This window comes from Mus musculus, chromosome 12, assembly GCF_000001635.26.
Source record: "Mus musculus strain C57BL/6J chromosome 12, GRCm38.p6 C57BL/6J".
Taxonomy (NCBI): domain Eukaryota; kingdom Metazoa; phylum Chordata; class Mammalia; order Rodentia; family Muridae; genus Mus; species Mus musculus.
In genome coordinates this window covers 32171342-32243430 of record NC_000078.6, presented here as the reverse complement: position 1 = coordinate 32243430, position 72089 = coordinate 32171342, and the positions used below count along the sequence as shown (strand labels likewise).

General features: G+C 43.2%; 1 protein-coding gene across 6 annotated transcripts; it reads left to right on the top strand.

Annotated features, from left to right (window-relative positions):
• Positions 1-34753: 34753 nt before the first annotated feature.
• Pik3cg (phosphatidylinositol-4,5-bisphosphate 3-kinase catalytic subunit gamma) lies at positions 34754-70034 on the top strand. 6 transcript variants are annotated; one of them, NR_157094.1, is made up of 12 exons: positions 34772-34913; positions 37433-39439; positions 42531-42596; positions 42706-42931; positions 44240-44343; positions 46100-46246; positions 47722-47812; positions 48607-48737; positions 49721-49832; positions 51194-51351; positions 66575-67746; positions 69462-70034. NR_157094.1 is itself a non-coding variant. In XM_006515112.3 (11 exons), exons 2-11 carry the CDS (start codon positions 37445-37447, stop codon positions 66851-66853), a joined length of 3309 nt encoding a protein of 1102 aa, XP_006515175.1. In that variant the 5' UTR covers positions 34754-34831; positions 37433-37444; the 3' UTR covers positions 66854-69279. The 6 variants fall into 6 exon arrangements, 5 of the variants coding, with proteins under 5 accessions (XP_006515175.1, NP_001139672.1, XP_030102618.1 ...); XM_006515112.3 differs by lacking the exon at positions 69462-70034 and having other exon boundaries at positions 34754-34831; positions 66575-69279; NM_001146200.2 differs by having other exon boundaries at positions 66575-70034.
• Positions 70035-72089: the final 2055 nt, after the last annotated feature.

Here is a 72089-nt window from a genome sequence, read left to right as displayed (position 1 = left end):
AAGTGTGTAGGCATGTCTGTTCAGTGTGTGACATATGTAAGGGTGGGCCCATGTCTGTTCAATGTGTGACAAATGTAAGGGTGTGGGCGTGTCTGTTCAGTGTGTGACATATGCAAGGGTGAGGTCATCCATGTTCAGAGTATGACATATGCAGGGTGTGAGCATGTCTTTTCAGTGTGTCACAAATGTAAGGTTGGGGCCATGTCTGTTCATTGTGTCACATATGTAAGGGTAGGGGCATGTCTGTTCAGTGTGTCACAAATGGTGAAGTGTGGGCATATCTATTCAGTGTGTCACAAATGTTAGGGTGTGGGCATGTCTGTTCAGTGTGTGACATATGCAAGGGTGGGGTCATGTCTACTCAGTGTGTCACATATGCAGGGTATGGGCATGTCTATTCAGTGTGTCACAAATGTAAGGGTGGGACCATGTAGATCAGTGTGAGACATATGTAAGGGTGTGGCCATGTCTGCTCAGTGTATCACATATGCATGGTGGGGACATATCTATTCAGTGTGTGACATATGTAAGGGTGGAGCCATGTCTATTCAGTGTGTCACAAAAGTTAGGGTGTGGAAAGGCCTGTTCAGTGTGTCACATATGTAAAAGTGGGGCCATGTCTGTTCAGTGTGTGGCATATGCAAGGGTGGGGTCATGCATGTTCAGAGTATGACATATGCAGGGTGTGGGCATGTCTTTTCAGTGTGTCACAAATATAAGGGTGGGGCCATGTCTGTTCATTGTGTGACCTATGTAAAGGTGTGAGCATGTCTGTTCAATGTATCACATATGCAGGGTGGGGCCATGTCTGCTCTGTGTGTGACATATGCAAGGGTGGAGGGCATGTCTGTTCAGTGTATCACATATGTAAGGGTGGGGCCATGTCTTTTCAGTATGTCACATATGCAGGGTGTGGGACATGTCTGTTCAGTGTGACACATATGTAAGGGTGGGGCCATGTCTATTCGTTGTGTCACAAATATTAGAGCGTGGGCATATCTATTCAGTGTTTCACAAATGTTAGGGCGGGACGTGTCTGTTCAGTATGTGACCTATGCAAGGGTGGGGTCATGTCTATTCAGTGTGTCACAATTGTAAGGGTGGGGCCATGTCGATCAGTGTGTGACATATGTAAGGGTTGAGCCATGTCTGTTCAGCGTATGACCTATGTAAAGGTGTGGCCATGTCTGCTCAGTGTATTACATATGCAGGGTGGGGACATGTCTATTCATTGTGTGACATATGTAATGATGGAGCCATGTCTATTCAGTGTGTCACAAATGTTAGGGTGTGGGCATATCTGTTCAGTGTGTCACATATGTAAAAGTGGGGCCATGTCTGTTCAGTCTGTCACATATGTAAGGGTTTAAGCATGTTTGCTCAGTGTGTGACAAATGTAAGGGTGTGGGCGTGTCTTTTCAGTGTGTGACATGAAAGGGTGGGTCATGTCTGTTCAGAGTATGACATATGCAGGTTGTGATCATGTCCTTTCAGTGTGTCACAGATGTAAGGGTGGGGCCATGTCTGTTCAGTTTGTGACATGTGTAAGGGTGGGGCCATGTCTATTCAGTGTGTCACAAATGTTAGGGTGTGGGCATGTCTGTTCAGTGTGTGACATATGTAAGTGTAGGGCCATGTCTGCTCAGTGTGTGACAAATGTAAGTGTATGGGTGTGTCTGTTCAGTGTGTGACATATGCAAGGGTGGGGTCATGTCTGTTCAGAGTATGACATATGCAGGTTGTGATCATGTCCTTTCAGTGTGTCACAGATGTAAGGGTGGGGCCATGTCTGTTCAGTTTGTGACATGTGTAAGGGTGGGGCCATGTCTATTTAGTGTGTCACAAATGTTAGGGTGTGGGCATGTCTGTTCAGTGTGTGACATATGTAAGTGTAGGGCCATGTCTGCTCAGTGTGTGACAAATGTAAGTGTATGGGTGTGTCTGTTCAGTGTGTGACATATGCAAGGGTGGGGTCATGTCTGTTCAGAGTATGACATATGCAGAGTGTGATCATGTCTTTTCAGTGTGTCACAAATGTAAGGGTGGGACCATGTCTGTTCAGTGTGTGACATTTGGAAGGGTGTGGCCATGTCTTTTCAGGGTGTGACCTATGTAAGGGTAAGAGCATGTCTGTTCAGTGTGTGACCTATGCAAGGGTGTGGGCATGTCTATTCAGTGTGTGACATATGTAAGGGTGGGGCCATGTCTGTTCAGTGTATCACATATGTAAGGGTGGAGCCATGTCTATTCAGTGTGTCACAAATGTTAGGGTGTGGGCATTTCTGTTCAGGTGTCACATATGTAATGGTGGGGCCATGTCTGTTCAGTGTATCACATATGCAGGATGGGGACATGTCTACTCAGTGTGTCACATATGTAAGGGTGGAGCCATGTCTATTCAGTGTGTCACAAATGTTAGGGTGTGGGAATGTCTTTTCAGTTGGTCACATTTGTAAGGGTGGGGGCGTGTCTGTTCAGTGTGTCACATATGTATGTGTGGGGCCATGTCTGTTCAGTGTGTCACATATATAACTGTGTGGGCATGTCTGTTCAGTGTGTGACATATGCAATGGTGGGGATATGTCTGTTCAATGTGTCACATATGTAAGGGTGGTCCATGTCTGTTCAGTGTGTCACATATGTAAGTGTGGGGCCATGTCTGTTCAGTGTGTGACATATGCAAGTGTGGGGGGCATGTCTGTTCAGTGTGTCACAAATAAAGTCGTGAGCATCTCTGTTCCGATTGTGATATATGCAGGTTGTGGGCATGTCTGTTCAGTGTATCACATATACAGGGTGGGGACATGTCTGTTCAGTGTGTGACATATGTAAGGGTGGGGCCTTATCTATTCAGTGTGTCACAATTGTTAGGGTGTGGGCATGTCTTTTCAGTGTGTCACATATGTAAGGGTAGGGCCAGTCTATTCAGTGTATCACTTATGTAAGGTTGGGGCCATGTCTGTTCAGTGTGTCACATATGCAGGGTGGGGCCATGTCTGTTCAGTGTGTGACCTATGTAAAGGTGTGAGCATGTCTGTTCAGTGTGTCACATATGTAAGAGTGGAGTCATGTCTGTTCAGTGTATCACATATGTAAGGGTGTGGGCGTATCTTTTCAGAGTGTGGCATTTGTAAGGGTGGGGTGTGTCTGTTTAGAGTGTCACATATATAAGGAGGGTATCTGTTCAGAATGTCACACATGTAAGTGTATGGGCGTGTCTGTTCAGTGTGTGACATATTCATGCTTTATGCCATTTAATCCTTACAAAAACTCTCAGTTTCAAGTGGCACTGTTTGCAGACTTGAGTTTTATTTTTGATGCAGGAATTGACTCATGCGTACTAGGTACATGTTCTACCACTGAGCTACCAGCATATTTGCAAGTTTGGGTTGATAAAGACCCTCAAACAAGTTGAGGAACTTGACCAAGAACTATGGTATCTAAAAATCATGAAGGATTATTCTGCACCATATATAAAGTCATGCATGTTCACAACAAGCCAGTCTAGAAATTAGTAATGCCAATTTGAAAATGAGGGAGTTAAGTACTGCTTTTTGGGTCATGGGGCTTAGGAGCCTGCCAGCCTCAGTGTAAACCACTGTGTGTCAGGAGTTGGGCTCTCTGCAAGCTAAGGCTATGAAGGCAATACGTGAATTCTCTTGGATAGCACCAGAGAAGCAGGGGTGGGAAGCAGGGCCAGAGGCTCACCAGTATTGATTACTGGCTATGGACCACAAAGCATGCACGGGGCTAGGGCTGGAGCTGGGGGGCATGGAACTACAGCAGTTCTTGCAGAGCTGGCAGCTGATAACTGGCTGCACTCCTGGAATCAGGATAAATTCTTCCTGGGAGAACATGCAACAGTGCACCACAGTGTCCATCACACCAGGGCCTACATCTTGGTCCAGGCAGACTCACCGTGGTCTTTCTGCTGCAACCTTCTATGTGTGGAGGGAGGGCTATCAGGGAAGCAGCAGTGTTTGGTGGAATTATAGAGAAGGGTAGGGCTGGTCTGATGAATGGTGAGTGTGATAGTTTGTATATGCTTGGCCCAGGGAGTGGCACTATTAGAAGGTATGGCCCTGTTAGAGTAGGTGTGGCCCTTTTTGGAGTAGACGTGTCACTGTGGGCGTGGCCTTTAAGACTCTCATCCTAGCTGCCTGAAAGTCAGTATTCTGCTAGCAGCCTTCAGATGAAGATATAGAACTCTCAGCTCCCCATGCACCATGTCTGCCTTGATGCTGCCATGTTCCTGCCTTAATAATAATGGACTGAACCTCTGAACCTGTAAGCCAGCCCCATTAAATGTTATCATTTGTAAGACTTACCTTGGTCATGGTGTCTGTTCATAGCAATAAACCCCTAACTAAGACAGTGAGACCAGTCCCTAGACTCCACAGGGACATGAATGCCTCTGCCTCCTTCAGTGTCTCACATAACATTAGCTGAAAACTAGTGAGAAGCTGCCAAGCCAATCATTAAAGACTTGCATTTATTTTAATGGCAGTCTCCGTGTAGCCTAGAAAGGGCAGTATGAACCCATCCCGGGTGCAACTATTGGTTCAGGCGTTTGAGTTCTTTGTGACAACTTAACTACTACATGTCACATGCTCACCCCAAAGGCTGCAGAGCTACAAAATGTGCTGTTTAGGCCATATGCTGGCCTCCTGGATACACTGCAGGGGTACTGTGGAGAGCGCTGCTTTTCGTTTGGAAATTGAGTCTGCTAGCTTGTGGCTTTCTCAAAGTGGTGAGAACAGCAGAATTCCAGCCAGAGTGGAAAAAAAAATTCTCATACTTCTGCTTGGATTCAGAGAACAGCCGACTTGACAGAAGGCAAAAAGCCAGCGAGTTTAGCTAACTCTCTGACAAGGGAGCAGAAAGAAAAATCAGCTTTGCATACCTCAGTCCCTCTCCAATATCACGTGAGAGGGTAGCCTGGAGGACTGCAGAATAGACCATGCAGGAAGGAGGACTGGGCCCTGGCAGTTCTTGAAGTAGGTGACTTGCTGATTGCAACCCAGAACAGAGCTTCCTCTGTGGGACAACGACTGGCCCTCTGTGCTTCTTCACCTGGCCAGCCACTCCTCCATCCTGGAACACTTCCTGGTGGATGTCCTACTTAAGACAACCTGGCTACAGCCTCAGTTCAAATTATCCCCCCATGAAACTATCTGTCTCCATTACCACTTGGACCAAAAGTAATTCCGATCTTAATTCACATTGCACTCACATAGCAGGGATTCTAGTGGTGTGAGCTGTGCATTAGAATTACTTGGTGTGCTTGGCTAGAAGACGAGTGCCTTGGTTTCAGACTGTAGCCATTCTGGACGGCAGACATAGACCAGCCTGCAGTCTGCATTCTCATGTTTCTGTTGGCTAATCATAGTTGGCAACTTGACACACCTGGGAAGACAAAGTCTTAATTGAGTAACTGTCTCCATCTGATTAGCCTATGGCTGTGCTTTTGACGCAGCTTCTTAATTGTTGATTGATGTAGGAAGGTGCAGCCCACTGTGGATGCTGCCTCCTCCCCCATCCCCCGAGGCAGATGGGCCTGGGCTGAATTTAAAAAGATAGCTGAGCAAGCCAGGAGAAGCAAGGCAGTAAGTAATTTCTTCTACAGCGGTCTCACTTCAGTTCTCTCCCCATCTTTGTTTTGTCTTCCTTGATGATTGCCTGTAACCTATAAGAGAAATAAGCCCTTTCCTCCAGAGGTTGCTTCTGGTCAGAGTTCTAGCTCAGCAACAGAAAGCAAACTAGAACAGTAGTCAACAGAATGTCCCCAATGTGCTTGGCCCGTAACAGGGGTCCTCGAGAAGAACACACCTTTCTGAGTAGGGTAAGATGAAATCTCAAAGTGGTCTTGATTCACATTTTTCTAATTTCTAGTGATGGTGAGCATTTATGGAGATCTTTCTTAGCTTTGGGACAGTGGGACCCTTGCACACATCCCAACTGTTCACTGATGATAGAGATTTTGGGGTAGGCCAGTTCAGAGTGCTGGATCTGCACCTGGGTGTTGTCTCTGCTGCTCAACATGTGTGTTCTTCCTTATCCCTCCAGGGCAAGCACTCCAGCACTGCTCTGGCTAGCTTGCCAAATGGCTCAATCAGGCAGGAGGCAGGGTCGGCTCTCCCAACTGCCTCAGATGTCAAGGGGCAAGGGAGCAGAGGGCATACCTCTTCCCCCTACCAACCTCATGGCAGAGGAGTGTCAGAGACAGCTCTCCCTCCCTCCCACCCTCACTCCTCAGGGTCAGTTTACACACACACACACACACACACACACTACACACACTACCAAGGCCAGCTCTACTCTGCTGCTCAAGTGAGTTGTAGAGCCCATTCTCCCAAGTGCTATGGTGGGTGAAGGGCAGGGATGAAGAAAATGGTGTAATTATGTTATAATCTTAAAATATACAAGCCTATTTTAATAAATAATGCACTGCTGGTTATTGGTGGAACATGCCTTTAATCCCACCACTTGGCAGGCAGAAGCAAATAGATTACTGTGAATTCAAGGCCAGCCTGGTCTACAGAGCCAGGTCGAGGACAGCCAGTGCTATAAAGAGAAACCCTGCCTCAGAAAAAAAAAAAAGAAAGAAAGAAAGAAAGAAAGAAAGAAAGAAAGAAAGAAAAGAAGGAAGGAAGAAAGGAAAAAAGCCACTTACTGTAAGGGCTAGTTTCCCTGAACCTTGCATGTGACAGGGGGACATACATAATCTGAGTCAGAGCTAATTTCCAGTATGCATGCTATTTATGCATACTGTCATTTACATATCACAGGTGCTCAGATATCTGCTGGTCAACCGATACTCTTGTTGGTGTCCTGGTTTTGTTTTTACTCTTTCAGATGACCAGAGGCTCTCAGAACATTGTGTCTCTCCCTCCTGTTTCTTAATCATCCTCCCCGCATAAGTCCCAAGGTCGAGAGGAGTCATTAATCCTTCCTCAACCCATTCTATCTAATCCCTGGGACCCTTGCTGGACTGCTGCTAAACTAGAAAGTTCAACATGATCTTTTATATTATGCTTTTTTAAGATGTATGTCCATGGAAAGTTAATATAACAAAGAGACATATGTTTAAGGATCTGAGTCTGAGCAGTCTCACGAGTGACAGAAGTTACAGTGGATGACCAGGAGTTTGTTCGGGACATATCCTGACCAAGCTGTTCACAACGATTCAATTAAGATGTCTTATGGGAAGGAATTGAATAATACCTTGTGGATTTGGTGTCATATAGAGGCAGGCTTGTGTACTTTCTATTCCTCAGATGAAACAATGTTTCAAAGCTGATAATACCACACCCAAAGGCAAGATGGGTTTATTTGACATACATTTACAAATTACAGTAACAACCAGGGTAGGAGCCTAAGCAGGAACCTAAACAGAGACGATAGAGGGATGCTGTTTACTGGCTTGTTCTTCAGGGCTCACTTAGCTTGCTTTTTATACAGCTGAGGACCACCTGTACAGTGATGTCACTACCCCTAGTGGTAACTTTGTGTCATCTTTGAATTATTCCTTCGATACAGACAAGAACCTGGAAACACTGGATAAATAGAGGTCTCATTCTATCTGTCTCTGAGATTCCACAGCTTTCACCTAATGATAACACAGTAACTGGAGTAGAGATAGATGTTTGCAGAACATTGTCCACCAGTGATGGATGTGATCCTTAAGAATGGATAAAGCTAGCAGAGAAATGGCTGGGCCTGAAGCAACAACAGGAAGAATAGAGAAAGCTGTGGAACTCACAGGAGGAAATAATACTGAAGACAGAGCAGTGAATTAACCCAGGGCATTATGAAGGCCCAGTGATAACATTTTATAGAAGGATAGGAACATCAATTGCCTCATCTCCTACTGAAGACCAATGATTTTGCCATTGATTTAGCATCCTGGAGGTCACTGGGTGGCCTTGAGATGAGAGGTCTATATGGAGTACCGAGAAAGCCCACATTAGATGGACTTAAGAGCAAATAGGTAAGATTAAAGCCTGAGGGAGCAAGCACTTTGTGAAAGTTTGTGAAAAAGAAGGGACAGAGACATGATACTAGTACAAAAAGTGGAGCTAGGGGACATTGATTTATTTTTGATTTAAGATGGGATCCAGGTAGGGGTGGCTGTGCATGCCTTTAATCCCAGCATTGGAGGCAGAGGCAGGAGGATCTGTGAGCTCAAGGCTAGTCTGGTGTACCGAGTGAGTTCCAGAACAGCCAGTGCTACACAGAGAAACCCTGTCTCAATCAATCAATCAATCAATCAATCAGGCTGATGGGAGTGGATATAACCATCTATTAAAACTGTATAAAAGAGAGGAAAAAGTTGCTAGTGTATAACTTTTGACTACACAGAGTTGGATGGAAGGGTCCTGCTTAGTTAAGACATAGACAAATGCCTACTTGCAGGCAGGAAGTATATGCACGCAAATGCTGGTACGTGGAGCCAGGCAGTGTGGCACACACCTTTGGTCCCAGAACTTAGGAGGCAGAGGCAAGGGGATCTGTGAGTTCAAGGCCAGTGTGGTCTATAGAGCTATTTCCAGGAAAGCCAGGGTTACACAGAGAAACCCTCTCTTAAAAAGCTACATACCCAACAAAGCTGGTGCATGCATAGGAGTGGGCAGGGAATGGTGTGGGACCACTGAAATGAAATTGCCAGCAGAGAATGAGGCTTGGCGGGACTGAGTGTCTACAGTGGAGCAAGACTGAGTGGAAAGGGAGCTCAGAGAACTCTCCAGTGTGATGGTGGTGTTCTCTCTTTTGACTCAAGATGTGGGCTCCATGTCTTTCAAATTTGTCAAACTACATACTTTATCCTCTGTGCAAGTCATTGAGTGTCAAGCACATCTCCGTTCCAAAGAAATGAGATGCACCATGAGATGGAGGGGGAGGAAAACTCACCCAGGGAAAGGATGGAGAAGTGTGCTCCGACGGACTGCCTTCAGTTGTGTTCGTCCATCCCACGAGCATTGCTGTGGAGCATGACATTCCCCCACCACAGTCAGCTGAGCATGCGTGGGGCATGGTTGCCGCCATCCAGGGCTGTGGTTTTGCTGGGCAGGGAGTGTGAGTCAAGAGAGATGGAAGCGGGTATGATGACTGATGATAGAGACTGCAGTTCTCAAAACAGGGCTTTATGTGGGTGTTATGTCAAGCCACTGAACAGAAATGGGCTGTGGCTATAAAGGTAAACACTTGCTCCGGGCTCTGCCTTGCAATCAGCATCCCCTAAGCTAGAACTCGTCTCTGATTGCCTCTCACCCTGTTAAATGAATTCATTGCTCCTTGGAGTTAGCTTGTGCCAAGGACAAGGCTTTCTTGGGAGGACAGTTAAAGTGCAGGCATGTTTTCTGGATGTCTGCCAAGGAGGCGAATAACCCACTCTGCCTTCTTGGCTTTATGTAGCAAGTTATCCTGTATCACTTGCCAGGGCTGCCTCACCAAGGATGAAATCAGAGCTTGAACATCCAATTCCAGCAATGAATCCCTGAGTACGGATACTCCTGCCTGATGGCTTCAATCATGTCCAAATGTCACTAACATGACAATCTCCTAGCATAAAGCTTGAATCATAAATTGAAATTTAAGTGGCTTATCAATCAAGTGTACTTTACATTTGAACTTATCATACACTAGCATGCTCTCTCTCTCAGGTGTGCAGAGGATGGCAACTTTAAGATCTGTATGTATTCCTGCTTCAGGAGTCAGATAATTTCAACATTCAGGTAAAATTCTGAGGGGTGGTGTGTGTGTGTGTGTGTGTGTGTGTGTGCTCATATGTGTTCAGGTATCATATGTGCATATGTATGCAAAGGCCAGAGGTCAAACCTCAAGTGTTAGGTGCTAATCCACTTTACTGTCTGAGACATGGTCTTTCTCTGACCTGGAACTTGCTGGCTGAGTTAGGCTGCTTGGCTGGGAAGCCCTGGGATAGGTCTACATTTTCGTCCCCAGGGCTAGGATTACCAGCATGCAAGCAAGCACTACCACATCTTCTTGTTTGTTTTTAATTTTGGAGATCAAACGCAGGTTCTCACACTTATAGAATGATTGCTTAAGCTCAGACTAAGCATAGATATAGATATATTGATATAATAGTAATATGAGGATTATTGGAACGCTGCCTGGAGCATCTCATACATTGTCCATAGTGATGTTTTTGCCTCGGTTGCTGAGTAGTTGAAACAAAAGTATAGGACCAGAAGCCCTGGTGTTTACTGCCTGGCCCTTAATAGAAAATGTTTGTCAAGCCTTACCCTAGTGCTCCGCTTGTTTTATCACACTTGCCAAAATGTTCACGAGTGTCTATATTCTAACTCTGCAATGTAAGCTCCATGAGGGCAGAACTTTGACAATTCAAAGAAAAAACTGTCTGAGCGAGAACATCCAAATGGTGGTACCTGGGCATAGCGGCACAGCAGGGCCAGAATGCATTGCATTGAGAAGACGTGTCTGGGAAACTGGGTCTATCCAAGAGGTTGAGGCAAAGGGACTTTTCAGAACAGGAGGGAGCCTGCATCAGATGATTTGAGATAATAATCCTTAGGCATGGTAACTAGTAGCAACCGCAGTGTCAGCCCTAGATTAAACAAACAGTTCTCAAACAGTAAGGATGCATGGTACTTTTGTGTACGGTTGTGGCGGCCTCTGTACAGGCTGTAGCTGTAGCAGTCTCTTCTGAGGGTCATGTCTGGTCATTTCCTTTATGGGTGCTGTGTTGGGGTTGACACGGAGGCTCCCTTTGGATTCTGACATTCACAATTATTTAGCAGTCTTACCAGCTGCTGTCTTCACCGCTGTATGCACAGCACCTTGATCAATAATAGGTCAATGATAAACATTTGTTGAGGGATAACTGAATTAATCTACTCTGGCTTCACAAACCTCTAGCAATTTTCTGTTTTCAAAAAGTCAGATAGACCAAAGCAGGCAGATAGCTGACCCCTTTACAGTTAGGATATGAATGTGGGCAGTCCAGATCCAGAAGTTACTAATTTACAAGAAAGATGAGTCCTTTGAGCAGTGGTTAGATCATGAGGTTCCTCTCAAGGAGGCAATTCAGAGCCCTATACAGAGATTCACTCAGCATTTGGCTAGCGTACCCTCTGCTTTCCATGAAAGCAGGAAGCACACCAGACTACCCAACCTGTCAGTGCCTTCTTCCTGGCTGCTCGGGCTCCTAAACTGTGAGAAAGTAAGTTTGAGTTTTGGCTTTTCACTAACGACTCGGTTTGAAGTATTCTGTCACAGCAGCGCTAAGCAGAGCTGGGTACCGTTGTGCATGTTAGCCTCCTAACATGGTTATTAACAGGTTAGGATGGTATGCATTGCCCGACAATTCCTCTTCATCAGAGGCTTGATTATCTCAATTGATTGGATGCTATTTAATTTTAGAATTATGAATTATTAATATGTTGATAGCGGTGGTGAATTTCCATTGATGAGGTTTAAAAATCACTTAACCTATTGCACTCTCTTCCCAGGCTAAGATTTTATTTTTTTATTATAAATAAAATATTAACGGAACACAGTCATGCACATTCATTCACATATTCATTATCCCTGGCTATTTTCCTGCCTCAATTGCAGAGCAGTTGAAACAGTAGTGTTCTATAACATAAAATGTATGTTTGAAAAAACAAAACAAAACAAAGCTGGAACAAGTTTCCTATGAAAACTGACACCATGAGACAATTTTTGCCTGTGTTCCATCTCCCCCCCTTCTCTACTAGAAGGATTCTGAAATGTTCAGTATGAAGCAGAAGGATAAGGGGAGCCAGCATCAGTCCCTGCTAACTGCTTGGGTCTATCAGCTGCTGCACCTTGCTTATCTCCCTGACCCAAAAGCCAGAGAGAAATTAAGGAGTGATAGGGGATGCAATGTCTGAAGTTACTGGAATGACTTCTGGCAAAATAATTTGAAGGGGAAAAGAAATGTAAAATGTCACTTTTCAGTAAAATGTCCCACAAATATAAGTCTAGACGCTAACAGACTGCTTGTCATTTATAAGTCCTAGTGAATCCAGTCACCTCTGAAAGAAGTTCCAGGATTGGTCTTGGCGATCACTTCTGCAACAGCATACTTTTCTTACGGTTGGGTCTGTCACTTAGACGCTTGGATTTTTTAATTGAAATACATGAAAGATGGGGCTAGGGATATAGTTCGGTGCTTGCCTATTATGCGCAGTGCTCTGGGTCCGATCCCCACTATGGCCATCCTCCCTCTCCCCAAAGAAAATCCAAAGATATTTTCATGCCCCAAGTCAGGTCAGTACAGTGCCTCCCTCTTTGCTATCTGTTCTTATTCCCTACACACAACAGTCCTTTGTGTGTTCTTAAACACGGCCGTGGTGACTACTAGTGGACACATTCCGAATGTTTAACATAGAAAACCTGTAACCTTTTCCATTACTGCCCCAAATATCGAAACATTTAGAAGCAAACCTGTGTGGAGGTGAGTGCTGTGCATCTCGTGTTTATTGTTCTATGTCAAGAATACCTATTGTGAAGGCTTTATTCAGTGGACGGTTCACTTCCCTTCCACCAGCTCGAGTGAGAGAAGTTCCCAGGGCTCAGAAGGAACAATACACAATGCCCGTACTTCCCCATGGAAGAGTCCCATGAAAGCCTGAAGCACTTTTTATAGAATTTGTTTGTTTGACCTTCCCTAATTACTCTGTGACATAGAACGTCTAATTGCTCTTTCTTCCCTCCCCTGGTTGCTATTCGGTTGCCATGGCACAGATCACAGCACAGGAGGTGCTCAACACAATCATGCCTTAGTTCCCTTGGTGGATTAGTTCCATGACCTCAGACAGATCTCAAAATTCCAGGATGCTCAGGTGCCTATATAACATGGTATGGCATTTGCATCTAACCTACGTACATCCTCCTGTGTGCAGACATCTTCTCTGCTTTATTTATTGTATTTAGTACAATGTATAGAGCTCTGTGCTTTGGGGTATAATGACAAGAAAGGAGTCAGCCCATGTCCAGAGCTACTGACACTTTGCATAGGTTTCTTTGGGGTAGGCTGGTTAAATACAAGGGTGAAGAACACACAGAGACTGAGAACTGTGTGGTTACTGAGTCCAGCAAATGCCCTCAGTCCTCTTTCCTGATTGGACTGTGTCTTGTTCTCCTTGCAATGTCTCTCTGTCCCTTTTTTTCACTATTTGGTTGCAAAACCTCTGTCTTAGTCAGGGTTTCTATTCCTGGACAAAACATCATGACCAAGAAGCAAGTTGGGGAGGAAAGGGTTTATTCGGCTTACACTTCCATACTGCTGTTCATCACCAAGGAAGTCAGGACTGGAACTCAAGCAGGTCAGAAAGCAGGAGCCGATGCAGAGGCCATGGAGGGATGTTCTTCACTGGCTTGCTTCCCCTGGCTTGCTCAGCCTGCTCTCTTATAGAACCAAGACTACCAGCCCAGAGATGGTCCCACCCACAAGCAGCCTTTCCCCCTTGATCACTACTTGAGAAAATGCCTTACAGTTGGATCTCATGGAGGCATTTCCTCAACTGAAGCTCCTTTCTCTGTAATAACTCCAGCTGTGTCAAGTTGACACAAAACTAGCCAGTACAACCTCCCTCCATCCAATCTGTCTTAGTAACGGAGCACTGGGGCTTCTGGAACTTCATGCCACCTCTCTCAGAGTGCCAGGACACTTACAACTCCCCTGGGCTACCTGCAGCCAGTGTCTGATTTAGGAATTTAAGAATTCTACACTCTTACCCATAGGTTCTCTCTGCTCCTGGGGCACCTGGTCTGAGACACTGAGTGACTGGGTGCATGCACTGTAAGATTTCACACAAACTCAAATTATCCCTTGAAATTGTCTCAATGATAACAAATTCTTCCATCCCCTTTCTCTCCATTCTGTTCAAAGCACTAAAGGATTGAGACTTACCACTGGATCTGTGCTACCAAGAGAACATTTTTTTGGGAAGGGATCAGTTTCATACGTAATTTCAAAAACAGTAATTATAAACCAGTTGGGGGAAGTTAGGTTCCTTTGGATTAAGCTTATGATTTGAAAACCCTTGCTCTTTTACCAGTAGAAATATAACCTGGGACGTTTTCAACACATTGGCTTTGAATCTGTCTGCTGCTCACGGCTTCCTGCTGACACCTTCATTTCTTAGTCAAAACGTAGGTAAAATAAGTTTACTTTGTGGCCTCCAGAGCGTTGTTAGCAAAGCTGCACACACATTTGCATGGCTAATTTTGATTAATTCACACTCTCTGAATACCACATTTGCTCTGTAAATGCCACCTCTAGGTTTGAGTTGTCTCCAGCAGTCCACAGTGACTTGCTTTTTATTCAAGATGTCTCCAGACATTTAATATAGCTCCAAGCTTCTCCAGGTAATTCAAACTGTTTAAAATATCCTTCCTTTTTTTTCAATTTAATTTTTAAGTTAAATTGCACTTCTTATGAAAGGAATTATTCCTACTATTGGTCCCTGAAGACACTAGATGACATGATTCAGTCATTCAGGCTCAAGGGCTTCCCTGTCACCAGGTGGGACACCCTGCCACTCCCTGTGATTCAGAGCTAGGAACTCACTGAAACTGAGAACTGACGTGAGCCAGCTTAGTAATTTCAAAGTGTTTGGGATCCAGGACTAAAGGAAGTTGTTTGGAAGGAAATGTTTATAATAGTATATACATATTTTGTTTCTTTTTTTTTACATCATTTTTCTCATTAATGCAAAGTTATAAGCAGGTCAGCCAGCTAGCTCAATGAGTAAAGGCTTAAGCCTGGCCACTTGAATTTGATGCTTTGATCTCCGAAACACATGAAAGGTAAAAGGAGAGAACCAATTCCACAAAGTTTTCCTTTGATATTTACATATACTCCATGGCAGGAACATATGCATGTACACACACATATACACAACACAAACACACATACAATACATACATACACATACAAACCACACACCACATACACAAACACTATATACACACACACATACACTCACACACACACATACACTCACACATACTCATACACACACACTCACATACTTACACATATACATACTCACATACATGCTCACACATACTCTCTCTCACACACATACACATATGCACACTCACATACACTCTCTCTTACACCCACACTCACAAATAACAAACTAAAAATGAAAATATAGGTATATCTAGAAATTATTGCTATATGTCACATATATTTGCCTACCTTTACACATATGCATACTGTATACAAACAGCCATTAGTAAGGCAAGCTGTAGGTAGTACCTGTTTCACACAAGCAATCTTACCTTTACCCTTAAGATTCTCATCTTTTCGTGAGCCTATAACCAAGATTTATAGATTTAAGACTTATTGGAGGCATTTTCAGGAAACTAGGTCACAAGGTACAAAATTACACCAAGATTTATTTTCATTTACTCTTCTTGTAATTTGACAAACACTGGCTAAAAATATCCAGGCCTCTCACAACCGAGAACACCATGGCTCTTAAAGCTCCAGAAGAACATATTGACTCAGAAATGCCATATAAGTGTTTTTAATTGGATTAGTCTTTTGTTTTAACTAATATAACTTACTTCTTTAATTTTCTGGCACACATCTTGTCACCAACCACAGTGACTCATGTCAAAAGTGATTTGTTCACGGAGCAACCCCATCTCCCTGGGAGTTGCACATCAGAGGAGAAAGTGTTAGAGTGACTGATGCTGGAGGAAAAAGGAACCTTAGTTGGCTGATCTCCACAAAGGTGAGGTGTGGGGGGCTCTGGAGAGCCAGGAAAGCCACTCTTTCTCTCACTTCCCATCCAAGCCCAAGGCTGCAAATCAAAGAGGAAAATCCATGGTGTTGTGCCCTGTCATATTATCATTTTGCCATAACCTGACGACCATGAACTTCAGGTCTTCTACTAGTCTTCCCAAACTACGGTAGATTGCTCATAGCAACTTCCTACGGTGATGGATAGAGAACACCACAGAAGGAAGAGCAAACTGATGGGTGGAGTACGTCACCCTAAAGCAGAGGACAGAGGGAAACATGATAGAGTTCTTCCAACACACCTGAAAAGTTCCACAGTCACGACTTTTGTTTTGGAGATAGGATCAGATACACCAGGTTGACTTTGAATTTCTGATTGTCCTGTTTCCCAGTGCGACTCACAGGCATAAACTACCAAGCCCAGCTTCACGTGGGGCTGGAGGTTGAACCCAGGACTTTCTGCATGACAAGTGAGTGCTCTACCAACCATGCTGTATCACCAGGCCCCAGCTGCACTGTTGTAGACCTGGACGTTTTGGTCAGGTTTAGGACACAAATGGTCCCACTGTACTGAGTTATAATAAACAACCACCACCACCAGGTCCATCAGTTAGAACCAGGGGATTGCTCACCAGCTGGGGTACGCACTCTAGACATTTCATGGGCCAGCAGGAAACTCAACAGCTTACATTTTAAGTTTTCAGACATTGCTTTTCCCATTCTTTAAGGTAGATATTGCCATTAATATTGTCATGCATGATTAAATGGGGAGGGAGAAAGAGGACAATAGAGGAATAAAAGATGCAAGGCGATCAAGTTGTCACTGTTCAACAAATCTATCAGTCTGAACTGGAGTTTTTGCTGTGGGACACAATGAAATGGACATGGTTCAAGAATTATTTTAGAGTTAGAATCAACTAAACCTGGGGTCAGTTTGGTGTGGATCTTGGGGAACAGGATTTGGAGACCCTCTAGGTTCTGCCATGTCCATCTGGACTGAGGTTGGTACAATAGACTACACGGGAAACACAGGAGGAGGAGAGGGTCTGAGAGTGGGGCGTGGTGCATTCAGCTTTGGAGCATTGATTTTGAGAGGCCTGTGCTACACCCCAGCAAATCTCCAGGACACTGCTGTGAATCCTGAAGGGGCAGATAGCTATGTGAGAACAGATGCACTACATTCTCCCCTGTTCTCAGCAGCCACAGAAGCCTCTGAAGGATGGCTGGCTGATTGTGGATTAAGTGCATGAGAGCAGAGGTATACATCTTCCATGGAGCACAAATCCAAGAAAAGATGAGGCTCAATGTTGATTAATAAATAGTGTACATTATGTTGTCTGTGACATCCTCAACGGCAATGGTCCCTGTGTGGACAATTATCCTGACACTAGGAACCACTATTTTGCTGAAATTGAAACTTCACAAACCCTGAAAACCATTCTGATGGTATTTGGTAGGGAAAGGATAGCAATATTTTGGTGTTAAATCATGAATAGAACAATTTGATCAATCAATAACCTTCGGATTAGAAGCAACAATGTGTCCTCTACAAACTCACTTCAAAGTGGATGTGTTGTCAGATCCATTTATTCTCCCTGTGTATAAACATGGTTTATGTTCTAAGGCAGAAAAGGAGTGAGAGGTCAATAGATACCAAGAAAAATGGAGTTTGACGCACAGATCCTGAAAACTACTTAGCAGCACAGGTATGACTAAACCCAGGCAGGGGCAACACAGATGCAGGAGCCTCCCCTCACTCACTATAGACATCTTCATTTATTACCTCATCAGAGCAGTCCTTTCCAATCGATTCACCTGATTAGAAGTGGCAACCCCTTCTATCATTCTCTTTGTACCCTCTTACTGTTTCATTTTTCTTCCAAGGACTTCCTTCATTTTACATATACATACATATATGTGTGTGTATATATATATATATATATATATATATATATATATATATATATATATATGTATGTATGTATGTATGTATACATATATGTGTATGTATATACAATTATAAAACATATTAAATATATAATATAAATTATAATTCTTACATATAAATAATATAATAAAGCATATATATGGCTTTAATCTTTTTCTACAGCCATCTCTCTGTATCTCTATTATTTATGAGGTACGAGATCAATGAGATAACAGATGTGGAGGCAACTGTAGAAAAATATTAAGGCCAATTAGGAAGAACTTGGAGACAAACGTGGGTGGTGGGAAGGAGAACACCTAAAAGATCATGCCAGCTTCTAGCTCAGTTGTTTAAGTTGATGTTGAATGTCATCAACCAAGAGAAGTAGAACAGGTTTGAGAGGAAATGAGGCATCAAGCAAGTAGAGACTGTGTTCAGTTTTGGTCTTAATCATATTCAGGTTGCTTTAAGGGGAGTAGTTCAATGTGCAGCCAGAAATGTGGATAGATTATGGGTTCTTGCTATTGTTGGCTTAGGTTTTTTGGTTTTTGTTGTTTTGTTTTGTTTTGTTTTGTTTTGTTTTGTTTTTGCAATGGGGTGGGGGTCTCACATAGCCCACACTGGCCTTGAAATCACTATGTAGCAGAAATGAGCTTGAATTTTTAATTCTCTGGTTTCCATTGCTCTAGAGGTGAGTTTACACATGCCCAGAGCCAGGCTTGGTTGGGACTCTACAACTTGCCATATAGAGATCACCTGATTTCAAATCTCAGGCAAAACTATGTGATGTTCTGGAAAAATGCTTGAAAGGAGAAGAAAGCGGAGACTCTGCCATCAGGAAGCAAGTTTTCTCTGAGGAGTGGGCAGTGAAAAGAGCCACAGGACTTCATGGAGGCCTCAGAACAGAAGGAAACCAGAGAGGGCTGGCACATGTGGCTCCAGACAGTGTCCTTGCTTTCTTTTTTGTTTGTTGTTTTGTTTTTTCAAGACAGAGTTTCTTTGTGTATCCCTGGAACTATCTCTGCAGACCAGGCTGACCTTGAACTTGCAGAGATGTGCCTGCCTCTGCCTCCTAAGTAAAGGATTAAACACATGCCCAGATGTGTTTTAATTGAGAACATGGCCAATGATTCAGGTGCAGTAGAAGAATGTCATAGAAGGGCTGGTGAGGGAATCCAAAGATAATTTCTACAATACCCCAATGGAACTCTTATTTAGCATTGCATACAATTTACAGAATTGCTGCAATCTCTGTATCTTGTTTCCATTTAAATGTCTCCTTCTGAACTTAGATCTAGAGGGAAGAAATCTATTTTGGAAGTTGGAAAGCTCTGCTATCTCCATGAACAGACATGTTCAAATCAAAGTGTAGTACCCAAGTTGTTTTAATAACACCACTCCGGCAATTCCATGTGCAGATCACTAGTGTGTAGTCTCTACCCAATAAGCTGCTATCTTCAATAACTAATGGGAATAATATGTGGAGTCATTGTTTTGAGTATGATTTACAGATAGGGCTAGTCTGATTGTCATTGATTGAAGTAAATGGAGCATTTCCAGGTTGTTTACCCAGTGATTCCCTTGAATCTGGGCTAAAGGTGGTAAGATGGTTTCAGAGTTGCAGCCATCTTTCTTTTTTCCTCTGCTCTCTCATAGCCACTCACCTATGTCCACTCTTGCCTCACAGGGATGTCCTGTCTCGCTGCTGAAACTGCTGTATCCACATAAGAATGAAATACTTCCTCACTAAGGTCAATAAACTCTGGATTCTGCTTTCCCCTCCACCACCCCCCCCCATCAGCAATCATCTCTACTTTCTCTAAGACAACTTATCTTCTTGCCCCAATAACATGGTGAATGTTGTGTCCTCAGACCCAGCCTCTTCTGGTGAATTCTAACCACAATAGTGTTAGGAGATAGTAAGTCCTTTAGGAGGCCGCTAGGATATAAGTGAGGGTAAAGTTGTGGTTGACCATGGATAGCTAAAAAAAACAAAACACAAAACCACAGATAAGGGGGGGGGGGTGTACATAAGCAGACACATGCATACACAAAGAGACATACACACACACACACACACACACACACACACAGAGAGAGAGAGAGAGAGAGAGAGAGAGAGAGAGAGAGAGAGAGAGAGAATTTTCAAAATATATTCTGGGAAACAGTCATTCCCACATAATTTTAACCACTTTTATTAAGGTATCATCTTAATACCAAAAAAAGGGTGGAAAAGCAAGATGGCTTGGAGAGTGAGAGAGTACCCTGACTCCCATGATCCTTCTGTTGGGAGAATAAATGGTGTCCATCACCAGCCATATCTCGCTCTTGAGTCTACTGACAGGGAAGTATTACATTCACTAAAGAACCTCAGTTGTAGGAACTTTGAAAGAGTCTCTTTTGGAAAAATATTTCACTAACTCAACATTCAAATGGCCACCAAAGTTGTTTCTTTGCTCCCACGGGCTCCCACCGCTCGGCTCCCAGGTGGCTCTGGATGGAGGTTAATGTCTGAATTCTCAGGGACAAAGAGCTGGACAGTTATGTGTTCTGACTCCTGCAGGGCCTTCCTCAGCTGATTGGCTCTGAGGGGTTCTACAGCCCTGCAGCTCATGTGGAAGGAACCTCAGAGGAAGGAACAAGTTAGGGTCCTTGGGTCACTAAGGACACTGACTGCCCCAGAATCCATTGGAGTCCTCATAGGACCTGGACTTCACTTTCATGAAAGTGGTGGTTCTAAAGCCTCAAGTCCCCATTCTGGATCATTCTCTGGCCTCGTGCCACGTCTTACTCTCACACTCATCATCCATGGCTTTGGTCCAACTGAAGACAACAACCACGTCCCCGGACCTTCTGAAACTTTAGATAAATAAGCCTCTTTGTGAAGTGATATAGCCTCAAATATTTTATCCTAACAATGAAAAACAGATAGAATGACCTTAGCTGAGAAAGACCCAGTATCCAGCAGAGATGTCTAGATGGAGCAGATTCCTATATACTTCCTTAGGTGTTTTGGTTCAGGAAGGTTGAGATGACACCTGAGACCAAGAGAATTCTGCCATAACATGAACAAAGATAGATAGTTGGAAGCCCCTAGCAGATCCCATTCTGTCTCCAACTGAGCCCGGAACGTCAAGCTTTTCCATTAACACAGGAGAACCTTGGGATTGCTGTCAGGTATATTGACTAAGGCTTCCTGGAGTCCAGGATGTAAGGCAGCCACCCTTGACAAACCTTTGCACAACTGACAAATATAATACTGCAACTGATTTTTCCCTTGGATTTTTAACTTAACACATACAATTCTAATGGAGCAGTATATATTATCACTACACATACATATGTTAAATCAGGTTACACATATTCAATTCCTCAAATATTTATCATCTTTTATGCTGAAAACATTCAAAATGCTGCCTCTCTCTTTTTGAAATTCTTTTAATCTATAGGCAACTGCCTTTGCTATGTTCCCTATTCTGTATGACTGTGATGTAGTAACCATTGGTAAATCTACTCCTTGGCCCTGCAGTCTTCCCAGTCTCTGGTGTATCACCATCCTCATCTACACTCCTGTGAGATCAATGTGTTGAGAGCCCACGTGTGAGATGCTGCAGTATGTGTCTTTTGTGTCTGGCATATTTCACTCAACATAATGATTTCTACTTCTATATATGGTGTTGCATGGATTTTTCCTTGTTTTCATTTTAGGGCATTTATGTGTTTGTGTGTGTGTGTGTGTGAGAGAGAGAGAGAGAGAGAGAGAGAGAGAGAGAGAGAGAGAGAGAGAGAGTGTGTGTATGTGTGTGTGTGTGTGTGTGTGTGTGTGTGTGTGTGCACGCGTGCATGCCATATATGTAAACCAGAGGTCAACCTCAGGTGCCAGTCCTTAGGAGCCTTCCACCTTTTTTTAAAGACAGAATCTGTCAGTAGGACTAACCAATTAGACTAGGCAGGCTGGCCAGTAAGCCCCAGCGTTTTACATTGGCTCTGGGGATCAAACTCATGACCTAATACTTGGGTGGCAAGCACTTTACCAACAAAGCTATCTCCCCAGCGTGGGATCTCATCCTTACGGATGAATAGTATTCCATTATATTCATTTACTACATTTCCTTTGTTACACATTGATAAACTGCTAGGTTAATGCTGGAAATTGGCTATTAGGAATGGTGCCACATTGACCATGTGCATGCAGATTTCTCTTTGACATACAGTTTCATTTACTCTAGATATACGTAGTAGCATTTCTCCATCATGAGACAGTTACATTTTTGATCTTTGTGGAGCTTCCATACTGTTTTCCATAGCAGCTGTACTAATTTGCCTTCCCACCAATGGGAATGAATGCCCTTTGTTCCTTGTCTTTCACCCTTTCCTGGGTGAGATGATGTTTTCATTGTGCCTGTTATTTGCATTTTTCATATCTCTATTGGCTACTTGTACATCTGCTTAGACCTATGCCCCTTTAAAATCAGGTTTTATTAACTTTCTGTTGAAGCTTTTAAAATTCTTTATATAGTCCGGATACCAAACTTTTCTCAAAACTTTACAAATACTTTTTACCCATTTTACAGGTCACTCTTTCTGATGTCCTTTACCGAGAGGAAGCATCTTGGTTTGCAGTGTTAGTTGTATCATTATTTTGACCAGATACCTAACACAAACAACTTGAAAGAATGTTTACCAGTGCACAGTTTCAAACGTCTCAGGCTGCACTTGGTGTCTCCACCACAGAAGCAGAAACGTGTGGCTGTGAAAGGCTTCTTCTCATGCCTCAGAGTGGACAGGAAGCAGAGACACATAGAGAGGAGACTGCTCTACTCCCCAGTTACTTACATCCTGAGGCATGTCCCACATCTTAAAGTACTGAAAACTTTCCAAACAGCGCCCCATCTACAGGCCAAGGATTCAGGGCATCACCTTACAGGGATAATTGCACTAAAACAGTAGCCCTTGTAAGAAGCTATTCCGGCTGTGGGAGCTGCTATGAAGAGTATTTTGAAGGTCAGGATCTGAAGGAAACTCCTGGTAGCAACTTTGAATATTTTTCTGCATTAAGAAATATCAGAAGAGGAGATGCACCATCTAAATACAGCACTCTGCAGCTGCTGGAAGGGGTCCAGGTGTGGCTTGGCCCCACTCCTGGCCACATGCCTAAGGCTGGCAGCTGCTTGGGTGCTAGAAGCACACTCTGGGGCTGCCCATTCATGTAAAGCATGTAGACATTGAGCAGAACCTGAGGATGTGCCTATGGCAACTGTGTAAATACCTGTCCTACCCAGCCAAGTCTCACAGACACAGAATAACCTGGGTGTCTTGTGGTCTTAAGGAGAAGACATTGAAACTGCACAGGTTTTCTAGCACCATCAGGAGCACTGTATAGTCAGCATAGGAAGAATACTGGGTGTCCTCTTCTTGCCCCTGCTGAGCATTTTCTTCTTGAAGAATAAAAAGTTACAAAGGAAGAAAAGGGGAAAGGATGTAGGAAGGCTTACACTCATAACCTCTATTACCTGGACCGGGTCTATCAGACATGGCAATGTTTGAGAAGGCTGCTCACTACTGCCTTGTATGCTAAAATATCAGTGTGAGCACAGTGCCTACCATCCTGAGAGTAGGCTATTAGTGATACTGCATTTTTACAATCTGACACCAATACACTATGCTTCATGAAAGCCATACACTTATTTTTTTGGTCATGTTATTTTTGGTCAAACTAGAAAAATCCCAGCCATAGATGATACTCCTGAAGCTGTAAGACACGTGCCAGAGCCTTATCAAGTGACAGGGACAAACATCTTCACCCCCAGTTCACCTATAACAGAAGAACGTTAGGGCTGTCCCCTATGGATGGCCTGCAAGCTTGCCAGAGCACTGGCCAGGTTCCCATCTGATCGCTATAGGAGCTGGAGCTTGACCTCCTGACCCAGCTCAGGAGAGCTCAGTCTTGCAGTCGTCTCTGCATAAAAAGAGAAAGCCACATAGAAGAATGAAATTATCATCAAGCCAAGTGAGTACAAAAAGATGATATGGTGCCAACCTCAGGACACATAAGGTTTAAAATGTCTGCTGGGCTTCTACACGAAGGTGCCCAGATTTGTGGGCCTTGTGTTGTGTGAAGAGATTCATGCTGGATATGGAATTATGGTATCACCAGCGCTCAGATTGTACCTGTCTTAGTCAGGGTTTCTATTCCTGCACAAACATCATGACCAAGAAACAAGTTGGGGAGGAAAGGGTTTATTCGGCTTACACTTCCATACTGCTGTTCATCACCAAGGAAGCCAGGACTGGAACTCAAGCGGGTCAGGAAGCAGGAGCTGATGCAGAGGCCATGGAGGGATGTTCTTTACTGGCTTGCCTCACCTGGCTTGCTCAGCCTGTTTTCTTATAGAACCAAGACTACCAGCCCTGAGATGGTCCCACCCACAAGGGGCCTTTCCCCCTTGATCACTAATTGAGAAAATGCCTTACAATTGCATCTCATGGAGGCATTTCCTCAACTGAAGCTCCTTTCTCTGTGATAACTCCAGCTGTGTCAAGTTGACACAAAACTAGCCAGTACAATTGACCCCTTGTCAACTTGACACACAAAAACATCACTAGTAAGCCTCAACCCTTACAATCTTATTCCTCCCCATTCTAAATAACTTTAAAAGTCTTTATATATTCTTAAATTTTCAATCTCTTTAAAATATCCATCTCTTTTAAAATTCAAAGTCTTTTTACAATTAAAAGTCTCTTAACTGTGGGCTCCACTAAAACAGTTTCTTCCTTCAAGAGGGAAAATATCAGGGCACAGTCACAATCAAAAGCAAAAGTCAATCTCCAACTGTCCAATGTCTGGGATACAACTCACGATCTTCTGGGCTCCTCCAAGGGCTTGGGTCACTTCTCCAGCCAGGCCCTTTGTAGCACACACATCATCCTCTAGGCTCCAGATGCCTGTACTCCACTGCTGCTGCTGCTCTTGGTGGTCATCTCATGGTACTGGCATCTCCAAAACACTGCATGACCCCTTCAGTCCTGGGCCTTCATTTGCAACTGAGGCTGCACCCTCACCAATGGCCTTCCATGGCCTCTCACAGTGCCAAGCCTCAGCTGCTTTGCGTGACCCCTTCATGCCTTCAAAACCAGTACCACCTGGGTGACCCTTACATATTACCAAGTCCTGCTGCAGCAGGAGTACAACCTTGGCCATCTCTGGAACACAGCCTCTTTGTGCTTTCAGAAAACACTTCCCAGAAGTTGTCACCTCAATGATGCTGGTCTCTTCTTAATCACCGCTAATTTCTTAGCTCCAGCTAACCAGCATCAATAGTCCCAGTAATGCAAAGGTTTTGCTTTAGTAGTTCTGGTATCTTGTTAATCACAACTGATTCTTCAGTCCCAGCTAACCAGAACCACAGAATAATCAAACTCCAAAATAGCAATATCCCTGAAAAGAGTCTTTAATTTTCCCTCTGAAACTTCACAAGCCAGGCCTCCATCTTCTGCACTGTTCTCAACATTATCTTCTAAGCTCCTACACAACATCCGACAGAGCTCTTAACAACGGATGGATCTTCAAGCCCAAAGTTCCAAAGTCCTTCCACAGTCCTCCCCAAAACATGGTCAGGTTGTCACAGGAATACCCCACTCTGCTGGTACCAATTTGTCTTAGTCAGGGTTTCTATTCCTGCACAAACATCATGACCAAGAAACAAGTTGGGGAGGAAAGGGTTTATTCGGCTTACACTTCCATACTGCTGTTCATCACCAAGGAAGTCAGGACTGGAACTCAAGCGGGTCAGGAAGCAGGAGCTGATGCAGAGGCCATGGAGGGATGTTCTTTACTGGCTTGCCTCACCTGGCTTGCTCAGCCTGCTTTCTTATAGAACCAAGACTACCAGCCCTGAGATGGTCCCACCCACAAGGGGCCTTTCCCCCTTGATCACTAATTGAGAAAATGCCTTACAATTGCATCTCATGGAGGCATTTCCTCAACTGAAGCTCCTTTCTCTGTGATAACTCCAGCTGTGTCAAGTTGACACAAAACTAGCCAGTACAGTACCTAAAAGACAGATTAAATAGCATGAAAATAAGAAGAAAGCCAAAGACGGAGGTATGAGACACCCCAATATTTGGAAGCCAAGAAGAAAAGAAAATACACAAAAAGAGAAACGTAGGAGATAAACTAGTTGTGCATAGTGTTCTGGAAGCCAAGAGAAAGAGAAGAAAATGGTTCACAGACCGGCTGTATTGTAACTCAATGCTGCAGAGACCAACCATCCCTGTTTCATCTCTGGTGATCTTATAAAACAACTTAAGATTGGTTCACAAAGGTATCTAGGAACCCCCAGTAATCCAAGCTCTCAGGAAGAAAAGAGAGGGTGAATGCTCAAAGCAGCCTAGGCTACACAGGGAGAGTGTGGTGGTTTGAATATGCTTGACCCAAGGAGTGGTACTATTAGGAGGTGTGGCTTTGATGGGAGGAAGTGTGTGACTATAGGGATGGACTTTGAGAGACCCTCCTCTTAGCTGCCTGGAAGTCAGTCTTCTCATGTCTGTCTGCCTTTGGATAAAGATGTAGAACTCTCAGCTCCTCCAGCCCCACATCTGGACACTGCCACGCTCATACCTTGATGATAATCAACTAAACCTCAGAACCTGTAAGCTAGCCGCAATTAAATGCTATCCTTTGTTTAAAAAAAAAGATAATAAGTCAACAGTCCTTAAGTCCTCGGATCTAAGAAAGAAGTGAAACACAATGCTAGGTGGTGGTGAAGTCCAGACTGGGGCTATAGGTGGTGGCAAAGTAGGACAAACAGAGGGACAGGAGTACTTGTGCCAGAGGACACAGCTGGGAGACAAAGAGTACACACAGGACATGTGAGACTAGTGAGAAGATGTAAGAGGCGAGCACGGTCTTTGCCAAAGGCCAAAGAGCACAGAGGCACAAGGTCTTGACCATATATGGAGTTCATTTTCCCATCTCTGAAGTCACAGCATCAAATGTTATGGGTGTTGAGAGATGCCCCCTCCCAAGTCCCACAAAACATCAGCAGCAGTATCTGTTCTTATGCTCCTGAAGGAAAATTCACACTAAGACCCAAGTAAACCAAGCTGGCATTAAAGATTGAGTTCAGTTGGATGATCGACAAGCCTCTAAGACCAACTAAACACTGGTAGTAAGGAAGGTTCATGCAGGGCTGGGCAGAGCAAAACTCATGAACCAGGACCTTTAATGCCTGCCACTGGTGATGCTTTCTGGAATGGAAGCCTGGTAAACTTCATTTGTGTGCCTTCTCCTAGGCCTGGATATGTTCTAGAAGTTTGTTATCCAGGTACTCCTAGGAACTCCTAGGCCTTTAGGATCTGCCAAGTGTTAAGCCTACATCAGCCTGGAACTCATGCCTGGTGCTGACTGCCCTGCCCACAGGATCTTGCATCATGCTTACATTTCTGAGTTTTGAGCAGTGTTAGTTAAAGCAGTCAGCTCCTCTCCATGCTAATCTGACCCCTGACTGGGTTCTACCCAACCCTCACAGCTTCAGTGACTTGTCCAGTCCCTGGGGTACACAGAGTCCCCATATGGCAGCTGGACATGAAATAGATGGAAACCAGAGTCACTTGCACTGAGCACAGGCTTCTGACTGGTACTGTTCTAGAGATGTACCCGGGGACCACTAACTTGGCAAAAGCTGTGCTGCTTGAGGTTAGAGGACAGGTGATACAGACGGTTCCTTAGCCATGAAGGCTGACACTAAACTGGCTCATTCTCACTGTCATGGAGGTTTATGCTATCTCATAAATAGAGGAGATATGTCCCAGACTTACTCTAAAGCCAGAAGTTATGAGAATAGTACTCAAGTCCTGCTACACAGGTCTCTGCAGAATGCCAGGGGAGCTGAGAGACTCCATCTATGCAGCCCATACTGCACACAGGTCCTTAGTTTCTACCAGCACCAAGTCTCAGCATGACGGGCCTCACTGGGCTCCAAAACAAAGCATAGGCTAGCTTAAGTACCCCACTCCTTAGCTCTTCTACCAAGAAAAGGAGGCCTAATGCTATTCCAGTGGATGGGTCTATGGGTATTGGTCTGATGGTAGAGGGTTCCAGGCATCTTCTCAATACTGATGGACAGCCTGGAAGTGAGTCAAATCTAAAACCTGAACTCAGTCCTCCCTCCCTCTTGCTAAGTAGCATGCTGGACTGCCTATGGTTGAAGAAGGGATGTTGCAGGCAATCCTTTCTGCCTTCTTCCAGATGTCCCTTCATTTCCTTCTACTACGTCCTTGATTTCCTCGGCAGCTGTGGCGACCATTTGGTGCATAAGCAGATGTTGAACTTCATGCTCCCGTGGGGAGGATCTTCTGTAGTCACCATCTTGTCCGCCTCTGACACTGCAATTTGCAGACAGTAGTAGGATTTCCAAAGCAGAACTGAGGAGACAAAAGGAGAATGGACAGGAAGAGGAGGTTCTGAGAAAAACCACACACAAAATCTTTGTAAGGAAGGGGAACAAATATCACAAAGGGGAAAAAAAGAGTTTGGTTTAACGCAATCCTGCTAAAAGCTATCAAAACCTGAAAATGTTTACTCTTTTTAAAAAGCTGCTGGTGAAAGGCATTTGCTAATTATTTTTATAAAAACATATGCCTTAAATGCCACATAAAATGTCTGTTTCTATGCTGTAAATATCAAATAATAAAGATATTTATAGCACTTTCTGATGTATTTGAAACAAGGTGTTTTATGTAATGAATAAACATTTTTTATATCCCTTAATGCCAATTTTAACAAAACCACTTTAAATCTCACCAAAGGAAGAATAACCTTATAAAAGTTGATCCCAACCTTGCCAGCCTAGTTCTTTGAGAAGAAACAACCTATCATGTCACATGTTAAATTAGACTGCAGTTTCAAGACAACCCAAGATTCTAGTAGCTCCACATGCTTGAATACATTTTCTTTCCCTTGTAGATGTGTTAAACACGAGCCAGTCTGGGAGTTCTGTGGACCCCTGTATCCTAGAATGTGAAGGCCACAGGTCTTGCCAGGCTTTGTCAAGAACTGGTGACCTCGACACATCCATCTGACACCATCTTCTGGCCTTCACCGGAAGCTTTACCCACATGCACATAGACACACATAGACACATAATTAAAAACACAATTTAAAAAAAAAACAAAACTGGTGACTTGTCTATAATCCCCCCTCTTTTGCCTTCCCCTAGATTATGGATTTCTTATGTGATTTTTTTTTCTTTCAGGAACTGGCTGTCTTTCATGATTCACTCTGCCTGAATGTTCTTTCCCACCTCCTCCACCTACTCACATTCTACCTGCTTTCTTTGATGCCCTGGAGGATTCCCTTCAGGATGGGTTGACTAAAATCGACAGAGCCCTGCTCTGCATCCCCAGCCTTTTCCCTGGGTGGCTCCAAGGGCACATCTCATGTCCTATACTGGGTGGTGATGACACTAGAACATCTCTGCCCAGCGGACTCACAATGTTGTTGCAAAAACTTGCTAACATATTAGAGGTATTCAATAACCAATACTAAAAAGAATTCATGGACAAAAGGAAATGAATGCACATGTCAATGTATATGTGGGTGGAGATCTTCAGCATCAGCTTGAATAAGACCCCATTCCCCTTCAGATGAGCCCCCAAAGTAATCCTGTTCCTTTTATAAAACCTTTCCTGGCCCTATGGGTCTACAGCTAATACAAAGATGGATCAATGGTAGAGGGGTCAGAGTGGGTAAGAACTGCCCCAATTAAAAGAGGATTCATATAGGAATCTGCAAGAATAGGGGGTACCCAGATGCTTAAGGAATTTTAGAAGTGGCTTACTGATTGGGCCACTGTTAGTAAAAAGACCTGGTAAAATGGCTTTGTATCTACTACTCATAGAGAAAGTGACCATTATAAGTGTGGTCAGATGAGTCTCACTCATCAACAGTGACAGCAGCATCCCAGCAAGAAACCATAGGACTGGTGACCCAAAGGCCCCTTCCCCTTCAAATCAGAACATACCACTTTAATTGAAAGGGAAGAGATGCAAGAAGGGAGGAGAAAGGAGAAAGGAGGATATTTCAAAGAGAGAAGAGGAATTGTAGTTGCAGGAGGCCAATGCCCGCACACTCGCAGGCATGCACTCACACATGGTATTTCCTGATCTTCACAACTTTCTTGTGATCTGATAGACAAAGAATATTTGTCTATCTGTTCTTGGACATGAAGAGGACTCATCCTCGGTACAGCACATAGCAAGCAAGTACAGAGAAGGCCTTGCTTGGACCTTAGCTACCCCTCAATGAGTGGCTCTTTCGGGGTAGATCTCACAGCCTACTGTGTTGCAGAAGGCCAAGCTGGCTGTGGAATAATAGGGATGGGGGAGCTGTCATCTTCTCAAGACCAGGAAAGTGCAGCTCTAGCTAGCACCACTCTGCACACCTCAGCCTGAGCCTCAGCCACGTTCTAGAGCCCCTTCTTTGAACCTGGAGAGGATCTGGCTGGCTTCCTTCCAGTGGGATGTGACTCCTGCTATAATCAAAGCTGAGAATCCAGGGGTTTAGAAAGAACAGCAACTGCTGTTACCATGCTACCAGGGTTCTTAGTGCAGGCTCCATCCTGTCATCCTGTTGCCAATGACAATGAATATGGGGGGGGGGGGGGTGTGCAGGGAACCACTCATGGAGAACCCATAGTGGGTTTGGAAACTATAGACCCGTCCCGCAGTTTTGTCTGTTGGGGGAATATATGAGAAGGAGAGACAGGAAGTGGGTTAGAGAGGCATGTAAGCAGACAGTAAAACCCTTAGCATGCTGTAGACAATCATGAAGACAAGGTCCCAGGGGAGTCTGTGGGGAAGCCTTTACAAGAAGAAGTAGCTCTTGCCCACAGGATATGAGAGCTGCAGTTTGGAGTCTTTAAACTCAGTCAATAATAACAAGAGAACAGCATTAAACGTTAGACGGGATCAACAGAAAGGCTCTGAAGGGCTTGTCGCTCCTCATAGATTTAGTCCAACTATGTTCCCTCCTAATTCCACACTCTCTTCCTGAGTTCCATGTTCTGTCCCTGGAAAGGGGGTACATACTGGGGCTTAGGTCAGATAGTTGGAAGGAAAGAAGGAACTATCTGGATTTTGATTGGTCTGAAAGATATGGAAATATCCTTCACAATCCCTCAACAGTCTTGTAAATACAGAGAAGTCTGGTGACCTTCCAGAAATACAAACTACTCATTCTGGAAATATTTATCTATGTCCTTGTTGTTTGCTTTGTACCAAGCCCTGGGAAACAGCCACGAGCACAGCAGTCATTTCTCGTAAAGTGCTCAAGGATCTGGTGAGGATGGGAGGATGTTAGCAGCGGAGTAAGGAGATGGCTTCTCATGGGAAATCAGTAGGGTGAGTGCCATTGATCCACTGCAGAGCCTGGAGTGGCCACTTGACCTCTCTGTGCCTGGTTTTCATCATAAATGAAACCACGGTAGCACTGCTGCCCTTGGGATGGTGCAAGGGTTACATGAATGGGCATATAAAGTGCTCATAACTGAGCAGGACACGTCCAGTCAGAAGTGTTTGCTCTTGCGATATTGGCATTACTGTGACTGTGTTGACCACCAGTGAGGAAGATATTCTTTAAAAGTGTGTTTTGCCAAACCAGAGAGCCCTCCCAGAGGAGGTAACCCAACCTGAGCATGACAAATGGCTAGGGGCATTATAGGACCTGGGGTGGGGAGAAGAGAAAGGAAAGGGGGGACAGAGGTTGCACACACAGGTGGCATATGGCTGAGCCCAGCAAGTAGAAAGCAGAGACCAGTTTCCTTTAGTTGTAGAGGTGATTTTGAAGTTGAGGCAAAGGGCCAAAGATACATCATAGAGTCTAATGGCTCGTGTTAAGGAATTTGGATTTTTAAAAATCCTCTTACAAAACAATTATTTCTGAGGTGCTCTTTAAGCTGTCATAGGAAAAGTGAGCTGAACAAGGAAACAAAGAACAGTCTACCCCATAGTCAGTTTCTGCTAATAACAATGGAGAGTTAAGTGTGTCTGATGTTCGGAGGCACACCTTGGCTACTGCAGATCTCTGGGGTTTGGTTGATAATAACTGTTCTCCTCTGAGATTTTTTTCGTTGCTGCTGCTGTTGTTGGGATTTGAAGTGGCTCCCCTCAACCCACATGCCAGGATTATAGTCTGCTTCTCCAGCAGTCATTGTCATATATTCTAATGATTTGGACAGCTGGTCACCCAGGGGACGGCTCCTGATGAACTCAAACCATTTGAATAATTCTCCACTCTTCCCATTGATTGGCTGCCGTAGGATGTGCACTTGCCAAAACTCTCACCAGAGCTATGAGGGAACAAAGGAGGCTGCTGGAAAAACTGTTTCTCACTGAAAACAAAACACAAGATGCCATGATGTTTTCTTTCTCTCTCTCCACAATGACTCCAAGCATCACATGGCCGTTAGCACACTCAAAATGTGTAAGATATTGCATACGTATATAATATAGCTAGTAGTTTTGTTCAGTTGAAAATAAACGATTTCTAACAACTTTCTAAAATGGGGGGCGGTTGTGACATTTTGAGCAGATTAGAAAGCTAAGGCAGATGAATTGGCATATATTAGGTCCCCCAAATGAACAAGAGTAAACATATATAACAGAAAAGTCTGTGCCTCTATGGTGCCATGATGGTTGGACTACTGTAGTAGTGACATTGCACAGACCCTTTTCTGCTTCATGATGAAACAGAAAATGCCTATGCATGGTGCTCTGCTTGCCAACAATACTGTGGATAATCTCGGAGGACCAAATGCAAAGAGCATCCCTCAGATGGAACAACTAATTTCTTAATCTGTTTCTCCATGAGCACTGCCTACTCTGTCTTCTGCTTTGAATTGATTCCATCTTGTCATTCCTACGATAGCTATATTCTAAATGTAACCTGATTATTCCATTGAGAATATAGTGCTAGATGCATGAGACTCTCAGAATGGACAAAACAGCAGCACGCTATCACTACCATAAGTGACGTAGCCTGGAGATCGGCTGACCCCAAATTTCTGGGGATAAAATTTCCTTATTAGGAAAATGAGGTTCCATATGGAGAAGTACACACAGAGAAAAGAGGCACCAGGCATGTCTCATTACTTCTGCCTAACAATATTCACTACAAATAGTAAATTTTAGTGGCTGTATGAGCAATTGAAGACGATCATAGGACGTTTAATCTCAAACCACCGGTAAGCCTAAAGTATTTGAAAGTTTAGTCAGAGAATTGACATTTTTTTCACATGAGTGAACTTAGCTGAATAGTCCTTTCAAAAGAAAAAGGACCCAAGAGCCTGAGTCTAGCATTTCTGAAAGCGTGCATATGCATGTGTGTGTAAAGCTGGAAAGCTGAGAATTAGTCAGCTCACAGTCCCCTCAGGTCAGCGTCCCCTCTGAAGAGCCCTACTCACTTCACCTGCTGTCAGGGCCCCCCCAAACACACACACACACACACACACACACACTGAGTGAAGCATAACTTGGTAAGTCTTCCCCCCTAAACAATTCAAGCTACCCTGAGACTTGTAAAGATACCAACCTCTCAAGGAAGTATGCTTACATAGAAATATGCTTTGGAAAGCTGAAATACCCCCTTTACATATCTGAAATTCAGCAGCCTTTGAATCAAGACTTGACCACTGCTATTGACTCTTAAACCACTATTTTAAAGCTAAGACCCAAAGGACTTTATCTTTTATGTACTGTTTTCCTTGTTGCTGTGACAAAGCATCCAACAGAAGCAATTTAAGGCAGAACGGGAGTTATTTTGGTTCCCAATTTGAGGGTACAGTGCATCGTGGCAGGAAAGTCATGCCGGCAGGATCATAGAGCAGCTGCTAACATTGCATCTGCCATCAGGAAGCAGATGAACAGGGCCTGCCGTTCTCTGGCTTTCTCCCATCCAGAACTGCAGCTCCCATGTTTAGAGTGGACCTTTATATACTTCACCTAAGCCAGTCTAGAGACAGGCTTATAGGGATGCACAGAGATTTGTCTCTTAGATTCCAGATCCTGTCACGTTTACAATCTGTACGAACCATCACAAGGACTGTGTGAGAGGAAATAGAACAGGTCAGAGACTCTATCTCAATATCCACGAAGCTCAAAGAAACTCATGAGGCTGTGCTTCGGAGGGCTGTGTGAGGCTCCTCTATCCTTCTTGCTGTTCCAGCTGGAATCCTTGACAGCCTAGTGGGGGAGAATAAGCCCTGGTATAGAGACCCCTGGAACAGGGGACGACTGGCTATGCTTAGGGTTGTAGAAGGAATTGAGGTTACTTGGAAAATATAGGACTGCTTTAAGAAGAATTCAGAGCCTGCCTCCTCCCTGTTCTCCAAGCCTGTGGAAACTGGAAGCCATCTCTCAGTGATTACCTGCCTGGAGCAGGCAGTTTCTAGCTCCCTAATGTCGCCAGGAGAGCAATGTCCTCCTGTTTTGTCTGACTAATTCATTTTCACACACACACACACACACACACACACACACACTCAGCATATCAGCAACAGGCACACACATTGCATGCTGCAGGACTTTCAGTTTGTGATATTTTGAGACTTGAATGGTCTAGAAGGGAGGCAGGGGGAGGTCTCACCAATGTAAGGAAGTGAGTTCCCAGGCTTTGCTCTTGCAAGCATCCAGACTGAGCCCAACAGTCCACAGTTACAACACACACACACACACACACACACACACACACACACTAGGGCTTATTCGAATTCTCAAAGGGAAATAGATTTCACTACAAGCAATCCAATACTGTGGCTACGCAGCCCTTTCTTCTACTTATTGCTAGCTACACACACGCTTCATTTGTTTATGCCTTGGGTATATTTTTGGTTTGTCTGAGTCTCTCACAATCTTTGAAGAGTTAATTCAAAGAGTGAGAGAAATAGTAAGGCAAACACCGTTCTCTGTTCCGCTCTGCTCTGTGTGTGCTTCAGCAGGAAATGCATTTCTGACACTTTTAAAATGAGCAATCACATGTATAATCAACTTGGTTAAAACTTCCTTCCTGGTAACTGCAACACTTCCTCTGCATCTGGATATGAAGGGAGCCCCAGAAAAGAGGAAGAGACGAGGTGCCCCGGGTAGGTCTAGATTCGTTTTTTTTTTTTTTTTCCTAAAGTAAACAAATGATCCTCCTCCGCATCACCTCCAGGGCTGCCTCAGGTACGACTGCTTTCTGTTGTTTGCTCTTTGCTTGGTATGACTTGGAACAGTAACACCTTCCTTCTCAGCTAGAATCTTTTTGTCTGGATCCATTGCCGGTTCAAGCTGAGCCAACCCCCGAGCGTCTGAGTTTCCTTGTCTCGGCGCGCTTAGACTGTGTACATCCACAAAGTTCCGTCCAGCAAGGGCTTGCAGGTGCACTAGTTCTTTCTGTTTTTGTTTGTGCGGAAAGGGGCGGCCACAGAGCCCGTGACGGACAGGCTCCAGAGTCGACCAAGTGCTTGCTTGGGAATTCTGTCCAGACAGTGTTTTTGTAAGAGGACAAAGCTACTTAGTCCCAGCCATGAGGAAACCCAGTGAGTATTTGGTCAGCCTTTTCTCTTCTGTACCTTGTATCGTGCTATATAGCGTGAGTTCCTGCTGTCACTGAGGCAGATAACTGAGTTATATTTGTATGCTTAAATTTGGACATGTTTTATTTTAAGTTCATGTCAGTATCAAAATAGTTTATGGTTCTTTTCTTTGTTGGTTATTCTATACTATACCAAAAGACCAAAGTGAATGCTTTAAGCTACCAAGCAACAGTTGTTTGGGACAGTTGGTTTCATTTATTTACTAAGTATAGCTTCATTATATTTTAAAAGGAGGGAGAATTGACTTTTAAAATAGTTTAACCCAAGAATTGTACATAAGTTGAGATCCAATGTAACTTGTCTTTTATAGCTTTTAATCAAGATCTCCTTTGGGGTATATAATTAACACTCCACTGTTCTTCAGGAAAAACTAATTATGGATCTCATTAACATCAATTAGAGAGTAAATGATATTTTCTGAAATATTTTGTTTCAATATTTGAATGTGGTTTAGAATATAATGTAGTACCAATGTAGCAATGTTAAATATTAAAATCAAAATTTTTATGAATCATTTTTATGGATTATTTTTTAGTTTTGGAACTCTGAGCATTTCAGTCATTAGTTGATGGGTTCATAGTTATGCTTAAATACCTTGTAGAGGGCAAATACCTAAATATAGGTAATATGATGGGAACAAATTTGTAAATTCCTGCTATGGAGATGAAAATATTAGGACATAAGGAAACTGAATTATTGTTTCGGGTCATGGGAGGGCAGGAATCACGTCTTCTACTGTGTCCCCTCTAAAGCAGAGGCAGGCCAAACCAACTGGCTCAGTTAAAATTACCTAAAAGTTCATATTGGTAAAGTCCATGTATGTTAGCACCTCCCCCTGCCCTAATATAGCAGTGATAGCTGGAATGCTCTGCATTCCATGACCAAAATGGTATGTGTGGGGACACGGCTTTGATTACAATCTTCACCAGTTTTACTACACTTGAGTTTTATGAATGGAATGACTAGCTTTCTTATATAGAAAGAAAAAATGAAAAGAAAGAAGACAGGAAGTTGACTAGGGAGACTGGGTTCAGACAGTTTGAAAATAGAGAAGATGAAGCAAGATTGGGTGTCTAGGTTAGAGAAGTGTGAGACTGAACAGAGGAAATGCATCGGCATTGGCTTGTTCTCAAAGTGATGTTCAGGGTCTCACACCGCACCTTAGGGACTCAGCCTTTGCCCTCCACTGTACTGTCTTATGCATCTGTGAGTTTCAGGGTACTTACAAACAGTTGCCATTTTGAGCCAGTAAATGACAGACACTGTGCTAGATGAGGGTTTAACATATTTTTGTGCACATGTGAGGGCGGTATATTGTGTGGTGTGAGCATATGTGTGTGCAGGTGTGCAAGTATACCTGCAGAGGACAGAGGAGACTCTCTCCACCTTATTCCTTTCAGACTGGGTCTCTCACTGAACCTGGAGCTAGGCTGGGAGACAGACAGCAAGCCCCAGTAAGTTTTCTCATCTCTGCTCTCCTCCCAACACAGAGAGAGAGAGAGACAGACAGACAGACAGACAGAGACAGACAGAGACAGAGAGAAAACGTTAGAGACAGACAGACAGAGACAGAAAGAGAGAGAGACCCACCCCTGGGGTTACAGGTCCATGGGGACAATGGTAATGCTTATATGGGAGGTAGGGTATGAACTCTGACCTTATGTTTGTACAGGAAGCACTTTTATCCACTGAGCCATCTCTCCAGGCCCATGGTGCATTAAATGAAAACATCATACACACACACACACACACACACACACACACACACACATACACACACACAAAACTAAAGAAACGGTGTCAGCATGGTTTTTTAAAAAGCTGCGCTGCCTTATTTAACTTTTACCTCCATCTTCTATTTGTAAATAATCAAATTTACATATAAAAATCAGGCTCGGATATTAGGTAGGCTACATCACTCAAACAGTAAGTAGCTGGCAGGGATTCATGTTCTGACCAGCGCTGCTAAAGTCAGCGCTGCCTCCATCTTTCTTGGTCCCTCCAGGCCTTGTGCTCACATCAGCCCACCACACCTTCTCTCTGCCATCATACAGGAATGTGCAGGAAGCAGTGTCTCTTGACAAAGCTCTGTTTCTCCACTCCCAGGTCGCATAGGGCATGGAGCTGGAGAACTATGAACAACCGGTGGTTCTAAGAGAGGACAACCTCCGCCGGCGCCGGAGGATGAAGCCACGCAGCGCAGCAGGCAGCCTGTCTTCCATGGAGCTCATCCCCATTGAGTTCGTACTGCCCACCAGCCAGCGCATCAGCAAGACTCCAGAAACAGCGCTGCTGCATGTGGCTGGCCATGGCAATGTGGAACAGATGAAAGCTCAGGTGTGGCTGCGCGCACTGGAGACCAGTGTGGCTGCGGAGTTCTACCACCGATTGGGCCCGGACCAATTCCTCCTGCTCTACCAGAAGAAAGGACAATGGTATGAGATCTATGACAGGTACCAAGTGGTGCAGACCCTAGACTGCCTGCATTACTGGAAGTTGATGCACAAGAGCCCTGGCCAGATCCACGTGGTACAGCGACACGTACCTTCTGAGGAGACCTTGGCTTTCCAGAAGCAGCTCACCTCCCTGATTGGCTATGACGTCACTGACATCAGCAATGTGCACGATGATGAGCTAGAGTTCACTCGCCGCCGTCTGGTTACGCCCCGCATGGCTGAAGTGGCTGGCCGGGATGCCAAACTCTATGCTATGCACCCTTGGGTAACGTCCAAACCTCTCCCAGACTACCTGTCAAAAAAGATTGCCAACAACTGCATCTTCATCGTCATCCACCGCGGTACCACCAGCCAAACCATCAAGGTCTCCGCAGATGATACTCCTGGTACCATCCTCCAGAGCTTCTTCACCAAGATGGCCAAGAAGAAGTCCCTAATGAATATCTCAGAAAGTCAAAGTGAGCAGGATTTTGTATTGCGGGTTTGTGGCCGCGATGAGTACCTGGTGGGTGAAACACCCCTCAAAAATTTCCAGTGGGTGAGGCAGTGCCTCAAGAACGGAGATGAAATACACCTGGTGCTCGACACGCCTCCAGACCCAGCCCTTGATGAGGTGAGGAAGGAAGAATGGCCGCTGGTGGATGACTGCACTGGAGTCACCGGCTACCACGAGCAGCTGACCATCCATGGCAAGGACCACGAGAGTGTGTTCACAGTGTCTTTGTGGGACTGCGACCGAAAGTTCAGGGTCAAGATCAGAGGCATTGATATCCCTGTCCTGCCTCGGAACACCGACCTCACTGTGTTTGTGGAAGCGAACATCCAGCACGGGCAACAAGTCCTCTGCCAAAGGAGAACCAGCCCTAAGCCCTTCGCAGAAGAGGTACTCTGGAATGTGTGGCTGGAGTTTGGCATCAAAATCAAAGACTTGCCCAAAGGGGCTCTATTGAACCTACAGATCTACTGCTGCAAAACCCCATCACTGTCCAGCAAGGCTTCTGCAGAGACTCCAGGCTCCGAGTCCAAGGGCAAAGCCCAGCTTCTCTATTACGTGAACTTGCTGTTAATAGACCACCGTTTCCTCCTCCGCCACGGGGACTATGTGCTCCACATGTGGCAGATATCTGGCAAGGCAGAGGAGCAGGGCAGCTTCAATGCTGACAAGCTCACATCCGCAACCAATCCTGACAAGGAGAACTCAATGTCCATTTCCATCCTGCTGGACAATTACTGTCACCCCATAGCTTTGCCTAAGCACCGGCCCACCCCTGACCCAGAGGGAGACAGGGTTCGGGCTGAAATGCCCAATCAGCTTCGAAAGCAATTGGAGGCGATCATAGCCACAGATCCACTTAACCCCCTCACAGCAGAGGACAAAGAATTGCTCTGGCATTTTCGATATGAAAGCCTGAAGCATCCGAAGGCTTACCCTAAGCTATTCAGCTCAGTGAAATGGGGGCAGCAAGAAATTGTTGCCAAAACGTACCAGCTGTTAGCCAGAAGGGAGATCTGGGATCAAAGTGCTTTGGACGTTGGCTTAACCATGCAGCTCCTGGACTGCAACTTTTCAGACGAGAATGTCCGGGCCATTGCAGTTCAGAAACTGGAGAGCTTAGAGGACGATGACGTTTTACATTACCTTCTCCAGCTGGTACAGGTAGGGGCTGCTGGTTAGCAGGAACTGCTCTCTCAGAGAGCTCATTTGCATGTACACAGGCACCCCTTTCAGGAGTCATCCGGTACCCTTTGTTCAGTTTCATGATCAGTCAGCCTAGTGCCGATGAAGCCACGTCAAAAAAGTAGTAAATGCTTCCATTGACCTTTTTTTTTTTTACTGTGTTTGAGAGTTTGGCAGTGAGCATTTGAAAGACACCAGTGCTGCCCTTCACGTTTTAGGAGAATTGTCACAGTGGAAATTACATAGTCCTCATTAATTATTTTAATGATAGATTGAACTCGTTGCAAACTTCCTTGGGCCGAGGCTCATGATTTACATGGACTGCTGTGTATTGTGTCATTTGATTCCACTATTAACTGCGACTGACGGTGGTCAAGTTAGAGTCTGGATTTGCATTTTATACATATGGAAATTGAGATACAAGGACACTAAGCTGTGTGTCCAGGGCCACATATTTTATTTTAAAGGGCAATGGGTGAAATGAAAGGGCTGACTGACTCCAGGCTTTGTCCTTTTTACAGCCTCAAATATCTTGCAGGAATCAAGCAGCAGGATAATACAGGCTAGAGATATTTTAAATCTTTGTAGAACAACAAATTCTGGGTAGAATCTTTTAAATACTTGTTTTTAATTCTTGAGTATTATATATAGGTATACATTGAAAAATGATTATACATACCTCCTATTTCCACTTCAGATTCTCTTCCTGTCCTTATTAATATGTCTCCCTCTCAAGTTAATGCCATTTCCCCCTAATAACTGCTAAGTCCAACTAGCACTATCCACATGTTCATGGGTGTAGAACCTTCCACGAGAGCAGAGGAATCCTACCAGTAGCCACATCTTCGAAAAAGGATGATTTTTTTTCTCCTAGCAACTTTCCACTGCCACTAGCTCCTCAATGAGAGGTAGGGCCTAGAGACCTATCTACCCCATCTATGGCAGAACTTTGAATGGGTTGATCCTGCACAGGTGACCACAGTTACTCTGAGTTCATGATGGCTTTCAGGTCTACTCCACAGAGGGAAATGTCACGCTTGGTAACGTAATCCTCGTCAAAAGCCCATGGCTGGGGAGGTCATAGGCCCTAGGGTAGAGCAAGCTATTGCTATTTTGCTAAAGAATTGTGCTGAGTAGGATCTTGGTAGCTGCCCTCTTTAAACAGGCAGGAAACTAGTTTCATCAGTTCCCATGATGCTCTCTGGGGTTCTGTGGGGTCAGTAAGCCATATGCCTGAGATTTAGCTGGGCTGTTAAAGATCGATAGTTCTGCTCACTTTAGTAATTCTCATCTTACACTGTGTTGCTTGACAAGGGAATGGAAAGTAAGAGGTGGGGGCGGGGGAGGGGAATGGTATTGTACAGCACAGATTGCTCAGTCCTCAGTTCAAAAATGTCTTCAGTAAGAAGACAAACGTTTAGATTTGCTACCGCACACACAAATACACACCATGTGTTTAATATAAAATTATGAAATTATGGCAAGGGCTTCTGGGAATACCAAAGAATACCAATAGCAAATAGGGGATCAGGTGACACTTAATTGTGATTAAAGCATCTAGGGAAAGTTCAGAGTAGGCAATGCTTGGTCTAACAATCTTTTCCTTGTCATTTTCCAAAGAAAATTGCAGAATTCAAAGATAAGTAAGATTTTCCTTAGAAATATTTTAGGTGAAAGAGGTCAATCAGTCTTATTAACTTTGGATGCGTTGGCTTATATTTGAAGAGTGATATTCATTTGTGCAGCGATTTGAAACATTTTCAGCTCCAACTAAATGACTCATTGCTGGCTAAAATGGTCTCTCGGTTGCGATCTGCATCATTTGTTGTAGAAGTGAAACATGAAGAAAGACCAGCTATCAGATTAGAAACCTAAAACACATTTAAAGTGAGTTCTGTTGACTGAGTAACCGCATTCTCAGAACTCGACTGACATGCAGTTCTACGGCACCTACCTGACCACACCCAAAAGGAGTACTTTTGGAAGGAGGGCTAACATTGAAACATTAAGGTCAGTACTGATCACAGCAAATTAGAAACCCAGAGTGTGAAGAACCATGACCATAACAAGACTTCAGGCCCCATAATATGGGCTACAGTGGAAATGTCTTCTATTCTTTGGAGGAAAAGATCATTTCTATTTATAAAGGAACTGTTCTAAGATAGTCCATATTAGACTTATATACATTACCTATCTTCTAGCTTACTATTAGACCCACATATACTACCCACCTTCTAACTTAATATATGCATTGATAATTAAATAATATTTGTCGCCTTCAAAACTATTAGCTATTTCAAGCTTATTGAAAAATAAAATATGAAAAATATACCGGGACCCACCAAGATTTAATTTATTCTTCTTCCATTTTATTGGCTTTCTTCAAAATAGAGCTGCCATTTCACTTAAGCCAACACCCAACCCAGAACCAACACTGTGAATATGATCAAGCACTAGCAATGAAGATCGAGCTCTGCCTAGAGAAGCATAGAAAATTAGGGATAGTCTGACACAGCACTCTGTACTGCAGTGTGGCAGGGTGGGGGCTGCTGTTTACCTACAGTAAGCAGATGGGAGCTGCTCAAAAGGGAGGCTACGGGGTTTTAGGATCTTCACACTTGACCCGTTTGCATCTGCTGGTCTTCTGATACGTGCTGTTCATGGTCCATTTGCTTTGTAACAACCACCCTTACCTTTCACTTTAAAGAATTAGCATAGCCACATCCACCTCTCCCTTCTCCCCTTCCAATAACCCAAGCCATTCTAACTCAGAGGAAAAGCCTTCGCAACTTCAGTTCTGCCATGATCCAGATCACAGCGCTGTGCATCACAAGTTCTGGCCTCCAGCCCCAGCTTGGTCCTCACCTATTATAGAATGCTAAGCAAGTGCCTCCTCCTCCTGTCCTCAGTGCCTGCTAAACAGGGAACTGGATTTGAGTAGCTGGGGAGATTCTCACCACCTTAGCTGAAAGACCCACTGAAGCAGAACTGTGGGTTTCCCCCATTGCCTTTCTTCTGACTGACCACCACAGAGCACAGACCTTCAAATGTCAATGTGCTCTTCCTTTAGGCTGTGAAATTTGAACCGTACCACGACAGTGCGCTGGCCAGATTCCTGCTGAAGCGTGGCTTGAGGGTAAGTACTTCCACTTTGATAACAGTCTGACCGTTTAGGCTACCAGGAATTGCCCAGTAAACCTACAGCATTAGTCACCATGATCTCAACCATCTTGCACCCATCTCAGAACAAAAGAATCGGTCACTTCTTGTTCTGGTTCCTGCGAAGTGAGATCGCACAGTCCAGACACTATCAGCAGAGGTTCGCTGTGATCCTGGAGGCGTACCTGCGAGGCTGTGGCACAGCCATGTTGCAGGACTTCACACAGCAGGTCCATGTGATTGAGATGTTACAGAAAGTCACCATTGATATTAAATCGCTCTCGGCAGAGAAGTATGACGTCAGTTCCCAAGGTACCGTGGTTGCGTTTTCTCAGTTCTCCTTCCAAATGCCATAATTGTTTTGAATCTTCTTTCTGGAATCCAAGTAGTATTTTGCAAAAGGTGACCAAGAAAACATTTTGGTCTCTTATCTTCAATGAAGTAAATAGATTTAAAGTTCTCCTTCTATAAGACATGATGTTTTGTGACCATAAATGTATATGTTCTTACAAGTGAAGCTGTGCATGTGAAACTTGGAGAAATTGAAGAACTTTGTGTGAACAGAAAACATAATTTTCAATAACAGTTCCACACACAAGAAGTATGTGGAACTCCTTTTCCAAATATCCTTTTCCTCATCTTTAAATACTTTCGTGCTGATTTCAAATAGTCAGAATTTGAAGGTAATATTGAGAGGTTAGGTTGATTTTAAAATTTCATCATATACATACATTTGCATCTCAGAATAATACACATAGATAAATGTATGTCACCTTCACACATGGGTGTGTGTGTATGTGTGTGCCCCTCCTCTCTGTAGTCATCCCCAACCTCTTGTCTCTTCTGCTCTAGGAAAATTAACCACTCTTATAAGGTTTGGGTTGATACCATTGGCACATCTTTTTTGACACAATAAAGTGTATGAAGCTTGAACCTAGAAGCACGCCAACTTAAAACGGGCACTAACATCCCTGCCCAGTGGTTAAAGCTTTTGAATATTTTACATTTATAACCTTCCCTTTGGATCATTTTCTAGTTCATTGAGCATGCTACCCCCAAAGCTACTAACGATAGCAGTAACAATCTTATGTTTGGGCTGGCCTCTGACTGTTATCCAGCCAGTAATCTGTACTCTGTGTGTTTTGCCTTGAGAATTTCGAAGTTGCCCCATCTTTTGTACACACCCTAACTTCCTCCTTTGAGAATTTGCAGAACTGTAACCGAACTCTAGTTAAGAATGTGTTCAAATGTCTGCTCCACAAACCAGAGGGCTGTTGAAAGTCTCACAGGCTAGAAAGATGATGGCAGCACCAATTGCGTAGGTTCACTCTCAGCACACTCTCTTGACTGGAGGTTTTACACATGTGTTCACATATGCCCTCTGCCTTTGAAGGGACATTTACACTTAAGTTGTTGTTCACAGTGATTCTGACTTACTTTGCCTACTTGGAATGGTTAGATCCCCAAAGGCAGAGCGCTATATCCCTTTTCCTACTACTAATTTCCCAAATGATATACATGGACTTCTAAGGGGTGTGACGTCAGGAAGTGCTGATATCATCGACAGTACTGATAATGTCTTGTGCTCACTTAACTCCTGTATGCTTTTGATAATTGCAGTTATTTCACAGCTTAAGCAAAAGCTTGAAAGCCTTCAGAACTCCAATCTCCCCGAGAGCTTTAGAGTTCCCTATGATCCTGGACTAAAAGCCGGTACCCTGGTGGTAGGTATCAGTGGGATTTCTCTGGATGTTCCTTATGTCCTGCAAATGTCTAGCATACTTTATAGAGCCAGGACCTTCACAATGGATCTTCAGTAGACACAGAATCAAGAGCATCCCCAGATGGGCTTCGGTCAAGTCACCCTCTCATCACTAGCACCAGACATCCCAACACCCAAAATGACACACCAATGGAAGGGTAATTGCCTCCCATTGTGTTTTAAATCGATTTATCGATGTATTCTTTATACAAAGAGTTGTCCATAGGTGAAGTTCCCTGAGTTTTCACAGATAAATGCTTCTATGCAGCCACCAGCAAAAATCAAAACACTGAACATTCTTCTAAAAATATAACAGAAGTTCTTTATGTCAATATCAGCTGTCCATATTGTAGGTGCATCTGTGACTCATCTCTGACCCCTTCTGTTGATTTAAATGTCTATGTGCATATACCATATAGTGTAAGAGACCACTTTGCATGCATGTTAGAATTGTACAGAGGTATACTTACACTAATACACCTCTTCTGCATGTATTATAAATGTATATATTATTTTTGTTCTAAACAAAAAAATGTATGTATACTAGATTAAACCATTTTAAATGTTTGCCCACATATTATTATGCTGGATATGAGTACTTCTGATCTTTAACATGTTATCCTGCAAGCTGGTGGCAATATATTCTTTCAAAATTTACTTAGCTAAAATATTTTACTATGCATTTATTTTTTAGCAATATTTTCACTAGACAGAGAATCCTAGCTTACTGTTTTTCTCTTGTAGTACCATTTCTTCTGCCTTGCCTATGTCCTGATAACACTCTGGCTTTGTCTTTGATGTTCTATCTATAATACGTCATTTTCCCCCTATATCTTTTCCGACCTCTTCCCTCCCTGTTTTTCAGTGGTTTGATTACAGTGTGTGTTGGCACGGTTTCTTGTATAAGGTGCCAGGTCTTTGGGCTTGTGGGTATCTTCTATCATATTTGGAAATTGTTTGACTGTTATTATTTTTTGTTGTTCTCGTCTGGCCTTTCTTTCTGAGACAGCTACTATACTCTAGATTGCTGGACCCTAAGCTCAGCATGGATGCCTTTTTTCCATGCTTTAAGCAAGAAACAGCCCCGAACAGTACGCTGAGCCTTCTCTCCATCTCTACGCTATATTTGTGATTCATAGTGCACTCACTTTTGTCTAAAACCCATGAAAGTCATATTCTTATGACTGCTTTCACAGTGCTCTGCTTAGATGTGAGGGGCTGGGGCTGGAAGCCCTGTGATCAGGTGCCAGATTTTCCACTTATTTCTGTTAAATTTCCCTGAGTTAGATTTGGCCTACATTGGGTTCTGTAGTAATAATATTTCAGACACTGTGGAAGCACTGGACCTCATTTTTCAAATTAAATCTGAGGAAGGGAATGCATAAACAGATGGTAGAAAGTGCTCTGAACGATGCACTTCTAGCGGACATACCGAGGCCCATGGAGTAGGGTGATTAAAATGGTACCTGCTGTACCCCACAGGCCTTCACAGAAACTTAGAGTTAAACTTAGAGTCTGAGAGCCATTGTTTCCAGGGTTATGGATTTTTCTCACCCATTTCCAGTTTGGGTGAGAATGCCTTCTATACTTTTATCCAAACATTGAAAATCATTTTCCAGCCAGTTCACGGCCCCTGTGTTTAGCAATGCTCTATGAGAGAATCTGTATCTCCTCCATGTGTGTTCATTGTATGTGATGGTGTGACCACGGCCTTACAGATCGAGAAATGCAAAGTGATGGCCTCCAAGAAGAAGCCCCTGTGGCTTGAGTTTAAGTGTGCTGATCCCACAGTCCTATCCAACGAAACCATTGGAATCATCTTTAAACATGGTGATGATCTGCGCCAAGACATGTTGATCTTGCAGGTAGGTTAATGCGAAGGGAGTGGGCTTATGCAATTATCTGATGAGAGAGTGCTGTGCTGGTCTCAAACATGCCTGCCTTCTGTGGGTTTTGTTTTGTTTCGTTTTCCATATGATAAACAGCAATCAAAAGGTACCTAATAGATAAGTTTTACTAGCGCCTTAGTTCTCTCTGTCCTTTCAAAGATGTGTATTCAACATTCCCTAGTAGCCATATACACTTGACTCTCCTACCCTCTTTTTAAGCACTCCATTCTATGCATGGAAGCATAGACTATGGGATTATTTGCCTACAGTACCCAGTTTTCTTTCCTGTTCACAGACATATCAACACACCAGTAGGCATACTGCCTAAATACATATCCTTTAGTATTCATACTCAAACTCATGTAATGATCTGATGCAAAAAAGACCAGAAGGCAGGTGATTATGCAGGTGAACGGTGAGAAAAAGGTGAACAGCAAGGTACCAACACTGTCTGTGTCAGGTTTTTTGACATTTCTGTGCAGACAGCATCACGAGTCTATAAGTCTTTTCTATCCAGATTTTAGTGCCTCATCAAAGAAGGAGGTGAGGGTGACTAAAACCTAACACAGTTTATTTAGATGACAAAGTGTACTAAGTTAAGGGCAGCCTATTTAAAAACACAATGTTTTCCATTCATCTTAAGATTCTGTTTTGACTTATTTCTAACATAGTACTCAGGTTCCCTTCCAGGATGGATTGGTTGCCTTAATATTGTTGTTTTCCTTTTTGTCCAAGAAATATTTTTTAAAAGAATGAAAGAAATCCCTTAATATTTTTAAAGATCAATTTAGTTTTAAATAAATCTGCAGAATCCCTTGGATTGTTCAAAGATGAGCATTTCAAAGCCACACAACAGCGCTCTGCTGGTCCTTTAATCCCGAGAGACAGTCTGCGCTTAGACTTCATTTTATTATTGGAGCCCACTATGCACTGAAACTCTCCAAGACTTTGTTCCTGTACCACTGAATGGAAATAGCAGTTATATACCCGATACAAGGTTACTACAAGAATCACACATAAAAGAGCAACCAGTTAATGTTTGGGGTTAGTCAATCAACCATTATTGATTTCATTGCCTTGGTTGTAGCATAGATCATGTGATATCACACTATTAAACATGTATAAGGACATTACAGTTATTGTGTGAAAAAATACATAACAAAGTGGAATGTTTTGATAAGATAGATACTGAAACCTGGCAAAAAGCCTCCCACAAGTAAAGATTCTTCATACTTTTCTTCAACATATACCCCAGGGGCTGAAATTAACAGATTTGCAGTGACAGGAAATTTCTGAGTATCAGTCTGAAGAGTGAAAATTATTGCTTATGTGTTTTGCATCTACTCATATATTGTATGCAACCAGATAAGATTACTAGCTTTTTAAGAGAGAAGGAAAATGCATTGGCCAACATCTATGTGTAATAGTAGTGCCTGTGCCTTGGTTCCTAGATTCTACGCATCATGGAGTCCATTTGGGAGACTGAATCTCTGGACCTGTGCCTTCTGCCTTACGGTTGCATCTCAACTGGTGACAAAATAGGTTTGTAGTTACATCAGGAGATGAGCGGCACAGCACTCTGCTGGCTTTAAAAGGACATCACTCCCTCAGGGAAAGAAAGCAGTCCTTAACGGGAAAATTATAGTCATAGGCAAGAGGAGGAAATGTTCCCAGGCTGGAAAGAGACTCTCGGTTCAATAAGAACATGATGACGATGCAGGGATGCCTGTCTCGGGCCTGGGCCCTTACACGGGAACAGCCTTCCCAAGAACTTGCTCCCTCCCCTGCTCTTCTCGGCCTCTAAAGCGCAACTCATCTCTTTGCACATTCAGCGTTTCTCTCACAAATAACATTTAAAATTAAACAGAAGGAACTGTCAGTTCTTTTTAAATTCCAGGATTCACATTACTGAAGCTATTACACACTCCACTCAGGTACTTTTATAGACATTTAACAGTTTAGTCTTAATCACACTTATTTTTATTCAAGGTTCTGATATGAGAAATGTACAAAACATTTGGCCTTGTTACCTATAAAGGAAAAGTCAGTTCCAATCTCCGAGCAAGGAAGGCTAAGGTTGGCACATAGATGGCTTTATTTGTCACTTCCCCAAAGCAGCCCTTTGCTCTCCTTAGTCAGGAATATTGAGAAAGTATTCTTTACGATTTCTGGAGCCTTGCTGTTATTATCTTCCCTAAAAGCAAGCAAGCAAACAACAAGAAAATAGCTCAGAACTGGAAAACAGATCTTTGGCCTAATAAAAAAATCTTCCATTCTCTGCTCCACCAAGACTTATAGCAGCATCGGCCTCTCCTGAATTCTGTCTCTTCATGTAGGAATGATCGAGATTGTAAAGGATGCCACAACGATCGCTCAAATTCAGCAAAGCACAGTGGGTAACACGGGGGCATTCAAAGATGAAGTCCTGAATCACTGGCTCAAGGAAAAATGTCCTATTGAAGAAAAGGTGAGTTCTTGCTCTCCCCTCCTCAGCCCAGGCTCACTTCTCCATACAGCTTGTCTTCTGTTGGACAGTAGTGGTTCCTGGTCTAACAGGCTCTTTTAATGGATGTCTCTGTTCCCCAACATACTGGTTGAGTGTTTTACTCCTGAGGCTGTCGGGGTTTGTGAGGGGTTTTCCCCTGATGACACAGCTTATCTGTGAGACAGAGCACCTACTTCTAGACCCAGAAAACATTTGCTTCAGTTTTGAATACCAGTCAAGCTTTGCATAGAATTTGGTTCTGTGAAATAATCTGTTAGCACTTTTTATGGATACTTTTGTTGTTTAACCCACAGATTTAGCTACCATATATACATTCTTTCATACCAAACCAAAAAACTTACAATTTCTACTGTGGCTCTAAATGGTAAGTTATGAATGTTGAAAATGTCTATCTTGCTGAAGAACATATGCTGGATCCTTCACAAACTGTTTGGCTGGGCCATCTGGGTGCTGTTTAAAGTTCTACTGCCCGAGAATAGCACTTCACACTTGCATGGCCAGCAGCCTTTGGTGGAGGAAATATAATTAGTAGCCTTTATTAATCTGTTATACATGAAAGCTTGTGAAACCATCCATACACTTAAATGGTTATAAGCAAAGCATAATTGCAGAAATTGCTACGAGTTCTGTACAGTTGCGGGCAAGTGGTTAAAAGGAAGGATGGGAAATTTTGATAAATTTCTGTGGCCCTTTCCTTCTTGGGTCTTCCTCATGTTGTACTATTTGGATGACTCTTCACTGAAAATACAAGCCAACAGTTAAAAATACAAGTGACAGTTGGCACTTCCTTGATACGAGGGACGTACTAATGAGGCTGGACTCAAATTTCTTGCTTGCTGTCTGAAGTGGTTCTGAGAACACTGTTCTTCTGGGAGGCATTGCCATTGACTTGGGCTGCTCTCTGTCACTGGAAAGCAACCAACATTCAGATCCATTCTCCTCAGTTTCAGGCCGCAGTGGAAAGGTTTGTTTACTCCTGTGCAGGCTACTGTGTGGCCACATTTGTTCTTGGGATCGGTGACAGGCACAACGACAACATTATGATCTCAGAGACAGGTGAGTTTGCCCACTGTAAAGTAACATTTTTATTGTAGTAAGATACATTTAACATAAGAGGTTCTGTTTTAATCATTCCTACGTGTTCAGACAAGGGACACTAAACACAATCACATTATTTTGCACCCATCACCACTGTCCATCTGAAGCACTTCTTCTCTTTAAACGTTGCCTCCCCACTACCCCATCCTCCTGGCACAGAGTGAGAGTCTAAGCTGGAGCCCAGATTTACAAGTCATTGTGTATAGGGACACTGGTTACTGTAGACAGACCACCCATCTTGAGGGTTAATGGGTAAGGGAAGAAAAAGGAGGAAATAAAGGAAATAAAGACTAAAATAAAGGAAAAAATTACAGGGAGAAGTAAAAAGAGAGAGTGGGGACCATAGCTCAGAAGGAGGCATCAGCAATGTCAAATGTTGCAAGATCCAACTAGACCAAATAATAAAAGCACATGAGCTGTCCCTCTTCTAAAACACCTGAGTCCCTAACTCTCGCAGCCATACTGGTTCACACTACCCTGGCAGTGGCCTGTAATGGCCACCATACCATGAAATGGTCATATATGAAATCTGAATCCAGTTTTATAGTCTTCTAGGCGTGGTAGGCAATGTCTATAAGTCCAACACTCAGGAGGCCTAAGGAAAAGGAACACAAGTTCAAAGCTAGCCTGGGCTACATAGAAAGACTTTAACACAAAAATTATTTTTAAAGAGTAGAGTTTAGGAACAAGCAAAGGAGCTTGGTGTGAAATACCTATTCCTTGCAAGAACAGGGTCAACACAAAAGAACAGTCCATTTGCGGATTATAGAAATGCTAAAAGACCAAATAAACAAAAACTAATATGGTCGTGCTGCTGGCAATAGTGTTAGAAGCTGACCCCAAAAAGATTCAAAATGGTATTTCTATAGCACTACTTAAAAGTAAAACATTAATAACATCACTCTTGGCAGACAAAATACAGCACCAGTTTGTTGGTTACATGAAGGACATAAGTCTCTTTAGCATGATGGTCACACCTTAGCGAGAGTTTTGATTTGCCTGTCTAAGAGTACTTTGGAGACAAGTTTGCTTGTTAGATTGCTTGCTTGCTTGCTTGTTTTTAATGACATCTTGGTATCATCTAAAGAACAAACCTATCAAAAAACACACTTGGTTTTGTCTGAAAGCTTTGTGGCTACTGCTTTCAAGCACCTGTTAAGGCTGAAAATATCAAACGCTAATAATAAAAGAGGATAAAGTGCTCTCACTCAAAATAGTTCATTTTCAGGCAACTGAATTTTTTTTCAAAAAAAAAAAAGACCAAAATGTTAATAAACACTTACACCAGGTAATGACACCAGGCATTTTCTTCTCTTAAGGAAACCTATTTCATATAGACTTCGGACACATTCTTGGGAATTACAAGAGTTTCCTGGGCATCAATAAAGAGAGAGTGCCCTTCGTCCTAACCCCAGACTTCTTGTTTGTGATGGGATCTTCTGGAAAAAAGACAAGTCCACACTTCCAGAAATTCCAGGTATGTCACCGCAGTCCTTCCAGAAATTCCAGGTATGTCACCGCAGTCCTTCCAGAAATTCCAGGTATGTCACCGCAGTCCTTCCAGAAATTCCAGGTATGTCACCGCAGTCCTTCCAGAAATTCCAGGTATGTCACCGCAGTCCTCCTCACCTCCTGCCAGTACAAACCGATCACACTGTAGAAATCGCCTCTCCCTACCCTTATGATATGGCCGCCCTCCTTCCTCCTCCTCACCTCTGTTCATTCCACAAGGACATACAAAGTGAGGCTTTCAGGGATTTGCTCACTAAAACCAAACAGCAAGTAAAAATGCTCCATAAGGGGTGGCCCCGGGGACCACAGACCTCTGAGGGCAGGCTAGGTGCTCAGGACAGCTTCAAAGAAGGACAGTTATGGAGACTGATCTACTCAAGGCTTTGAGTAGAAGATTCAAACTTCAACTATGTTTCGGGGCTTGCAAACAATCGTGAGCTTCACTTGATTTTTGGTACTGTGTGTGTACTTATCATAATACCAACAGGGGAATCTTGTTGCACATACTGATTTTGCTGGTATTAAGAGTAGTCCTTTTCTTGTTGGCAGTCTCATCAGCTTGGCCACAGGCTCTGCTGTGAGCTCTGGTTCCACTAGCCTGCAAACAAGCCCCCACAGGAGTATTTGGATATAAACACACAATGAGAGCATCTTATAATAGCTGTGAATGAATACAATTCAGAAAATTTGTAAGCATACTGAATATATAACAACAGAGTCACAAAACAGAAACCAAGAGTGACCTTTGCCTTGCCTTGTCTGAACACAGCCACCTTCCTTAGTGTGCCTTCACTGTGGTTTGATTTGCACTCCACATCTGAGGGAGAAGGCTTTTCCTTCAAATCCAGCATGAGCTTGGGAAAGGACATGCGCCTTGAACTATAGGGGAAGAGCTACTTCCTCGTGTTGTTTTGTAACTTGTGCTTTGATCTACTGGCTGGCTGTCTTGTTGGTAATGGCATGACTCACACTCTCGGCTCAGTTTTAGGAGTTTGGGTATGTGCTCTTTTGCACACACTCAGTTGGGTTTCAGACAGTTTCCAAAAACTGGACACATTTCATGGGGGGAGCAGAAGGACTTTACTACTTAAAGAAGAGAAAGCGCTCAGTTTTACTCTCTTGAAAGTGAGGTTGATATGACTAGCTTCAGACAGGGCATGACAACAGCTCAGAATGTGTTAGATAAATGCATGGAATTCTACCTTAGACGTGAGTCTCTTCTTTCCTATAGATACATGGTCTCTTCCTTCTTCTAATGAGTGAAATTTCCTAGAAGTCCATCCCTTTGTCCTTACAGACTCACACAGAGTTCATGTCACACCACCAAATCCCAGCAGTTTTCCCCTTTAGCTTTCTTTGTTGCTTCTGCGATGGTTTTCAGTTTTAAAACGTTTGTGATGAAAAGATCTTCATAATGAGGAAGCCAGGAGAGGATCCTTGCCCCACCCAGCAACATCAACTCAGAGCAACACGTGTGGGGGTTTTCTCACAGTCTGTAACATCTCTCTATCCTTTCCGATCAAGCTTGCTTCTTAAACAATTAAACCTCCTCCAGTCACATGATGTCCATACAGCATGCACCGCCCAGAGCACATTCCTGTGAATTGTGTTGTGCTTTACACACCTGTGTTCTGAGTATTACCTACATACTAACCAGTAGCACAGGGATCAAAGGTGTGGCCTTTGTAGCCGACAGATCTAAGTATGCTAACAGCTGTGTCCACAATGGCAGTCACTTAGCCTTTTAGAACCTTACTTTCTTCATCTGTAAAGAAGGAACATGGCCTACTTATGGTTTTTCCAGATACTATTGATCTAGTTAGCACTATAAAGAGAAAGCTTTTATTTAGCTCACAGCTCTGAAGGTTCCAAACCACGACCATTAGCCCCATGACTCTAAACCAGTGGCTCTCAACCTGTGGGTTGTGACCCCCTTTCACATATCAAGGGTCACATATCAGATATCCTGCATATCAGATATTTACATTATAATTCATAACAGTAGAAAAATTACAGTTATGACGTAGCCATGAAAAGACTTTTATTGCTGGGGGTCACCAGGAAGGTTGAGAACCACTGCTCTAGACCTAGAGAAAGCATTGTGGCTATAGCAGTGGTAAGAGCCGGCTGCTCAGCATCATTGCAATGAAGAATACAGAATGAGTAGCTCATCTCAGACCACAGCAGAGACTCTGTTATCGTTGCGTTAGACATCAGGCAAGTCTCCCAACTTGAAATGGAAATGTTCTTACAATTTCCAAATTGAAAATTTTAAGAATCCATTTTTTGAAATGAGATCTTGGGCAATATAGAAAACATGGCCAAGTAGCCTATTATAGTTAAAGAGAGAACTGAATCCCGCCTCTACCTGTTCTCACACTATCCCATCCCCCACCCCAAGCCCATTCATCCTCCGCACACAAGAGAAAGCTAACCACTGAAGCAGGAAATTATCCACAGGAAGAATTCCCAAGGTTTGACAAAAATGGGCAGCTGAGCTCCATCATTTAACTCCAGACTTGGACAAATTATCATCTGCCTTTTCTTTCATTTCTTTTCTCTTTCTTTTCTTCTCTCTCTCTCTCTTTCTCCTGCTGCACACACAAACACACACACACACATACACACACAATCTGTGATACTTCAAGTAGCTGTGTTCTAAGGTTGCTAAATGATCTGAGATCACAGGGTGGTTCCTGGTTGTGTGTGGCAATAAAGTTAAAGTCTAGATCATGGGATGCAGGAAGGTAGGACATCTTCACTGGAAACATGGTTTAACGGTGTTGTTTAAGATTCCCAGAAGATGTTGAGACAGCAATGAAGCTAGCTCCGACATGGTACACTGGGTCTCCAGGCTAGCTCTGACATGGTACACTGGGTCTCCAGGCTAGCTCTGACATGGTACACTGGGTCTCCAGGCTAGCTCCGACATGGTACACTGGGTCTCCAACCCAGCTCTTTGCTTTCCTATAAAAATTCTACATATGAAAGCAAGCCAGCAACCTTTGCAGCAGATGTCAATCATGCTGCATTTCTTGCTTGTCATCTATGTAGAGGCTTCAATCAGATGCTCGGATGAGAAGTCCCTCTTTGTTCCTATGTCCTGTAATTTACTTTCTTTCTATCCTGTCTCAATAGCACTATATTTCAAATTTCAGTGACTTGCTGTAAACATATGTAACATGCAAATTTATTTAATTCAAGTCCAAATGAAATTTGGATTTCTATCTCTTTAATAAGAATTGTATTTTTTTTCCTAAGCAGCAATTTTTTTATTAAAACCACAACAGCAGAAGAAAAAAAAAACCCTTTTGATTTATTTGTTTTGCTTTTTGAAACAAAGTCTCCCTATATGGAGCAGACTGTCCTCATATTGCAGAAGCAAGCCAGCCTCTGCCTCCCAAGTACTGGACTAAAGTCATTTACCACTGTGCCCACCCAAAAGCAACTTTCTTTTAAGTGTCAGATCCGTAAGCCTTGTTATCTCTCCTTCCAGAGACAACTCTGCCAGCTGTCAAGGCTTCTTCCTGATTCACATTTATGTTTCCAAAAGTCGAAGTCAGTCAGAATTCGCTTTAGAACTTAAAATAAGAATAGACGTGAATGGTTGGGGCCAAAGAATGGCTTTAAGGTCAGCCTGGACTATCCGGATTAAATACTAAGACCCTAAGATCCTGTGCATATGTGTGCATTTGTGGGACAGGGTGGAGGTGGGGTCCTTCCTTACTGTAAACTGCAAACGGTGAACTGAGGGTGGCTTCCTGCCTTCTATGTGCTGCACATTCATCCCTTTGATGGGCGTCCAAGTGGTCTGCAAGGCCCATGCTGTGCACCTCAGCTCCTGCAGCTTCACCCATAGCAGTCCCATGCTCCACTGTTTTGTAGTTGCCTTCCATGTTTTCTACCACCCCATGCTGTCCCATTGCCTGGCCTACCACTAAGAAGACCTGCCCTGCCCTCTAGGTCTCAATGTAAACGTCATAGCACAGAGCGACTTCTGGCACAGGTCCTCCTGCCTACCTGGTCTCCTGCGTTGCATCTATCATGTTTATAGCTATTTGTCCTGCATGCCTCTCCCTTTACAAATGTCAACAGGGCTGCATGTGATACAGCAAACACTTGGAAGATGTTTGCTTAGTGAAAGGGCAGGGGGTGAAAGGGCAAATCCTTCAAAAGGAGGAGTTGATCAGACTGAATTGCCGCCCCTCCCCCCAGGAGCCTGATTCCCTGCCATGCATTGTACTCTGTGGGTGTATGAGCTATTGACTCAGGCACACATTGATAACCATCACCACACCAAACCACCTAGAAAGCTTTACCACACAAATAGCTTACCCGTGCAAGGAATGACAACCAAATCTTATGAGGAAATCTAGTGTTTTATTAGTAATATAAATAGGGGATATCATGTGTTACCTACCATGTTCTGTGGAGAATTTTTTTCCATTTTTTATTAGGTATTTAGCTCATTTACATTTCCAATGCTATACCAAAAGTCCCCCATACCCACCCACCCCTGTGGAGAATTTTTTACTGAAATGAATAGTGCCTGCGTGAATGTGTGTGTGTGTGTGTGTGTGTGTGTGTGTGTGTGTGTGTGTGTGTGTGTGTGTGAAGCAAAGCAACTATCTATGCCCAGAGAACAGAATGTGGGATGCATTCCTATAGGACATGTTCAATCCAAGTTTATTTCATGGATCGTGAGCAATTTGATCTCCCAAGGCCAGATCTTTGTAAAGGAGGACGGTCTTGGCACACTTCGGGTGCTGAGCAAATGTGTCAGCTAATGCTGATCATTTAGAGCACCAAATGGCATTCATTTGTAAAGAGGAGACAATTTGAGGAGTGTCCCTAGAGCCACTTGCCCCTAGATGTCACTGTTAGGGAGCATTTCCTAGGAAGTCCAGGACCGGCTACTTTGATCTACACCGGTTGAAGCTACCTTGCCAGTCTTACCAGTCTGCTCTGTTTCCTACAGCTGTTATCTTGTCCTCATATCAAGGTACAGCACGCCTTCAGCCTACAGGTCCAAGTGCATGTCCAAGGACAGAGGCCTGACTCAGAAGATGGCCAGGAACCTGGAGGTTCTTGACTGAAGTCCATGTCTGCTAGTGTCAGGCCGAATCCCTGGCTCCTGGGTTGTTTTAACTGCTTCTGCCCCATCCTCCCCACCAGAAGCGCCTGCCTCAACCTCCATCTAGGAGTGGAATGCTGACTTCCTCTTTCTTTGCTTCACTGAGACACAGCTATCCTCTCTAAGCCCAGCCACAGCATAAAGGAGACCTTACCATCTGACAATCTTCTGTGTGGATACCTTACTGTTCTTCCCACTTGAGCTTCCTTTCCTGTCTATGGGGGATGGTCATGCCTGTGTATGTCTGTTACCTGCTGACTGTACTTCCCAGCCTCCGGCTCCATCCTGTAGTTATCATCAAACAGTGTTCAGCACATGTGAGACAGGACACCGCCACTGGGATAGGACAAAGACTCCAGCGTTGTTCTTGAAGAGGCTAACAGGTCTTCCCAGTTTAATCCCCTTCAAATGTCACTGTTCTCCAATTCCTTGTCATTTTAAAGCAGTGAGTCTTGCCCAAGATCTAACTTGTGTTCTGTACAGAAAACTTTCAGCCATCTCACATGGGCAGGTTATTGGCAGTGTGTTGAACATCATGCTGGGCACAGGTGACCCAAAGCAGAGGCACAGCAGCCTCGTAAGTCAGACTGGCACCACGCCATGCCAAGGAATACTTTGTGTGACGAGTGAATGGAAAGTGGTTTGCAGAGAGAATAATTAATCCTGCCTGGAAGATAAGAAAGGGCTGTTCCTAGAAGGGAGCCTTTGGGGATGAATTCAATTTCATCTTGCTGATAGATGCAGGGAGAGGAAGGAGCATCTAAGCAGGGGGGGGGGGGGAAAGCCATGAGCAAGTACATCAGTTGGCAAAGTGCACACAATAAGTGTTTAGGAACACAAAGTACAACTGCTCTGTCTAGGAGTAAGCCAGGTCTCTGTGGATTTTTCTCTTAGAATCGGAGTTGGGAAGGGAAGTGTCCCTCAATCGAAACAGAGCCCAGGCTAGGGAGGGAGGGAGCAGAGCAAAGAGAACTCATTTGGAACACAACTGGTTAAGCCAAATTACCCTAATTAATGACTAATTAGGTCAAGTAGGAGATGACAAGTGTACCTGTCTTGGGATTTTTCACTCTGGCCAATTAACAAGGCCAGGCTCAGCCTCCTCCATTGCAGCATGAAGATTGAGTAGTCTCCATCTCTCCATGTTACCTATAAGAAGACACATAGGAAAGAGTAAGAGTTTGAATATGTTAAGGTATTTCCCTCAGATGAAGACTCTCATGGGGTTTTCAGATTCTCGGGACTTGGTTTATCTGTTAAATTTAATCTGGAACTCATACAAATCTAGGCCTGGTGACATGGCATTGGGACACCAATCAAGTCATTTATGGGTTAGTCTACCAGCATGAAATGTTATTCAACACCCAAGATAGTAGAGCCCCAGTCATTTTAAGCACTACTCAGAATGTCAACAAAGGCATCCTTCTAATGTTTGGTTTCCTTTAAAGGATTGCTGTGTCTACTTTACAGTACTATGGGGTAAGTGTTCCATTATCTTCCAAGTGTGCTCTCCATAACAGTCTTCTTGGGAAATTTCCACTGGTCTCAGTTTCTATAAAAGCACTGCTTCTCATAAATGAGGTTTGGTTTTGTTTTTAACTTCTCAAAGTTGAATGAAAATATGGATTAGACCGTTCCTTTGGCTAGGAATGTAGTTGAAGATCGTGCTTTGTAAATATGAAAAACCTGTAGTTTTTTTTTTTTTAATCTCTGGCCTATTGTGAATATTTTCCTTCCTTTTATCAGCTACCTTTAAGTTACATTATTTTTACTTTTATATATCCAAATACATCACTTCAAATTTTTTTGGTACAAAGCTGAAAGATACACACACACATACACACATGAGGGGGAGGGAGAGAGAGAAACAGAGAGAGACACACACACAGAGAAACCATTCTTTTTTTTTTTTTTTCACTACTGTTGTGACTTCTTTTTTTTTTTTTTTTTTTTTTTAGGTATTTATTTCAGTTACATTTCCAATGCTATCCCAAAAGTCCCCCACACGCTCCCCGACCCAACCCTCCACCCTTCCACTCCGACTTCTTGGCCCTGGCGTTCCCCTGTACTGAGGCATATAAAGTTTGCACGACCAATGGGCCTCTCTTTCCACTGATGGCCAACTAGGCCATCTTCTGATATATATGCAGCTAGAGACACGAGCTCCAGAGGGTACTGGTTAGTTCATATTGTTGTTCTACCTATAGGGTTGCTGATCCCTTTAGCTCCTAGATTACTGTCTCTAGCTCCTCCATTGGGGGCCCTGTGATCCATCCAATAGCTGACTGTGAGCATCCACTTCTGTGTTTGCCAGGCCCCAGCATAATCTCACAAGAGACAGCTATATCTGGGTCCTTTCAGCAAAATCTTGCTAGTGTATGCAATGGTGTCAGTGTTTGGAAGCTGATTATGGGATGGATCCCCAGATATGGCAGTCCCTAGATGGTCCATCCTTTCTTCTCAGCTCCAAATTTTGTCTCTGTAACTCCTTCCATGGGTGTTTTGTTCCCAATTCTAAGAAGGGGCAAAGTGTTCACACTTTGGTCTTCATTCTTCTTGAGTTTCATGTGTTTTGCAAATTGTATCTTATATCTTGGGTATTCTAAGTTTCTGTGCTAATATCCACTTATCAGTGAGTACACATTCTTAATACAAACTTTGAAAAAAATTAATTATAGCCTTTGTATTCCTAATGAATTTTTATCTAAATATTTGAGAGACAATGGTATATCCCATTCCCTGGCAAACAGCTAGTTTGTGACTCATGTTCAAGTCCATAAATATGGAACTACTAATTTAAACTCAATAAATAAGTAGCGAAGGGTCAGACACTCTGTGTTTAGACATACCACAGAGTGTTTCTTCCTGCATTAAGTCTATGAATCAACCTTTTCTGGTTTGTTAAGATAAATACTAAGAATGTAGGCTGGGGCAATACATTGACTTTTATTTTAAAATATATTTAATGCATGCCTTGGACTAGACTATTATTTTCTCAACTGTGTCTCTTAGACAGACAGGCTATTTTTTTTTCAGTGATGAATATTTGACAGTTTTCTCCTACCCCTCAGCCTCAGAACCTCTCCCTGGAGTTTCTGTTTCATTGTCCCAGTGTCATTTCTCTACTTAACTGAATATGCACAGTTCATCTCTAGGGAGACTGGAGGGTTTCAGTTGTTAGAAAAAGTATCCATGTGACCTTGAACCTTGAACACTCTAGAACTGCTCTTCAGTGGTTAAGAATTAGTTGGTGGCACAGATGAAATGAGTTGGTTCCGTGACTAGAATGTAAATCAAGGCAAGGTTTGAGCCCTGAAATGGTAATGAATTCCTTTGTTTCCAAGATGTGCGGAGGTGGTAGCCTATAAAAACATTTCTTTCTTTCAGGGCGTAGATGCTACAATTAAGGCATTTAGACAGCAATGGAATTAGGAGCAGATGTACCACACAGGCTCAACCTATTTATTAGCTACTAATGGAGAGTATGCCAGCTAATGCCACCATTGGTAGTGGAATGTTCTCGACAGTAAGTAGTACATGAAACCAAGTCCCCCAGTCAGACTTTCTTCACTCAATAACACACAGCCTCTCACAGGCAGTTAAGAAGAGCAATGTTTGGACCCTGGAAGAAAAAAAAGAAGTCACTTTCAACAGGCAGTAAGTTCTGTGTTCTGGGTTTTTCCCTGAGCTCCCCAGCCACATCCTTTTAGCCATTCCAAACCACGGACCTCTGGGCTGAAGCAGTGCGACCAGGGCACACTCGCAAGCCTTGTCACTGAGTATAAAGGACAGAAATGAAACTTCTGGGGCTTGTGTTGGTGGAGCAGTACCCAACCGTGATCCCCAAAAGATAAGAAGTACCTGTAGATGCCCAGTGTGCAGCATGCTGTGTGTCCGTCGTCGTGAGCCAGTGTGAAGACAGCCCTTTCCATACATGTCGCAAAAACAGGTAGCCGCCCACTCTCACTCCCTTCACCTGCTAAATGAACTGTCTGTGGAATCATTTGGTGGACAGTCTGCATACGAAACTGATGCATTTCGCATTGGGAAATGTGCTCAATAATGCAATTCTTTGAAGTATTTAGTAATGAAAGGGAACTAGTTACACAGCACTTAAATCTCACCACAGCCACAGGAAATGGACGATACTATTGTACTCACCCTACAGATGAAAACACTGAGGTCCAAAAGGCCTCTCTGATTGTTAATAAGAAAGGCAAAATCTGAGTTCATTCAACTAGGTGTGAGGCCGGCTGTTAGCTGCCGTTCCACTCTGTCTTCAACAGAGGATGGTAATGTCTGCCCTCAAGTTTTAAGTTTCTAGAGTCAGTTGGAATCTAGACATTCTGTCTGCCAAGTACGAAACATGCAGTTAAATTCAGGGAAGACACTCCTTTCTCACAGAAGAGCCTGCATGTGAAAGTCACCACTCATCAAACAAGCTAAAACCAACAAAAACCCAGTCTTGCAGCCGGGAATGCAGCTCACTCATACAATGCTCACCGGCTATGCACGAGGTTCTGAGTTCCCTCCTCAACAACCTCCAGAAGATGATAGCTCATATGGGTGGGATGGCCTCCAAGAGACACAGGACCCTGTCCTTTTCCCACTGTGGATCTCTTTGGGCACAGGGATTGTTGGATTTACTTACCATCAACTGAAAGTATTTCATGAACACCTATGGATTAGGGTAACAGTGACTTTGTCTGGACTTAATTTACCTCCTTGAAGTTTTTCTATTAAAAAGAGATTGACCCCCACAGTGGGCTCACACATCAGGAGATTTGCCTGGAGCCTCTAGTGTATAGAAGAATAGGAAATAATTAAAAATCAAAATGTACTTCTGGTTCCAAATCAAAAGACGTCCCCCTAAGTCTGTGTGAAAAGCACAAGAGTTGGCAAATTAATGAGTCTGTGGCCTGAGGTGAAGTCTGCACTCAGCTTCTGTAATTACCAAGAAACTCGAGATGCCTTGGTGGCGTTGGATAAGCAAAGAAAATGATTTCTGGGCATCAGAGGCGTCACTTGGAATGCAAGAGCACTAATGTACTGGGGCTGCCACCAGGTAACAGTTAAAATCTGGGCTGCTGCTGAAACATCCCTGAGATGCTTTGGGGACTGTGTTAGCCCTTCTGCTACAGTGAGCAAAAAGGAGATTCTGAGTTCAGGAAGGAAAGATAGGGACTAACATGTCTGGCATACTCAGGCTGTGCAGCCTGCTGTGCCTGTATTTTATATAAATTGCCTTAGTTGGATCAGAATGATCTGGGTCATTTGATTAAGCTAGGGTAAATATGTCCACCCTCCACTGTCCAGTGTGATGCAGGCCTGACCTCTATTGTCATTGTGGTCACTGTGCCACATGTAAATGTTACAGTGTTATGGTTTGAGACCACACCTACATGCATCTTGATACTCAGTCCTGGGCTGACAGCACTGTGTGGGTAAAGTTGCAGAACCTTAGGACACACAGTACAGCTGGAGGACACATATCTTGGAAGGTTATGTCTGTTTTTGGTTCCAAGCTGAGTTCTCAGATTCCTGTCTGCCGCAGTGTGACCAGGCAGTCACCTCAAGCTCCTGCTGTGCTCTCTTACTTACAGTGATAGACTATCACTCTGAAGCCATTAGCTGAAACAAATCCTTTCTCCTTTAGGATGTGGGCATCTTGTCATAGTAATAAGGAAAGAATGACTAGTAGATACAAAGTCATCTTGTGTTAACTGACAAAGATGTGAGGATAGCCATATGTCCTCTCAGTCCTGCTTCATATCACACTTTCACTTGTTTATTCTCCACTAGCTCAGAGACTCAGGAAGTATGGTTGAGGTAGTGTGCTTCAGCCTCCCTATCCATCTTTTATAACAGGACATTGAAGTTGCCTTCTTCTTCTTCTTCTTCTTCTTCTTCTTCTCCTTCTTCTTCTTCTTCTTCTTCTTCTTCTTCTTCTTCTTCTTCTTCTTCTTCTTCTTCTGGCAGCACTAAGTGGACTTTTATTGGATATTTTCTTTATTTACATTTCAAATGTTATCCCCTTTCCTCTTTCCCCCTCCAAAAAACACCCTCCCCTCATCCCCTCCCTGCTCCCCCTGCACACCAGCCCATCCACTCGCTCTTCCTGGCCTTGGCATTCCCCTATACTGGGGCATAGAACCTTCACAGGAGCAAGGGTCTATCCTTCCATTGATGACCGACAAGGCCATCCTCTGCTACATATGCAACTAGAGCCATGAGTTCCACCATGTGTGCTCTTTGGTTGGTGGTTTAGTCCCTGGGAGCTCTGAGGGTACTGGTTGGTTCATATTGTTGTTCTTCCTATGGGGCCACAAACCCCTTCAGCTCCTTGGGTCCTTTCTCTAGCTCCTTCATTGGGGACCCTATGCTCAGTCCAATGGATGGCTGTGAGCACCCATTTCTGTATTTGTCAGGCACTAGGTTGCCACTTTCTTGCATGATGTTCTTGAGAACTTTCTTTTATACGTAAATTCATGGAAAAGGTGTCCAAATTGCTAACAGTTCAGTTCCTAGCATAGAAGTATCTGGGGGAAAGCATAGAGAATTTTTTTTCAAGACAAGGTTTCTCTGTGTAGCCCTGGCTGTCATGGAACTCACTCTGTAGACCAGGCTGGCCTCGAACTCAGAAATCTGCCTGCCTCTGCCTCCCAAGTGCTGGGATTAAAGGCGTGCGCCACCACTGCCCAGTCATATAAATTCTTTTAAACGTCAAACTTTGAAGCATATTTCAGCCAGAACTTTTCACCTAATTTAGGTGTACAGTTCTGAGGTTTGACCAATGTGGCGTTTGACCTCCACAGCTAAGTCCCTATCACAACAGCAACTATATTATCGTGTCCGTAAAGTCATGCTGTGCCCTCCTATCACTTCTTATAGGTGAACAGGTTCTATCTGTAAGAAACTGAGAGAGTAAAACCTTTCCATTGCCTGTGGAATGTTTCTGCCTTACTTCATGTTTGTTGGTTGGCTTGCTAATTCACATTCTTCAAGGTTTTTCATCTGCTCTCCTGTCTTTCAGTGTGAGTTTTTGCATATCCTTGCCTGTACTTTAGGATAGGACTGTCATGTGTCACATTGCATAAATGCTTTCTTTGTGAGTCCCTGTTAACAATTGATTGTATGTGTTTACATCTCTATAATTTCTCCATGTTTTTCCACCTTGGTAAAGCACCTTCCTCATCCTGATTAGTTCAATATTTGGACTCTTTCTGTACAAACCTTTGTTTCATATGGAATTTCTTTTGTCTTGTCTCAGGGAGTGAAATTTTAATTTTATTTACCCTGAACAATGAATTGGTTATCCAGACCCCATTTACCAAAGAATAGACCTTTTCCCCACTAATCTTCAAGCTTGTCTTAGTTACATCCCATAATTGCTAGGCACTCAGTTGTGTCTTCACACTTTTTACTCTGTTCCACAAAATCTCTTGCCTTTGTTTTAAATAATAAGTACTATTTCACCTTTTTTTTTAATAGCTTCAAAAATGATTTTGGGTTTTTTTGTTTGTTTTGTTTTGTTGTTGGGTTTCTACTCCCTTAGAATTAGAAACAGGGATGGCTGTGAGCCATCATGTGGGTGCTGGGAACAGAATCCGGGTCCTCTCAAGAGCGGACAGTGTTCTTAACCTACTGAGCCATCTCTGCAGCCCCATAAAATGCTTTACTATCTGTTGTAGCGAGCACAGCGTCTCATTACTGTGATCTCCAAAAATGTCTTCTCAGACCCTGACTAAGCTGAACGAACTAAAACTCATACTTGAATTTAATTAGTGAGGATATTTACTGAAATATCACCGCTTGTAGATTAGCCCAAGCGTAATAAATATCCTGAGAGGAGTTTTCTTTCAGAGAAACATGCTATGTTATCTCGTGTATTCAATTTTTCCTTTATATAACACGAGAGAATTCTACAGTTTCTTTTATTTTTAAGATTTATTTATTTATTTATTTTCTATATCGGAGTACACTGTCATTCTCTTCAATCGGATCCATTGCAGATGATTGTGAGCCACCATGCAGTTGCTGAGAATTGAACTTGCTGGAAGAGCAGCAGTCAGTGCTCTTAACCACTGAGCCATCTCTCCAGCCCCATCCTACAGTTTCTTTCAGTGGGTTCTCCACAAGTTTGTGATGTGTTTATTCTAGGTATAGCATTCATCTTGTTATCAATATTCACAGCAGCTGTTGTTTTTGTTTTTCATGATACTTGCCAACTGGTGGCGACTATTTAAATTATTTTTTCATTTCTTACTATCTGTTTTTATAAAAACATTTGCATGAGTGGATAGATGGTTTAGTTGGAAAGCACTTGCTGCAGGAGACTGAGGATGCAGTTCAGCCCCTAGCACCCACATAAAAGATGATCATGGTGGCACAAGCCCATGACTTCCCAGGGCTGAGGAGGAAGAGTTGGATGGATTCTAGCGTCTGCTGGCCAACTGGTCTAGATGAATTGCTGAGCCTCAGGACCCAAGAGAGACTGTCTCAAGCAATAAGGCTGCAAGGGACTGAGGAAGCCACCCAAGGTCTTGACACTGATATCTGGCCTCTACATGCATACACAAATACACAAAACATAATTTACTAAAAGCTAATTATAATAATATTTGAATTTTCTTTCCCTCAGAGATCCAAGAAAATGAACATTTTTACATCCTAGTCATTTTATCTCCACTTTTCTGACTTTATACTTCATTTCTTTTTCTATTTTTTTTTAATTTTCTGGCATTTAAAATTTTTTAATTATTTTTATAAAATCCAGTACTTCACACTATTACATTTTAATGTCATATTCATTTTCATAGTTTATAAAAATCACAAATGGATGCTTTTTGTGACTATAGTTATGGTCAGAAAATCTTAAAGTGTGAGCATAGATCCTATTAGTATGGTGTAGGAGGGTTTTGGTTTATTTGTTCATTTCCTTCTTTTACTTTTTTTTTCAGTATCTTAATATGAAATATTTAATCTATAATCATCTGCCTTGGTTTTCTGTACATGTTCTCTTCCAGGTCCTGATGTTTAGGTTGAGTCCTGATTTTATGGGACTGAGCACCCTCTACCTTTCCCTATGCTGTAAAATATGCAATGACACAGATGGGCTGCTGCCTAACAGGAAGGCAATACTTGTTGCCTGCCAAAGGCAGTTATGGAGGCAACAGCCTTCGAGTCTGTCTGCCTTTCTCCTTTTGTTTGCTTTAGTTTAGTTCTTCTTTCTCTTAGTTTCTTGAGGCAGGATCTCACGGTAGGCCAGGCTTATCTGGAACTTACTCTGTAGCCTAAGCTTGCCCGGAACTCGCAGTGATCCTCCTGCCTCAACCTCCAGAGTGCTGAGATGACAGACTTAAAGTCACCAATGCTTGGCTAACTAGCATCACAGTTTTTAAAGCACTCTCTTTTGCTCAGTGCTGGAATTTGAATTAAAATCCCTAAGCTCATTCAAGAGTTTAGAAAATCAGATGGTGAAAAGCAAATTCACCTGTTTCTTAAAATACAATAAATTGTAAGATAGATAGATAGATAGATAGATAGATAGATAGATAGATAGATAGATAGATAGATGGCTAAAGTCCCCCCATTTCTTTGGATTTCATTAGCTCTTGGCAAACATTACTTTTACTCACATAAAGCTTACTGATTCCAATATAGTGTTCAAAAGTGAGTGTCTCAGCCCTCTTCAGATAGGACAGTTGTTTCTACCTTTGATCTCCTAGCAAGGAACTTGAATCTGAAAGGTACAGCAACCAATAGCATGAGATTTGTGCGTCAGCTGGTTCTCCTTGCACTCACTGGCTGGAACACACTGATGGGTAGACAAGATCCTAAAAATAGTTTATGTTCTTGTCACACTTTTTACCTGCAGCAGAGACCTGCCTTGTTCACAAAGAGTTCTTTGCATGAACAGAAACATGTAAATTCCAGCACAGCCTGAAGTTTTCAGAACCCGCCCTTGATCGCAGCCAAAAGGCACAATCAACCCAGAGCATTTAAAGTCCAGCTAGAACACACTGATAATGGCATGTCCTTCTCCTTTGTCCAGGATGTCTGTGTTAGAGCTTACCTAGCTCTTCGCCATCACACAAACCTGTTGATCATCTTGTTCTCCATGATGCTGATGACAGGAATGCCCCAGCTGACAAGCAAAGAGGACATTGAATATATCCGGGATGCCCTCACCGTGGGAAAAAGCGAGGAGGACGCTAAGAAATATTTCCTTGATCAGATCGAAGTCTGCAGAGACAAAGGATGGACTGTGCAGTTTAACTGGTTCCTACATCTTGTTCTTGGCATCAAACAAGGAGAAAAGCACTCCGCTTGATATGTGGTGCTAGGGCCCAAAGCAATGTAGTGTTCTGGAGCTTTTAGATCAGCATGTCAATCATCAGCGTTAAGATTTAAAACGCAATAAGACTCTCTGAACACTGTACTTCAGAAATCCAGCTCTTTCCCCAGCTGAACTCTTCACCAGAGGGGGAAAAAAATGTTGGCATTACTGATGGTTTGGTTAATATTCAGTGCGAGGCTTCTCTGTTCCTTTTCCCTCCTCTCAGTCTCCATGATGTTGAAGAATATTCTCAGTTTAAATAGCTTAGAGCAGCCTTGCTTAGTATGCCTGACGATCTCGTATTGAGTATCTCTGAAAGCCCTTTAGTTAGAATAACTGGCAATACCTGTTTTCTCGTGTGTCCACCATGTATTTTGGCTCTCCTTGTGTTCTCTAAGCTCTTGGCAGAAAAAGGTGCAAGCATTGCTAAGCTCTGCTGCATTCTTTAAAGGGTGTTTCTAAGCATCCCCTCAGTGCCCACAGAGCAAGGAATGCAAGTTAGCTCATAGAATACCAGAGTACTGTCAGCAGTTTGTTTCCCACAGTATACCACTGAGATGCCCAGGCACTGAACACAAGCTCTGAGCCTGAGCCTTGCCCCTCCCCAGCTGCTGTGGCTCTAGGGTTATGGACGTGAAAAGTGGAGGTGACACCTTTTACCAAGAGCGAATAACCTATTACAGCCAGTGTCATCTTCTCCTGCACAAAGCAGGAAGTCGCTAGCTGGACCCCTGGATGCCCACAAATGTCATCTTTCCCTCTTGTTCTGTTCCCCCTTACCCATGCTGCAACACTTCCTGTACTTCTTCCTGGACTTGTGGACTCTTCAAAGACATCTCAAAATGACTTGAAAAAGAAAGTCTACTCTAGGCTCAGGAGAGTTATAGGTACGTATTTGTGGAGCCGTTCCATGGATTTTTAAAAAGAATATTATTTTAAAAAAAAAAAGAGTTCCAGAAAATACTAGTTTCTAAATGCTTTAATTTTACATTTTAAATCTGAGAAGTTTTTCTTTATTTTTTAATAGAAGATACCTGCTATCAAATGTATTCTAAGCTTATAACAATACTTATTAGGTATTCATTTTTTCAGTTTAAAGGACTTTAAATTTTGAGGCATCCCAGAGTTCATAAAGACAATTGAACCAATTTCCTTTGAAGTACTTTTTCATTTCTTAAATATTATGCTGTTTGTCATCAGTGTTGATCCACCTTTGAGAGGAATCAGTAAATTATTTAATCAAATATCTTTAGCTATCATTAATTCCATAGAAAGAAAGATGTCAAAGATGTCCATATTTAGATATAATCAGATATAATTCTTTCTGATTTTTAAATTGTCAAAATAGACACTTCCATTAGAAGGAACCCAACATTCCCTTTGTGTCTCCAGAAGCCAAGTAGCACCTAATTCTGCTACAAATAAGAACCATCAGGGACACTTTCAACATAGCCTTGCATTTTAAAGTCACCCCACTTTCAGATTATAATTTCATTAGTGTGAATGAGCCTGGGTATGGTTTTCTAAGCACTGTGGCTGAATCTAACACACATGCAGGGGAAGGAGGCTTATTTGGTGCGTGATGGTATAGGTAACCCTGCCTCCTTGCGGACTGGACCTTCCCTGGCTCATAACGAGCTACAAAAACATCTCCTCATCCCTGGGAAGTAACTGTTCTAAAACTACGCTGTCTCCTGTACAGGCCATGCCCTGTGCTGAAACTGTGCTTCTCTCTATGAATGTAATTTTATGGCATTTCTGGAGTGTGATTCCTGCTAATCTAAGAACAGGACAAATGGGACGCAAGCTTAGGCTTCTAAAGAACCATACACAGACTCTGCCTTTCATTTGAATTGCTGAAACGATGATCTTGATGATAAAACAATTACGGAGTATATCTATACTTAGCTTCCGACACCACATGCATACATATTAGTTCTTTAAATGAGCCAGTCTTTTCATAAGGCTGAACTACATGGCGCCGTAGACTGGGTTTCATTCTTCCATTTCCCAAAGAATGCAATTTCAACTCCATAGACTTGCATATAAGTAAAAGCCACCTTCATATGCTACCTTGCCATTCCTGTGAGTGATATTGTCCAGTGATTTCTACACCTTTGAAAATAATCTAGACCTAGGGTCTCCAGGTAAATACCAATATCTCTACCTTCAGTGCTGAGTGAAGAAAACAGATCACAGGTCAGATGGATCGGGTTAAAGCAACTTATGTGTGTATTTAAGACAACAAAAGACACAAAGCTTCCGTTGTAGACTTGGTCCAATATGACTCTACTGGTTTTGGTGGTGCTCTGAAAAATGCAGAAAGACATTATGAATAAAATATATCAACCAGAAAAAGAAAAAAGCTCTAGACTTGCAAATAAATTAAGTATAGTAAGTCCATCTTTTTCAGGAGACAAGTTGTTTTGGTTTTATTAGTTCTTTGAGAATTGTGTACAAAGAGTTTTGACCATATGCACCCACTTCCCCAACATCTCCCAGATTCACCCCCTTTCCCTGCCCACCCAATTGTGTCCTCTCTTTTTTTTTCTTTTTGTCCATCAATGGCAACACTCTTCAAGAAAACTTCCTCTCTCCGCAGCTATCAATTGCCAACAGTTCTTGGCTAGGGGTGGAACTTCATATCCACCTCCCCTCTCCATGCTGGGATTTGGTGCACGCGCCCTGAGCTTTCCTGGGGCTTGTCCTAGCTGCTGTGAGTTCATATGTGCAGCTGCCCTGCCATGTCCAGAGGATCCTGCTTCCTCGTATTCGTTCACCACCTCTGTCTCTCACCGTCTCTCCAGGTCCTCTTCCAATGATCACTGAGCCTTGGGAGGAGATGGGGAGGTAATAGATGCTCCATTTAGGGCTGAGTATTCTGCAGGCTCTTACTCTCTGCACCAGGACTAGCTATGAATCTCAGTGGTGATCATCATCTATGCAAACAGACACTGCTCTGATGCAGGCTGAGAGATATACTAATCTATAGATAAAACAGCAAGTCATGAAGGGTCATTTTGGGAATTCTATAGCATGATTTGGAAGCTGTTAGTCCTATATTAATGACAATTGAATATAATCTTAAATAAAAAAATTAGAAAAAACATTTCTGAAATCATCAGCAATTATGTTTAACAACGTGAAGAAAATAAAATGAGCTAGGATTTCTTAATGATTGTGTAGGCTTATTTCCATCTTTATCCAACTGAATAATTCTTCTGAGCACATTTGATTCTAGCCTTAGTGCTTGTTCACATGTTCTCAAAGGCTCATTTAAGGACAGATGCCAGGGAACTCTAAAGCACAGCGTGGCTAGCCCTACTGGAAGCTAAGACGGTCTCCTGGATTTTAATTACAAATGTTAATTTAAATTGAAAAAAAAAAAGAAATTTGACATCTTGTGTATCTTTTAATGTTTAAACTTCCAAATGTTTCTGAAACTCATTTTGAAACTGAAACTTATTTTAAGAAATCGTTATTGAATGCTCATTGCCTACGAGAAACTGCACAGTGTGCCGAGGAATTGAGGACGCAACAAGATGGACTGAGTCCCAGTTCCTACTCGTGTGTGTGTGTGTGTGTGTGTGTGTGTGTGTGTGTGTGTGTGTGTGTGTCTGCACTGGTGCGTGTATGTGATATTTGTGCATGTGTATGGGTTCCTGTGGATATATGCACATGTATGTTCTGGTGCATATGCATACGTGTACCTGCATGTACAGGCCAGTGGTCAACACTGGGTGCCTTCCTCTATTATACTCCATATTAATTTTCTTAAGACAGACTCTCTCACTGAAACTGTAGGTCACCAATTGGCTCAAATAGTTGACCAGCAAGCTGCAGAGGACCTCCTGTAGCTGTAACCTTTCCAACCCTCTTAACTGATGCTGGGGTTATTCATGCAGACTATTGCACCCTGCTTTTCTTTCTGGGAATACAAACTCAAGTGTTCATGCTTGTGTGGCAAGCACATTACTGACTAAACCATCTCCCTAACCCCAATGTAGTATTGGCAATGAGTTTCAAGTCAATGATTTTCTTTGGGGAGGGGCAGCACCCGAATGCACACACACACACACACACACACACACACACACACACACACACACACACGGCAAGCTTTCTATGGCCAAGCAACAATCCCAGTGAGCAATTTACTTCTTAGTAGGTTTTTTGTGAGTTGAATTTTGACCCACCCCCAAGACAGACATGGAAATCCTAGCTCTAGTATCTGTGTAATCTTACGTGGAAACAGATTATATATGTATATTCAAGTTAAGATGTGTTTAAATAACTGATATCCTTAAATACAGAGAAGTGACACATGAGGCAAGCACAATATTGGAATGAACCTTCTGCAGACCAAGGAAATTGGAGGGAAAAGACACAGAAGATCCTCCCTAAGACCCTTCCTAGGATGCATGGCCCTGCCAACATTTTGATTTTGGAGTTCTGGCCTCTAGAACTGTAGCAAGATCTATTTCTATCATTTTAAGCCACCCAGTCTGGGATACTTGGTTCTGATATCCTTAGGGTACTGATTCCAAGTGAATAACAACATTCCATGGAATCATATCGGATGAGTATCCCAGAAGTTATTGATGTTTTCTGCTACTGTCAGAACAATTTAAACATATATAAACCATGATAATAATGATGAGAAACTCTAATTCAGTGGGTAAGAAATAAATACTTCTTGAAAATATCGAATTTCCAGAAGAATAAAATGTGTGTGTCCAGTAACCATGACAGCAAACCCAATACATTGTTTATTAAACATGTACAATCAAAATAACTTAGGATCATCTTCCATCAGCAACGATTAGTTACTGGCCACGTCTGGTGCTGACTTAAGGGGAAGGGTACCTCAACAAAGTAATGACATTTATCACATTTATCTATTCTCTGCTTCAGCCGGTCCACATCCAAGAATTTGTCCATCAGAAAGGATGAAGTGTGTGAAGACTAATCATCAGAAATAGTTACAAGGAGCTGGGGAAACGGCTCAGTGGATAAAGTGCATGCTGTGCATACATAAGGACCTGCTCAGCCCCCCAGCACCCAAATAAAAGTTGGGCATCAGAGTGTGTCTATAAGACCAGTGCTGAGGAGCAGAGGCAGGGACACAGAGTTCTCTCTGGGGCCAGTTAACCAGCCAATTTAGCAGAATTTGTGTGGTGGTCCCTTGCAGGCTTCACAGCGGTCAGGGGAAAATGATCAGGACTAGATA

Bases quoted from the DNA above. Each gene is read 5' to 3' on its own strand.
- Pik3cg (NM_001146200.2), top strand. From the start codon at position 37,445: ATGGAGCTGGAGAACTATGAACAACCGGTGGTTCTAAGAGAGGACAAC. The intron at 42,932-44,239 runs GTACCGTGGTTG...TGATAATTGCAG, and splicing joins GTATGACGTCAGTTCCCAAG to TTATTTCACAGCTTAAGCAA. The intron at 46,247-47,721 runs GTAGGTTAATGC...CTTGGTTCCTAG, and splicing joins AAGACATGTTGATCTTGCAG to ATTCTACGCATCATGGAGTC.